Raw genomic sequence first — 68,290 nt, 5'->3', positions numbered from 1 at the left:
CTCAGGAGCTGCTTCCCTGAGCTGAGGCTGTGGACGGGAGCCCAGACACGCAGAGGCAGGCCACAACCACCTGCCCACGTCTCTGCAGGGAAGGAGAGCACTAGGGAAATGACGTCTGTCAGGCACCTTCTGGGCGCACCCGGAGTTCGCCTCCGGTGTGTGGGGCTGCAGACCCCAGCCAGGGGCCCTGTGAGCCTTGTGCTCTCCGTGCTGTGCTGAGTCTGGGCGGTCAAGCAACCGCTGGAGGAGCCCTGCAGTTGCCCTCCCTTTGCTTCTAATAGAGCCTTCACTGCTGGAGCGCTTGGCAGTGTGCAACCCACCGGCAACTAAGCCTTTCACAAGAACGCCTGAGGACTAGGTGCAAAGTCAAGGCAGGAGTGGAGCTGAGGCCAGGAAGGCGCCAGTAGCATCTCCCAGTCTCGCGCAGCCTGCTCCTTCCTGGACTGGAAGCCTAGTCGCAAGGCAAGTCTGGGCAAACTTGCCCTGGGCAGAGCAGGATCACACCAGCAACACTGCCAGATCGGGCCTCTGAGCAGAGCTGGAGCTCTGCCGTACTGGAGGCGCACTCGGCTCCGCCAAAGCAGTGAATGCAGCCGCACACAGCAGGGCTGCCTTCTCTTCTCCCCAGGAGGCTCGCTTCCCGCATGCTGTAAACTAGGCTTCCAGGTGGGGCCCCCTGTGCCTCCCACAGGTCTTGGCTAAGGAGCTGCTTCCCTGAGCTGGGACTGTGGACGGGAGCTCAGACACGCAGGGGCAGGCCCCAACCACCTGCACACGTCTCTGCCTGGGAGGAGAGCACTAGGGAAATGAGGGCACTAGGCACCTTCTGGGCGCTCCCGGAGTTCAGCTCCGGTGTGTGGGGCTGCAGACCCCAGCCAGGGGCCCTGTGAGCCTTGTGCTCTCCGTGCTGTGCTGAGTCAGGGCGGTCAAGCAACCGCTGGAGGAGCCCTGCAGTTGTCCTCCCATTGCCTCTAATAGAGGCCTCACTGCTGGAGCGCTTGGCAGTGTGCAACCCACTGGCAACTAAGCCCTCCACAAGAACGCCTGGGGACTAGGTGCAAAGGCAAGGCAGGAGTGGAGCTGAGGCAGGAAGGCGCGAGTAGCATCTCCCAGTCTCGCGCAGCCCGCTCCTTTCTGGACTGGAAGCCTAACGCGAGGCAAGTCTGGGCAAGGCTCACCCAGGGCACAGCAGCCTCACACCAGCAAATCTGAGAGATCGGGCCTTTGAGCAGAGCTGGAGCTCTGTCGTACTGGAGGGGCACTCGGCTCCGCCAAAGTACTGATTGCAGCCGCACGCACCTGGGCTGCCTTCTCTTGTACTGAGGAGGCTCGCTTCCGGCATGCTGTAAACTAGGCTTCCCGGCGGGGGCGCCCCGCGCCTCCTACAGGTCTTAGCTGAGGAACTGCTTCCCTGAGCTGGGGCTGTGGAAGGGAGTCCAGACACTCAAGGGCAGGCCCCAACCACCTGCACACGTCTCTGCTGGGGAGGAGAGCACTAGGAAAATGACGTTTGTCTGGCACCTTCTGGGCGCTCCCAGAATTCCCCTCCGGTGTGTGGGGCTGCAGACCCCAGCCAGGGGCCCTGAGAGCCTTGTGCTCTTCGTGGTGTGCTGAGTCTGTGCGGTCAAGCAACCGTAAGAATAGACTTCCAGTTGCCCTCACTTTGCCTCTAATAGAGCCCTCAAGCTGGAGCGCTTGGCAGTATGCAACCCACCGGCAACTAAGCCCTCCACAAGAACGCCTGGGGACAAGGTGCAAAGGCAAAGCAGGAGTGGAGCTGAGGCCAGGAAGGCGCCAGTAGCATGTCCCAGTCTCACGCAACCAGCTCCTTTCGGGACTGGAAGCCTAACGTGCGGCATGTCTGGGCAAGGCTCGCCCAGGGCAGAGCAGCCTCACGCCAGCAACTCTGCCAGATCGGGCCTCTGAGCAGAGATGGAGCTCTGCCGTAATGGAGGGGCACTCGGCTCCGCCAAAGCAATGATTGCAGCTGCACGCAGCTGGGCTGCCTTCCCTTCTCCCAAGGAGGCTCGCTTCCCACATGCTGTAAACTAGGCTTCCAGGCGGTGCCCCCTGCGCCTTCCACAGGTCTTGGCTCAGGAGCTGCTTCCCTGAGCTGGGGCTGTGGACGGGAGCCCAGAAACGCAGGGGCAGGCACTAACCACCTGCACACGTCTCTGCTGGGGAGGAGAGCACTAGGGAAATGACATCTGTCAGGCACATTCTGGGCGCTCACCGAGTCAGCCTCCGCGTGTGTGGAGCTGCAGACCCCAACCAGTGGCTCTGTGAGCCTTGTGCTCTCCGTGCTGTGCTGAGTCTGTGCGGTCAAGCAACCGCTGGAGGAGCCCTGCAGTTTCCCTCCCATTACCAATAATAGAGCCCTCACTGCTGGAGCGCTTGGCAGTGTGCAACCCACCGGCAACAAAGCCCTCCACAAGAACGCCTGGGGACTAGGTGCAAAGGCAAGGCAGGAGTGGAGCTGAGGCCAGGAAGGCGCCAGTAGCATCTCCCAGTCTCGCGCAGCCTTCTCCTTCCTGGACTGGAAGCCTATGTGCGAGGCAAGTCTGGGCAAGGCTCGCCCAGGACAGAGCAGCCTAACGCAAGCAACTCTGCCAGATCCGGACTCTGAGCAGAGCTGGAGCTCTGCCGTACTAGAGGCGCACTCGGCTCCGCCAAAGCAGTGAATGCAGCCGCACACAGCAGGGTTGCCTTCTCTTCTCCCGAGGAGGCTGGCTTCCCGCATGCTGTAAACTAGACTTCCAGGAGGGGCCCCCTGCGCCTCCCACAGGTCTTGGCTCAGGAGCTGCTTCCCTGAGCTGGGGCTGTGGACTGGAGCCCAGACACGCAGGGGCAGGCCCCAAACACCTCCACACATCTCTGCTGGGGAGGAGAGCACTAGGGAAATGACGTCTGTCAGGCACCTTCTGCGCACTCACCGACTCGGCCTCCGCGTGTGTGGGGCTGCAGACCCCAGCCAGGGGCCCTGTGAGCCTTGTGCTCTCCGTGCTGTGCTGAGTCTGGGCGGTCAAGCAACCGCTGGAGGAGCCCTGCAGTTGCCCTCCCATTGCGTCTAATAGAGCCCTCACTGCTGGAGCGCTTGACAGTGTGCAACCCACCGGCAACTAAGCCCTCCACAAGAACGCCTGGGGACTAGGTGCAAAGGCAAGGCAGGAGTGGAGCTGAGGCCAGGAAGGCGCCAGTAGCATCTCCCAGTCTCGCGCAGCCTGCTCCTTTCTGGACTGGAAGCCTATGTGCGAGGCAAGTCTGGGCAAGGCTCGCCCAGGGCAGAGCGGCCTCACGCCAGCAACTCTGCCAGATCGGGCCTCTGAGCAGTGCTGGAGCTCTGCCGTACTGGAAGCGCACTCGGCTCCGCCCAAGCAGTGAATGCAGCCGCACGCAGCCGGCCTGCCTTCTCTTCTCCCGAGGAGGCTCGCTTCCCGCATGCTGTAAACTAGTCTTCCAGGCGGGGCCCCCTGCGCCTCCCACAGGTCTTGGCTCAGGAACTACTTCCCTGAGCTGGGGCTGTGGACGGGAGCCCAGACACGCAGGGGCAGGCCCCAACCACCTGCACATGTCTCTGCTGGGGAGGAGAGCACTAGGGAAATGACGTCTGTCAGGCACCTTCTGGGCGCTCCCGGAGTTCGCCTCCGGTGTGTGGGGCTGCAGACCCCAGCCAGGGGCCCTGTGAGCCTTTTGCTCTCCGTGCTGTGCTGAGTCTGGGCGGTCAAGCAACCGCTGGAGGAGCCCTGCAGTTGCCCTCCCATTGCCTCTAATGGAGGCCTCACTGCTGGAGCGCTTGGCAGTGTGCAACCCACCGGCAACTAAGCCCTCCACAAGAACGCCTGGGGACTAGCTGCAAAGGCAAGGCAGGAGTGGAGCTGAAGCCAGGAAGGCGCCAGTAGCATCTCCCAGTCTCGCGCAGCCCGCTCCTTTCTGGACAGGAAGCCTACGCGAGGCAAGTCTGGGCAAGGCTCGCCCAGGGCACAGGAGGCTCACGCCAGCAACTATGAGAGATCGGACCTTTGAACAGAGCTGGAGCTCTGCCGTACTGGAGGGGCACTCGGCTCCGCCAAAGTACTGATTGCAATCGCACGCAGCTGGGCTGCCTTCTCTTGTACTGAGGAGGCTCGCTTCCGGCATGCTGTAAACTAGGCTTCCCGGCGGGGGCGCCCCGCGCCTCCTACAGGTCTTAGCTGAGGAACTGCTTCCCTGAGCTGGGGCTGTGGAAGGGAGTCCAGAATCTCAAGGGCAGGCCCCAACCACCTGCACACGTCTCTGCTGGGGAGGAGAGCACTAGGAAAATGACGTCTGTCTGGCACCTTCTGGGCGCTCCCGGAATTCCCCTCCGGTGTGTGGGGCTGCAGACCCCAGCCAGGGGCCCTGTGAGCCTTGTGCTCTCCGTGCTGTGCTGAGTCTGGGCGGTCAAGCAACCATAAGAATAGACTTCCAGTTGCCCTCACATTGCCTCTAATAGAGCCCTCAAGCTGGAGCGCTTGGCAGTGTGCAACCCACCGGCAACTAAGCCCTCCACAAGAATGCCTGGGGACTAGGTGCAAAGGCAAGGCAGGAGTGGAGCTGAGGCCAGGAAGGCGCCAGTAGCATCTCCCAGTCTCACGCAGCCCGCTCCGTTCTGGACTGGAAGCCTAGCCGCGAGGCAAGTCTGGGCAAGGCTCGCTGAGAGCAGAGCAGCCTCACGCAAGCACTCTGCCAGATCGGGCCTCTGAGCAGAGCTGGAACTCTGACGTAGTGGAAGCGCACTCGGCTCCGCACAAGGAGTGATTGCAGCCTCACGGGTCTGGGATGCCTCCACCTCTCCCAAGGAGGCTCGCTTCCCGCATGGTGTGCACTAGGCTTCCAGGCGGGGGCGCCCCGCGCCTCCTACAGGTCTTGGCTGAGGAGCTGCTTCCCTGAGCTGGGGCTGTGGTCGGGAGCCCAGACACGCAGGGGCAGGCCCAAACCACCTGCACACATCTCTGCTGGGGAGGAGAGCACTAGGGAAATGACGTCTGTCAGGCACCTTCTGGGCGCTCACCGAGTCAGCCTCCGCGTGTGTGGGGCTGCAGACCCCAGCCAGGGGCCCTGTGAGCCTTGTGCTCTCCGTGCTGTACAGAGTCTGGTCGGTCAAGCAACCGCAGGAGGAGCCCTGAAGTTGCCCTCCGATTACCTCTAATAGAGCCCTCACTGCTGGAGCGCTTGGCAGTGTGCAACCCACCGGCAACTAAGCCCTCCACAGGAACGCCTGGGGACTAGGTGCAAAGGCAAGGCAGGAGTGGAGCTGAGGCCAGGAAGGCGCCAGTAGCATTTCCCAGTTTCGCGCAGCCTGCTCCTTCCTGGACTGGAAGCCTACCGCGAGCCAAGTCTGGGCAAGGCTCGCCCAGGGCAGGGCAGCCTCAGGCCAGCAACTCTGCCAGATCGGGTCTCTGAGCAGAGCTGGAGCTCGGCCGTCCTGGAGGCGCACTCGGCTCCGCCAAAGCAGTGAATGCAGCCGCACACAGCAGGGCTGCCTCCTCTTCTCCAGAGGAGGCTCGCTTCCCGCATGCTGTAAACTAGGCTTCCAGGCGGGGGCGCCCCACGCCTCCTACAGGTCTTGGCTGAGGAGCTGCTTCCCTGAGCTGGGGCTGTGTTCGGAAGCCCAGACACGCAGGGGCAGGCCCAAACCACCTGCACACGTTTATGCTAGGGAGGAGAGCACTAGGGAAATGACGTCGGTCAGCACCTTCTGGGCGCTCACCGAGTCAGCCTCCGCGTGTGTGGGGCTGCAGACCCCAGCCAGGGGCCCTGTGAGCCTTGTGCTCTCCGTGCTGTGCTGAGTCTGGGCGGTCAAGCAACCGCTGGAGGAGCCCTGCAGTTGCCCTCCCATTGCCTCTAATAGAGACCTCACTGCTGGAGCGCTTGGCAGTGTGCAACCCACCGGCAACTAAGCCCTCCACAAGAACGCCTGGGGACTAGCTGCAAAGGCAAGGCAGGAGTGGAGCTGAGGCCAGGAAGGCGCCAGTAGCATCTCCCAGTCTCGCGCAGCCCGCTCCGTTCTGGACTGGAAGCCTAGCCGCAGCAAGTCTGGGCAAGGCTCGCCCAGGGCAGAGCAGACTCACGCCAGCAACTCTGCCAGATCGGGCCTCTGAGCAGAGCTGGTGCTCTGCCGTACTGGAGGCGAACGCGGCTCGGCAAAGCAGTGAACGCAGCTGCACACAGCAGGGCTGCCTTCTCTTCTCCTGAAGAGGCTCGCTTCCCGCATGCTGTGCACTAGGCTTCCAGGCGGGGGCGCCCCACGCCTCCTACAGGTCTTGGCTGAGGAGCTGCTTCCCTGAGCTGGGGTTGTGTTTGGAAGCCCAGACACGTAGGGGCAGGCCCCAACCACCTGACCACGTCTCTGCTGGGGAGGAGAGCACTAGGGAAATGAAGTCTGTCAGGCACCTTTTGGGCGCTCACCGAGTCAGCCTCCGCGTGTTTGGGGCTGCAGACCCCAGCCAGGGGCCCTGTGTGCCTTGTGTTCTCCGTGCTGTGCTGAGTCTGGGCGGTCAAGTAACCGTAAGAATACATTTCCAGTTGCCCTCACATTGCCTCTAATAGAGCCCTCATGCTGGTGCGCTTGGCAGTGTGCAACCCACTGGCAACTAAGCCCTCCACAAGAAATCCTGGGGACTAGGTGCAAAGGCAAGGCAGGAGTGGAGCTGAGGCCAGGAAGGCGCCAGTAGCATCTCCCAGTCTCGCACAGCCCGCTCCTTTCTGGACTAGAAGCCTAGCCGCGAGGCAAGTCTGGGCAAGGCTCGCCCAGGGCAGAGCAGCCTCACGCCAGCAACTCTGCCAGATCGGGCCTCTGAGTAGAGCTGGAGCTCTACCGTACTGGAGGGGCACTCGGCTCCGCCAAAGTACTGATTGCAGCCGCACGCAGCTCGGCTGCCTTCTCTTCTCCCGAGGAGGCTCGCTTCCCGCATGCTGTAAACTAGGCTTCCCGGCGTGGGCGCCCCGCGCCTCCTACAGGTCTTAGCTGAGGAGCTGCTTCCCTGAGCTGGGGCTGTGGAAGGGAGTCCAGACACTCAAGGGCAGGCACCAACCACCTGCACACGTCTCTGCTGGGGAGGAGAGCAGTAGGAAAATGACGTCTGTCTGGCACCTTCTGGGCGCTCCCGGAATTCCCCTCCGGTGTGTGGGGCTGCAGACCCCAGCCAGGGGCCCTGTGAGCCTTGTGCTCTCCGTGCTGTGCTGTCTGGGCGGTCAGGCAACCGCTGGAGGAGCCCTGCAGTTGCCCTCCCATTGCCTCTAATAGAGCCCTCACTGCTGGAGCGCGTGGCAGTGTGCAACCCAAAGGAACTAAGCCCTCCACAAGAACGCCTGGGGACTAGGTGCAAAGGCAAGGCAGGAGTGGAGCTGAGGCCAGGAAGGCGCCAGTAGCATCTCCCAGTCTCGCGCAGCCTGCTCCTTCCTGGACTGGAAGCCTAGCCGCGAGGCAAGTCTGGGCAAGGCTCGCCCAGGGCAGAGCAGCCTCACGCCAGCAACTCTGCCAGATCGGGCCTCTGAGCAGAGCTGGAGCACTGCCGTACTGGAGGGGCACTCGGCTCCGCCAAAGTATTGATTGCAGCCGCTCGCAGCTGGGCTGGCTCCTCTTCTCCCGAGGAGTCTCGCTTCCCGCATGCTGTTACCTAGGCTTCCAGGAGGGGCCCCTTGCGCGTCCCACAGGTCTTGGCTCGGGAGCTGCTTCCCTGAGCTGGGGCTGTGGACAGGAGCCCAGACACGCAGGGGCAGGCCCCAACCACCTGCACCCATCTCTGCTGGGGAGGAGAGCACTAGGGAAATGACGTCTGTCAGGCACATTCTGCGCGCTCACCGACTCGGCCTCCGCGTGTGTGGGGCTGCAGACCCCAGCCAGTGGCCCTGTGAGCCTTGTGCTCTTCCTGCTGTGCTGAGTCTGGGCGGTCAAGCAGCCGCTGGAGGAGCCCTGCAGTTGCCCTCCCATTGCCTCTAATAGAGCCCTCACTGCTGGAGCGCTTGGCAGTGTGCAACCCACCGGGAACTAAGCCCTACACAGGAACGCCTGGGAACTAGGTGCAATGGCAAGGCAGGAGTGGAGCTGAGGCCAGGAAGGCGCCAGCAGCATCTCCCAGTCTCGCGCAGCCCGCTCCTTCCTGGACTGGAAGCCTATGTGCGAGGCAAGTCTGGGCAAGGCTCGCCCAGGACAGAGCAGCCTAACGCAAGCAACTCTGCCAAATCCGGACTCTGAGCAGAGCTGGAGCTCTGCCGTACTGGAGGTGCACTCGGCTCCGCCAAAGCAGTGAATGCAGCCGCACACAGCAGGGCTGCCTTCTCTTCTCCCGAGGAGGCTGGCTTCCCGCATGTTGTAAACTAGGCTTCCAGGAGGGACCCCCTGCGCCTCCCACAGGTCTTGGCTCAGGAGCTGCTTCCCTGAGTTGGGGCTGTGGACTGGAGCCCAGACACGCAGGGGCAGGCCCCAACCACCTACACACGTCTCTGCTGGGGAGGAGAGCACTAGGGAAATGACGTCTGTCAGGCACCTTCTGGGCGCTAACTGAGTTAGCCTCCGCGTGTGTGGGGCTGCAGACCCCAGCCAGGGGCCCTGTGAGCCTTGTGCTCTCTGTGCTGTGCTGAGTCTAGGCGGTCAAGCAACCTCCGGAGGAGCCCTGCAGTTGCCCTGACATTGCCTCTAATAGAGCCCTCACTGCTGGAGCGCTTGGCAGTGTGCCACCCACCGGCAACTAAGCGCTCCACAAGAACGCCTGGGGACTAGGTGCAAAGGCAAGGCAGGAGTGGAGCTGAGGCCAGGAAGGCGCCAGTAGCATCTCCCAGTCTCGCGCAGCCTGCTCCTTTCTGGAGTGGAAGCCTATGTGCGAGGCAAGTCTGGGCAAGGCTCGCCCAGGACAGAGCAGCCTAACGCAAGCAACTGTGCCAGATCCGGACTCTGAGCAGAGCTGGAGCTCTGCCGTACTGGAGGCGCACTCGGCTCCGACAAAGCAGTGAATGCAGCCGCACACAGCAGGGCTGCCTTCTCTTCTCCCGAGGAGGCTGGCTTCCCGCATGCTGTAAACTAGGTTTCCAGGAGGGGCCCCCTGCGCCTCCCACTGGTCTTGGCTCAGGAGCTGCTTCCCTGAGCTGGGGCTGTGGACTGGAGCCCAGACACGCAGGGGCAGGCCCCAACCACCTACACACGTCTCTGCTGGGGCGGAGAGCACTAGTAAAATGACGACTCTCAGGCACCTTCTGGGCTCTCCCGGAGTTCACCTCCGGAGTGTGGGGCTGCAGACCCCAGCCAGGGGCCCTGTGAGCCTTTTGCTCTCCGTGCTGTGCTGAGTCTGGGCGGTCAAGCAACCGCTGGAGGAGCCCTGCAGTTGCCCTCCCATTGCCTCTAATAGAGCCCTCACTGCTGGAGCGCTTGGCAGTGTGCAACACACCGGCAACTAAGCCCTCCACAAGAACGCCTGGGGACTAGGTGCAAAGGCAAGGCAGGAGTGGAGCTGAGGCCAGGAAGGGGCCAGTAGCATCTCCAAGTCTCGCGCAGCCTGCTCCTTCCTGGACTGCAAGCCTAGCCGCGAGGCAAGTCTGGGCAAGGTTCGCCCAGGGCAGAGTAGCCTCACGCCAGCAGCTCTGCCAGATCTGGCCTTGAGCAGAGCTGGAGCTCTGCCGTACTGGAGGGGCACTCGGCTCTGCCAAAGTAGTGATTGCAGCCGCACGCAGCTGGGCTGCCTTCTCTTGTACTGAGGAGGCTCGCTTCCGGCATGCTGTAAACTAGGCTTCCAGGCGGGTGCGCCCCACGCGTCCTACAGGTCTTAGCTGAGGAGCTGCTTCCCTGAGCTGGGGCTGTGGAAGGGAGTCCAGACACTCAAGGGCAGGCCCCAACCACCTGCACACGTCTCTGCTTGGGAGGAGAGCACTAGGGAAATGACGTCTGTCAGGCACCTTATTTGCGCTCCCGGAGTTCCCCTCCGGTGTGTGGGGCTGCAGACCCCAGGCAGGGGCCCTGTGAGCCTTGTGCTTTCCGTGCTGTGCAGATTCTGGGCGGTCAAGCAAACGCAAGAGGCGACTTGCAGTAGCCCTCCCTTTGCCTCTAATAGAGCCTTCACGGCTGGAGCCTTTGGCAGTGTGCAACCCACCGGCAACTAAGCCTTTCACAAGAACGCCTGGGGACTAGGTGCAAAGGCAATGCAGGAGTGAAGCTGAGGCCAGGAAGGCGCCAGTAGCATCTCCCAGTCTCACGCAGCCCGCTCCTATCTGGACTGGAAGCCTAACGTGCTGCAGGTCTGGGAAAGGCTCGCCCAGGGCAGAGCAGCCTCACGCCAGCCACTCTGCCAGAGCGGGCCTCTGAGCAGAGCTGGAGCTCTGCCGTAATGGAGGGGCACTCGGATCCGCCAAAGCAGTGATTGCAGTCGCACGCAGCTGGGCTGCCTCACCTTCTCCCAAGGAGGCTCGCTTCCCGCATGCTGTAAACTAGGCTTCCAGGCGGGGCCCCCTGCGCCTCCGACAGGTCTTGGCTGAGGAGCTGCTTCCCTGAGCTGGGGCTGTGGACGGGAGCCCAGAAACGCAGGGGCAGGCCCTAACCACCTGCACACGTCTCTCCTGGGGAGGAGAGCTCTAGGGAAATGACGTCTGTCAGGCACCTTCTGGGCGCTCACCGAGTCAGCCTCCGCGTGTGTGGGGCTGCAGACCCCAGCCAGGGGTCCTGTGAGCCTTGTGCTCTCCGTGCTGTGCTGAGTCTGGGCGGTCAAGCAATCGCTTGAGGAGCCCTGCAGTTGCCCTCCCTTTGCCTCTAATACAGCCCTCACTGCTGGAGTGCTTGGCAGTGTGCAACCCACCGGCAACTAAGCACTCCACAAGAACGCCTGGGGACTAGGTGCAAAGGCAAGGCAGGAGTGGAGCTGAGGCCAGAAAGGCGCCAGTAGCATCTCCCAGTCTCGCGCAGCCCGCTCCTTCCTGGACTGGAAGCCTATGTGCGAGGCAAGTCTGGGCCAGGCTCGCCCAGGACAGAGCAGCCTAACGCCAGCAACTCTGCCAGATCGGGCCTCTGAGCAGAGCTGGAGCTCTCCCGAACTGGAGGCGCACTCGGCTCCACCAAAGCAGTGAATGCAGCCGCACGCAGCCAGGCTGCCTTCTCTTCTCCCGAGGAGGCTCGCTTCCCACATGCTGTAAACTAGGCTTCCAGGTGGGCCCCTCCGCGCCTCCCACAGGTCTTGACTCAGGAGCTGCTTCCCTGAGCTGAGGCTGTGGACGGGAGCCCAGACACGCAGGGGCAGGCCCCAACCACCTTCCCACGTCTCTGCAGGGAAGGAGAGCACTAGGGAAATGACGTCTGTCAGGCACCTTCTGGGCGCATCCGGAGTTCACCTCCGGTGTGTGGGGCTGCAGACCCCAGCCAGGGGCCCTGTGAGCCTTGTACTTTCCGTGCTGTGCTGAGTCTGGTCGGTCAAGAAAACGCAAGAGGCTACTTGCAGTAGCCCTCCCTTTGCCTCTAATAGGACCCTCACTGTTGGAGCGATTGGCAGTGTGCAACCCACCGGCAACTAAGCCCTCCACAAGAACGCCTGGGGACTAGGTGCAAAGGCAAGGCAGGAGTGGAGCTGAGGCCAGGAAGGCGCCAGCAGCATCTCCAAGTCTCGCGCAGCCTGCTCCTTCCTGGACTGGAAGCCTAGCCGCGAGGCAAGTCTGGGCAAGGCTCGCCCAGGGCAGAGCAGCTTCACGCCAGCAGCTCTGCCAGATCGGGTCTCTGAGCAGAGCTGGAGCTCTGCCGTACTGGAGGCGCACTCGGCTCCGCCAAAGCAGTGAATGCAGCCCCACACAGCAGGGCTGCCTTCTCTTCTCCCGAAGAGGCTCACTTCCCGCATTCTGTAAACTAGGCTTCCAGGCGGGGCCCCCTGCGCCTCCCACAGGTCTTGGCTCAGGAGCTGCTTCCCTGAGCTGGGGCTGTGGACGGGAGCCCAGACACGCAGGGGCAGGCCCCAAGCACTGGCACACGTCTCTGCTGGGAAGGAGAGCACTAGGGAAATGACGTCTGTCAGGCACCTTCTGGGCGCATCCGGAGTTCACCTCCGGAGTGTGCGGCTGCAGACCCCAGCAAGGGGCCCTGTGAGCCTTGTGCTCTCCGTGCTGTGCTGAGTCTGGGCGGTCAAGCAACCGCTGGAGGAGCCCTGCAGTTGCCCTCCCATTGCCTCTAATAGAGCCCTCACTGCTGGAGCGCTTGGCAGTGTGCAACCCACCGGCAACTAAGCCCTCCACAAGAACGCCTGGGGACTAGCTGCAAATGCAAGGCAGGAGTGGAACTGAGGCCAGGAAGGCGCCAGTAGCATCTCCCAGTCTCGCGCAGCCCGCTCTTTTCTGGACAGGAAGCCTACGCGAGGCAAGTCTGGGCAAGGCTCGCCCAGGGCACAGGAGGCTCACGCCAGCATCTATGAGAGATCGGACCTTTGAGCAGAGCTGGAGCTCTGCCGTCCTGGAGGGGCACTCGGCTCCGCCAAAGTACTGATTGCCTTCGCACGCAGCTGGGCTGCCTTCTCTTGTACTGAGGAGGCTCGCTTCCGGCATGCTGTAAACTAGGCTTCCCGGCGGGGGCGCCCCGCGCCTCCTACAGGTCTTAGCTGAGGAGCTGCTTCCCAGAGCTGGGGCTGTGGAAGGGAGTCCAGACACTCAAGGGCAGGACCCAACCCCCTGCACACGTCTCTGCTGGGGAGGAGAGCACTAGGAAAATGACGTCTGTCTGGCACCTTCTGGGCGCTCCCGGAATTCCCCTCCGGTGTGTGGGGCTGCATACCCCAGCCAGGGGCCCTGTGAGCCTTTGGCTCTCCGTGCTGTGCTGTCTGGGCGGTCAAGCAACCGCTGGAGGAGCCCTGTAGTTGCCCTCCCATTGCCTCTAATAGAGCCCTCACTGCTGGAGCGCTTGGCAGTGTGCAACCCACCGGCAACTAAGCCCTCCACAAGAACGCCTGGGGACTAGGTGCAAAGGCAAGGCAGGAGTGGAGCTGAGGCCAGGAAGGCGCCAGTAGCATCTCCCAGTATCTCGCAGCCCGCTCCTTTCTGGACTGGAAGCCTAACGCGAGGCAAGTCTGGGCAAGGCTGGCCCAGGGCACAGGAGGCTCACGCCAGCAACTATGAGAGATCGGGCCTTTGAGCAGAGCTGGAGCTCTGCCGTACTGGAGGGGCACTCGGCTCCGCCAAAGTGCTGATTGCATCCGCACGCAGCTGGGCTGCCTTCTCTTGTACTGAGGAGGCTCGCTTCCGGCATGCTGTAAACTAGAGTACCCGGCGGGGGCGCCCCGCGCCTCCTACAGGTCTTAGCTGAGGAGCTGCTTCCCTGAGCTGGGGCTGTGGAAGGGAGTCCAGACACTCAAGGGCAGGCCCCAACCACCTGCACACGTCTCTGCTGGGGAGGAGAGCACTAGGGAAATGACGTCTGTCAGGCACCTTCTGCGCGCTCACCGACTCGGCCTCCGCGTGTGTGGGGCTGCAGACCCCAGCCAGGGGCCCGGTGAGCCTTGTGCCTCCGTGCTGTGCTGAGTCTGGGCGGTCAAGCAGCCGCTGGAGGAGCCCTGCAGTTGCCCTCCCATTGCCTCTAATAGAGCCATCACTGCTGGAGCGCTTGGCAGTGTGCAACCCACCGGCAACTAAGCCCTCCACAGGAACGCCTGGAAACTAGGTGCAAAGGCAAGGCAGGAGTGGAGCTGAGGCCAGGAAGGCGCCAGCAGCATCTCCCAGTCTCGCGCAGCCCGCTCCTTCCTGGACTGGAAGCCTATGTGCGAGGCAAGTCTGGGCAAGGCTCGCCCAGGAAAGAGCAGCCTAACTCAACAACTCTGCCAGATCCGGACTCTGAGCAGAGCTGGAGCTCTGCCGTATTGGAGGCGCACTCGGCTCCGCCAAAGCAGTGAATGCAGCCGCACAAAGCAGGGCTGCCTTCTCTTCTCCCGAGGAGGCTCGCCTCCCGCATGCTGTAAACTAGGCTTCCAGGCGAGGCCCCCCGCGCCTCCCAAAGGTCTTGACTCAGGAGCTGCTTCCCTGAGCTGGGGCTGTGGACGGGAGCCCAGACACGCAGGGGCAGGCCCCAACCACCTGCACACGTTTCTGCTGGGAAGGAGAGTACTAGGGAAATGACTTCTCTCAGGCACCTTCTGGGCTCTCCCGGAGTTCACCACCAGAGTGTGGGGCTGTAGACCCCAGCCAGGGGCCCTGTGAGCCTTTTGCTCTCCGTGCTGTGCTGAGTCTGGGCGGTCAAGCAACCGCTGGAGGAGCCCTGCAGTTGCCCTCCCATTGCCTCTAATAGAGCCCTCACTGCTGGAGCGCTTGGCAGTGTGCAACCCACCGGCAACTAAGCCCTCCACAAGAACGCCTGGGGAATAGCTGCAAATGCAAGGCAGGAGTGGAGCTGAGGCCAGGATGGCGCCAGTAGCATCTCCCAGTCTCGCGCAGCCCGCTCCTTTCTGGACAGGAAGCCTACGCGAGGCAAGTCTGGGCAAGGCTCGCCCAGGGCACAGGAGGCTCACGCCAGCAACTATGAGAGATCGGACCTTTGAGCAGAGCTGGAGCTCTGCCGTACTGGAGGGGCACTCGGCTCCGCCAAAGTACTGATTGCATTCGCACGCAGCTGGGCTGCCTTCTCTTGTACTGAGGAGGCTCACTTCCGGCATGCTGTAAACTAGGCTTCCCGGCGGGGGCGCCCCGCGCCTCCTACAGGTCTTAGCTGAGGAGCTGCTTCCCTGAGCTGGGGCTGTGGAAGGGAGTCCAGACACTCAAGGGCAGGCCCCAACCACCTGCACACGTCTCTGCTGGGGAGGAGAGCACTAGGGAAATGACGTCTGTCAGGCACCTTCTGGGCGCTAACTGAGTTAGACTCCACGTGTGTGGGGCTGCAGACCCTAGCCAGGGGCCCTGTAAGCCTTGTGCTCTCCGTGCTTTGCTGAATCTGGGCGGTCAAGCAACCGCTGGAGGAGCCTTGCAGTTGCCCTCCCATTGCCTCTAATAGAGCACTCATTGCTGGAGCACTTGGCAGTGTGCAACCCACCGGCAACTAAGCCCTCCACAAGAACGCCTGGGGACTAGGTGCAAAGGCAAGGCAGGAGTGGAGCTGAGGCCAGGATGGCGCCAGTAGAATCTCCCAGTCTCGCGCAGCCTGCTCCTTCCTGGACTGGAAGCCTAGCCGCGAGGCAAGTCTGGGCAAGGCTCGCGCAGGGCAGAGCAGCCTCACGCCAGCAGCTCTGCCAGATCGGGCCTCTGAGCAGAGCTGGAGCTCTGCCGTAATGGAGGGGCACTCGACTCCGCCAAAGCAGTGATTGCAGCTGCACGCAGCTGGGCTGGCTCCCCTTCTTCCAAGGAGGCTCGCTTCCCGCTTGCTGTAAACTAGGCTTCCAGGCGGGGCCCCCTGCGCCTCCCAAAGGTCTTGGCTGAGGAGCTGCTTCCCTGAGCTGGGGCTTTGGACGGGAGTGCAGATACGCAGGGGCAGGTCCTAACCACCTGCACACGTCTCTGCTGGGGAAGAGAGCACTAGGGAAATGACGTCTGTCAGGCACCTTCTGGGCGCTCACCGAGTCAGCCTCCGCGTGTTTGGGGCTGCAGACCCCAGCCAGTGGCCCTGTGAGCCTAGTGCTCTGCGTCCTGTGCTGAGTCGGGGCGGTCAAGCAACCCCTGGAGGAGCCCTGCAGTTGCCCTCCCATTGCCTCTAATAGAGCCCTCACTGCTGGAGCGCTTGGCAGTGTGCAACACACCGGCAACTAAGACCTCTTCAAGAACGCCTGGGGACTAGGTGCAAAGGCAAGGCAGGAGTGGAGCTGAGGCCAGGAAGGCGCGAGTAGCATCTCCCAGTCTCGCGCCGCCCGCTCCTTCCTGGACTGGAAGTCTATGTGTGAGACAAGTCTGGGCAAGGCTCGCCCAGGACAGAGCAGCCTAACGCCAGCAACTCTGTCAGATCGGGCCTCTGAGCAGAGCTGGAGCTCTGCCGTACTGGAGGCGCACTCGGCTCCGCCAAAGCAGTGAATGCAGCAGCACACAGCAGGGCTGCCTTCTCTTCTCCGGAGGAGGCTCGCTTCCCGCATGCAGTAAACTAGGCTTCCAGGCGGGGCCCCCTGCGCCTCCCACAGGTCTTGGCTCAGGAGCTGCTTCCCTGAGCTGGGGCTGTGGACGGGAGATCAGACACGCAGGGGCAGGCCCCAACCACCTGCACACGTCTCTGCCTGGGAGGAGAGCACTAGGGAAATGCCGGTACTCAGGCACTTTCTTGGCGCTCCCGGAGTTCACCTCCGGTGTGTGGGGCTGCAGACCCCAGCCAGGGGCCCTGTGAGCCTAGTGCTCTGCGTGCTGTGCTGAGTCGGGGCGGTCAAGCAACCCCTGGAGGAGCCCTGCAGTTGCCCTCCCATTGCCTCTAATAGAGCCCTCAGTGCTGGAGCGCTTGGCAGTGTGCAACACACCGGCAACTAAGCCCTCCACAAGAACGCCTGGGGACTAGGTGCAAAGGCAAGGCAGGAGTGAAGCTGAGGCCAGGAAGGCGCCAGTAGCATCTCCCAGGCTCACGCAGCCCGCTCCTTTCTGGACTGGAAGCCTAACGTGCGGCAAGTCTGGGCAAGGCTCGCCCAGGGCAGAGCAGCCTCACGCCAGCAACTCTGCCAGATCGGGCCTCTGAGCAGAGCTGGAGCTCTGCCGTAATGGAGGGGCACTCGACTCCGCCAAAGCAGTGATTGCAGCCGCACGCAGCTGGGCTGGCTCCCCTTCTCCCAAGTAGGCTCGGTTCCCGCATGCTGTAAACTAGGCTTCCAGGCGGGGCCACCTGCGCCATCCACAGGTCTTGGCTGAGGAGCTGCTTCCCTGAGCTGGGGCTTTGGACGGGAGCCCAGAAACGCAGGGGCAGGCCCTAACCACCTGCACACGTCTCTGCCGGGGAGGAGAGCACTAGGGACATGACGCCTGTCAGGCACCTTCTGGGCGCTCACCGAGTCAGCATCCGCGTGTGTGGGGCTGCAGACCCCAGCCAGTGGCCCTGTGATCCTTGTGCTCTCCGTGCTGTGCTGAGTCTGGGCGGTCAAGCAACCGCTGGAGGAGCCTTGCAGTTGCCCTCCCATTGCCTCTAATAGAGCCCTCACTGCTGGAGCGCTTGGCAGTGTGCATCCCACGGGCAACTAAGCCCTCCACAAGAACGCCTGTGGACTAGGTGCAAAGGCAAGGCAGGAGTGGAGCTGAGACCAGGTAGGCGCCAGTAGCATCTCCCAGTCTCGCGCAGCCTGCCCCTTCCTGTACTGGAAGCCTAGCCGCGAGGCAAGTCTGGGCAAGGTTCGCCCAGGGCAGAGAAGCCTCACGCCAGCAGCTCTGCCAGATCTGGCCTTGAGCATAGCTGGAGCTCTGCCGTACTGGAAGGGCACTCGGCTCCGCCAAAGCAGTGATTGCAGCCGCACGCAGCTGGGCTGCCTCCCGTTCTCCCAAGGAGGATCGCATCCCGCATGCTGTAAACTGGGCTTCCAGGCGGGGCCCCCTGCGCCTCCCACAGGTCGTGGCTCAGGAGCTGCTTCCCTGAGCTGGGGCTGTGGACGGGAGCCCAGACACGCAGGGGCAGGCCCCAACCACCTGCACACATCTCTGCTGGGGAGGAGAGAAATAGGGAAATGACGTCTGTCAGGCACCTTCTGGGCGCTCCCGGAGTTCACCTCCGGTGTGTGGGGCTGCAGACCCCAGCCAGGGGCCCTGTGAGCCTTGTACTTTCCGTGCTGTGCTGAGTCTGGGCGGTCAAGCAAACCCAAGAGGCGACTTGCAGTAGCCCTCCCTTTGCCTCTAATAGAGCCCTCACGGCTGGAGCGCTTGGCAGTGTGCAACCCACCGGCAACAAAGCCTTTCACAAGAACACCTGGGGACTAGGTGCAAAGGCAAGGCAGGAGTGGAGCTGAGGCCAGAAAGGCGCCAGTAGCATCTCCTAGTCTCGCGCAGCCTGCTCCTTCCTGGACTGGAAGCCTAGCCGCGAGGCAAGTCTGGGCAAAGCTCGCCCTGGGCAGAGCAGCCTCAAGCCAGCAACTCTGCCAGATCGGGCCTCTGAGCAGAGCTGGACCTCTGCCGCACTGGAGTGGCACTCGGCTCCGCCAAAGCAGTGAATGCAGCCTCACGCAGCTGGACTGGCTCCTCTTCTCCCGAGGAGACTCGCTTCCCGCATGCTGTAAACTAGGCTTCCAGGCGGGGCCACCTGCGCCTCCCACAGGTCTTGGCTCAGGAGCTGCTTCCCTGAGCTGGGGCTGTGGACGGGAGCCCAGACACGCAGGGGCAGGCCCCAACCACCTGCACACGTCTCTGCTGGGGAGGAGAGCACTAGGGAAATGACGTCTGTCAGGCATCTTCTGGCCGCTCATCGAGGCAGCCTCTGAGTGTGTGGGGCTGCAGACCCCAGCCAGGGGCCCTGTGAGCCTTGTGCTCTCCGTGCTGTGCTGAGTTCGGCGTTCAAGCAACCGTAAGAATTGACTTCCAGTTGCCCTCCCATTGCCTCTAATAGAGCCCTCACTGCTGGAGCGCTTGGCAGTGTGCAACCCACCGGCAACTAAGCCCTCCACAAGAACGCTTGGGGACTAGGTGCAAAGGCAAGGCAGGAGTGGAGCTGAGGCCAGGAAGGCGCCAGTAGCATCTCCCAGTCTCGCCCAGGCCGCTCCTTTCTGGACTGGAAATCTAACGTGCGGCAAGTCTGGGCAAGGCTCGCCCAGGGCACAGCAGCCTCACGCCAGCAACTCTGAGAGATCGGGCCTTTGAGCAGAGCTGGAGCTCTGCCGTACTGGAGGGGCACTCGGCTCTGCCAAAGTAGTGATTGCCGCCGCACGCAGCTGGGCTGCCTGCTCTTGTACTGAGGAGGCTCGCTTCCGGCATGCTGTAAACTAGGCTTCCAGGCGGGGGCGCCCCGCGCCTCCTACAGGTCTTAGCTGAGGAGCTGCTTCCCTGAGCTGGGGCTGTGGAAGGGAGTCCAGACACTCAAGGGCAGGCCCCAACCACCTGCACACGTCTCTGCTGGGGAGGAGAGCACTAGGGAAATGACGTCTGTCAGGCACCTTCTGGGCGCTCCCGGAGTTCCCCACCGGTGTGTGGGGCTGCAGACCCCAGCCAGGGGCCCTGTGAGCCTTGTGCTTTCCGTGCTGTTCAGATTTTGGGCGGTCAAGCAAACGCAAGAGGCGACTTGCAGTAGCCCTCCCTTTGCCTCTAATAGAGCCTTCACGGCTGGAGCGCTTGGCAGTGTGCAACCCACCGGCAACTAAGCCTTTCACAAGAACGCATGGGGACTAGGTGCAAAGGCAATGCAGGAGTGAAGCTGAGGCCAGGAAGGCGCCAGTAGCATCTCCCAGACTCACGCAGCCCGCTCCTATCTGGACTGGAAGCCTAACGTGCGGCAAGTCTGGGCAAGGCTCGCCCAGGGCAGAGCAGACTCATGCAATCAACTCTGCCAGAGCGGGCCTCTGAGCAGAGCTGGAGCTCTGCCGTAATGGAGGGGCACTCGTATCCGCAAAAGCAGTGATTGCAGCCGCACGCAGCTGGGCTGCCTCACCTTCTCCCAAGGAGGCTCGCTTCCCGCATGCTGTAAACTAGGCTTCCAGGCGGGGCCCCCTGCGCCTCCCACAGGTCTTGGCTCAGGAGCTGCTTCCCTGAGCTGGAGCTGTGGACGGGAGCCCAGACACGCAGGATCAGGCCCCAACCACCTGCATTCGTCTCTGCTGGGAAGAAGAGCACTAGGGAAATGACGTCTCTCAGGCACCTTCTGGGCGCTCCCGGAGTTCACATCTGGTGTGTGGGGCTGAAGACCCCAGCCAGGGGCCCTGTGAGCCTTGTGTTCTCCGTGCTGTGCTGAGTCTGGGCGGTCAAGCAACCGCTGGAGGAGCCCTGCAGTTGCCCTCCCATTGCCTCTAATAGAGCCCTCACTGCTGGAGCGCTTGGCAGTGTGCAACCCACCGGCAACTAAGCCCTCCACAAGAACGCCTGGGGACTAGGTGCAAATGCAAAGCAGGAGTGGAGCTGAGGCCAGGAAGGCGCCAGTAGCATCTCCCAGTCTCGCGCAGCCCGCTCCATCCTGGACTGGAAGCCTATGTGTGAGGCAAGTCTGGGCAAGGCTCGCCTAGGACAGAGCAGCCTCACGCCAGCAACTCTGCCAGATCGGGCCTCTGAGCAGAGCTGGAGCTCTGCCGTACTGGAGGCGCACTCGGCTCCGCCAAAGCAGTGAGTGCAGCCGCACACAGCAGTGCTGCCTTCTCTTCTCCGGAGGAGGCTCGCTTCCTGCATGCTTTAAACTAGGCTTCCAGACTGGGCCCCCTGCGCCTCCCACAGGTCTTGGCTGAGGAGCTGCTTCCCTGAGCTGAGGCTGTGGACGGGAGATCAGACACGCAGGGGCAGGCCCCAACCACCTGCACACGTCTCTGCCTGGGAGGAGAGCACTAGGGAAATGCCGGCACTCAGGCACCTTCTGGGCGCTCCCGGAGTTCACCCTCGGTGTGTGGGGCTGCAGACAACAGCCAGGGGCCCTGTGAGCCTTGTGCTCTCCGTGCTGTGCTGAGGCTGGGCGGCAAGCAACCGTAAGAATAGACTTCCACTTGCCCTCACTTTGCCTCTAATAGAGCCCTCAAGATGGAGCTCTTGGAAGTGTGCAACCCACCGGCAACTAAGCCCACCACAAGAACGCCTGGGGTCTAGGTGCAAAGGCAAGGCAGGAGTGGAGCTTAGGCCAGGAAGGCGCCAGTAGCATCTCCCAGTCTCGCGCAGCCTGCTCCTTCCTGGACTGGAAGCCTAGCCGAGAGGCAAGTCTGGGCAATGCTCGCCCAGAGCAGAGCAGCCTCACGCCAGCAACTCTGCCAGATCAGGCCTCTGAGCAGAGCTGGAGCTCTGCCGTACTGGAGGCGCACTCGGCTCTGCCAAAGCAGTGATTGCAGCCGCACACAGCAGGGCTGCCTTCTCTTATCCCGAGGAGGCTCGCTTCCCGCATGCTGTAAACTAGGCTTCCAGGCGGGGCCACCTGCGCCTCCCACATGTCTTGGCTCAGGAGCTGCTTCCCTGAGCTGGGGCTGTGGACGTGAGTCCAGAACCGAAGGGGCAGGCCCAAACAACCTGCACACGTCTCTGCTGGGGAGGAGAGCAATAGGGAAATGACGTCTGTCAGGCACCTTCTGGGCGCTCACCGAGTCAGCTTCCGCGTGTGTGGGGCTGCAGACCCCAGCCAGGGGCCCTGTGAGCCTTGTGCTCTCCGTGCTGTGCTGAGTCTGGGCGGTCAAGCAACCGCTGGAGGAGCCCTGCAGTTGCCCTCCCATTGCCTCTAATAGAGCCCTCACTGCTGGAGCGCTTGGCAGTGTGCAACCCACTGGCAACTACGCCTTTCACAAGAACGCCTGGGGACTAGGTGCAAAGGCAAGGCAGGAGTGGAGCTGAGGCCAAGAAGGCGCCAGTAGCATCTCCCAGTCTCACGCAGCCCGCTCCTATCTGGACTGGAAGCCTAACGTGCGGCAAGTCTGGGCAAGGCTCGCCCAGGGCAGAGCAGCCTCACGCCAGCAACTATGCCAGATCGGGCCTCTGAGCAGAGCTGGAGCTCTGCCGTAATGGAGGGGCACTCGGATCCGCCTAAGCAGTGATTGCAGCCGCACGCAGCTGGGCTGCCTCACCTTCTCCCAAGGAGGCCCGCTTCCCGCATGCTGTAAACTAGGCTTCCAGGCGGGGCCCCCTGCGCCTCCCACAGGTCTTGGCTGAGGAGCTACTTCCCTGAGGTTGGGCAGTGGACGGGAGCCCAGACACGCAGGGCCAGGCCCCAACCACCTGCACATGTCTCTGCTGGGGAGGAGAGCACTAGGGAAATGACGTCTGTCAGGCACCTTCTGCGCGCTCACCGACTCGGCCTCCGCGTGTGTGGGGCTGCAGACCCCAGCCAGGGGCCCTGTGAGTCTTGTGCTCTGCATGCTGTGCTGAGTCTGGGCGGTCAAGCAGCCGCTGGAGGAGCCCTGCAGTTGCCCTCCCATTGCCTCTAATAGAGCCCTCACTGCTGGAGCGCTTGCCAGTGTGCAACCCACTGGCAACTACCCCCTCCACAAGAACGCCTGGGGACTAGGTGCAAATGCAAGGCAGGAGTGGAGCTGAGGCCAGGAAGGCGCCAGTAGCATCTCCCAGTCTCGCGAAGCCCGCTCCTTTCTGGACTGGAAGCCTAACGCGAGGCAAGTCTGGGCAAGGCTCGCGCAGGGCACAGCAGCCTCACGCCAGCAATTCTGAGAGATCGGGCCTTTGAGCAGAGTTTGAGCTCTGCCATACTGGAGGGGCACTCGGCTCCGCCAAAGTACTGATTGCAGCCGCACGCACTTGTGCTGCCTTCTCTTGTACTGAGGAGGCTCGCTTCCGGCATGCTGTAAACTAGGCTTCCCGGTGGGGGCGCCCTGCGCCTCCTACAGGTCTTAGCTGAGGAGCTGCTTCCCTGACCTGGGGCTGAGGAAGGGAGTCCAGACACTCAAGGGCAGGCCCCAACCACCTTTACACGTCTCTGCTGGGGAGGAGAGCACTAGGGAAATGACGTCTGTCAGGCACCTTCTGGGCGCTCCCGCAGTTCCCCTCCGGTGTGTGGGGCTGCAGACCCCAGCCAGGGGCCCTGTGAGCCTTGTACTTTCCGTGCTGTGCTGAGTCTGGGCGGTCAAGCAAACGCAAGAGGCGACTTGCAGTAGCCCTCCCTTTGCCTCTAATAGAGCCCTCACGGCTGGAGCGCTTGGCAGTGTGCAACCCACTGGCAACTAAGCCTTTCACAAGAAAGCCTGGGGACTAGGTGCAAAGGCAAGGCAGGAGTGGAGCTGAGGCCAGGAAGGCGCCAGTAGCATCTCCCAGTCTCGCGCAGCCTGCTCCTTCCTGGACTGGAAGCCTAGCCGCGAGGCAAGTCTGGGCAAAGCTCGCCCTGGGCAGAGCAGCCTCACGCCAGCAACTCTGCCAGATCGGGCCTCTGAGCAGAGCTGGAGCTCTGCCGTACTGGAGGGGCACTCGGATTCGCCAAAGCAGAGATTGCAGCCGCACGCAGCTGGGCTGGCTCCTCTTCTCCCGAGGAGACTCGCTTCCTGCATGCTGTAAACTAGGCTTCCAGGCGGGGCCCCCTGCGCCTCCCACAGGTCTTGGCTCAGGAGCTGCTTTCCTGAGCTGGGGCTGTGAACGGGAGCTCAGACACGCAGGGGCAGGCCCCAACCACCTGCACATGTCTCTGCCTGGGAGGAGAGCACTAGGGAAATGATGGCACTCAGGCACCTTCTGGGCGCTCCCGGAGTTCCCCTCCGGTGTGTGGGGCTGCAGACCCCAACCAGGGGCCCTGTGAGCCTTGTGCTCTCCGTGCTGTGCTGAGTCTGGGCGGTCAAGCAACCGCTGGAGGAGCCCTGCAGTTGCCCTCCCATTGCCTCTAATAGAGCCCTCACTGCTGGAGCGCTTGGCAGTGTGCAACCCACCGGCAACTAAGCCCTCCACAAGAACGCCTGGGGACTAGGTGCAAAGGCAAGGCAGGAGTAGAGCTCAGGCCAGGAAGGCGCCAGTAGCATCTCCCAGCCTCGCGCAGCCCGCTCCTTTCTGGACTGGAAGCCTAACGCGAGGCAAGTCTGGGCAAGGCTCGCCCAGGGCACAGCAGCCTCACGTCAGCAACTCTGAGAGATCGGGCCTTTGAGCAGAGCTGGAGCTCTGCCATACTGGAGGGGCACTCGGCTCCGCCAAAGTACTGATTGCAGCCGCACGCACCTTGGCTGCCTTCTCTTGTACTGAGGAGACTCGCTTCCGGCATGCTGTAAACTAGGCTTCCCGGCGGGGGCGCCCCGCGCCTCCTACAGGTCTTAGCTGAGGAGCTGCTTCCCTGAGCTGGGGCTGTGGAAGGGAGTCCAGACACTCAAGGGCAGGCCCCAACCAACTGCACACGTCTCTGCTGGGGAGGAGAGCACTAGGGAAATGACGTCTGTAAGGCACTTTCTGGGCACTAACCGAGTCAGCCTCCGCGTGTGTGGGGCTGTAGACCCCACCCAGGGGCCCTGATAGCCTTGTGCTCTCCGTGCTGTGCTGAGTCTGGGCGGTCAAGCAACTGTAAGAATAGACTTCCAGTTGCCCTCACGTTGCCTCTAATAGAGCCCTGAAGCTGGAGCCCTTGGCAGTGTGCAATCCACCGGCAACTAAGCCCTCCACAAGAACGCCTGGAGACTAGGTGCAAAGGCAAGGCAGGAGTGGAGCTGAGGCCAGGAAGGCGCCAGTAGCATCTCCAAGTCTCGCGCAGCCCGCTCCTTTCTGGACTGGAAGCCTAGCCGCGAGGCAAGTCTGGGCAAGGCTCGCCAAGGGCAGAGCAGCCTTACGCCAGCACTCTGCCAGATCGGGCCTCTGAGCAGAGCTGGAGCTCTGCGGTACTGGAGGCGCACTCGGCTCCGCCCAAGCAGTGATTGCAGCCCCACGCATCCGGGCTGCCTCCTCTTCTCCCAAGGAGGCTCGCTTCCCGCATGCTGTGCACTAGGCTTCCAGGAGGGGGCGCCCCGGGCCTACTACAGGTCTTGGCTGAGGAGCTGCTTCCCTGAGCTGGGGCTGTGGACGGGAGCCCAGACACGCAGAGTCAGGCCCCAACCACCTGCACACGTCTCTGCTGGGGAGGAGAGCACTAGGGAAATGACGGCACTCAGGCACCTTCTGGGCGCTCAACGAGTCAGCCTTCGCTTGTGTGGGCTGCAGACCACAGCCAGGGGCCCTGTGAGCCTTGTGCTCTCCGTGCTGTGCTGAGTCTGGGCGGTCAAGCAACCTCTGGAGGAGCCCTGCAGTTGCCCTCCAATTGCCTCTAATAGAGACCTCACTGCTGGAGCGCTTGGCAGTGTGCAACCCACCGGCAACTAAGCATTCCACAAGAACGCCTGGGGACTAGGTGCAAAGGCAAGGCAGGAGTGGAGCTTAGGCCAGGAAAGCGCCAGTAGCATCTCCCAGTATCGCGCATTCTGCTCCTTCCTGTACTGGAAGCCTAGCCTCGAGGCAAGTCTGGGCAAGGCTCGCCCACCAGAGCAGCCTCACGCCAGCAACTTTGCCAGATCAGGCCTCTGAGCAGAGCTGGAGCTCTGCCGTACTGGAGGTGCACTCGGCTCCGCCAAAGCAGTTAATGCAGCCGCACACAGCAGGGCTGCCTTCTCTTCTCCCGAGGAGGCTGGCTTCCCGCATGCTGTAAACTAGGCTTCCAGGAGGGGCCCCCTGCGCCTCCCACAGGTCTTGGCTCAGGAGCTGCTTCCCTGAGCTGGGGCTGTGGACGGGAGCCCAGACACCCAGAGGCAGGCCACAACCACCTGCCCACGTCTCTGCAGGGAAGGAGAGCACTAGGGAAATGACGTCTGTCAGGCACCTTCTGGGCGCTCCCGGAGTTCGCCTCCGGTGTGTGGGGCTGCAGACCCCAGCCAGGGGCCCTGTGAGCCTTGTGCTCTCCGTGCTGTGCTGAGTCTGGGCGGTCAAGCAACCGCTGGAGGAGCCCTGCAGTTGCCCTCACTTAGCCTCTAATAGAGCCTTCACTGCTGGAGCGCTTGGCAGTGTGCAACCCACCGGCAACTAAGCCTTTCACAAGAACGCCTGAGGACTAGGTGCAAAGGCAAGGCAGGAGTGGAGCTGAGGCCAGGAAGGCGCCAGTAGCATCTCCAAGTCTCGCGCAGCCCGCTCCTTTCTGGACTGGAAGCCTAGCCGCGAGGCAAGTCTGGGCAAGGCTCGCCAAGGGCAGAGCAGCCTTACGCCAGCACTCTGCCAGATCGGGCCTCTGAGCAGAGCTGGAGCTCTGCGGTACTGGAGGCGCACTCGGCTCCGCCCAAGCAGTGATTGCAGCCCCACGCATCCGGGCTGCCTCCTCTTCTCCCAAGGAGGCTCGCTTCCCGCATGCTGTGCACTAGGCTTCCAGGAGGGGGCGCCCCGGGCCTACTACAGGTCTTGGCTGAGGAGCTGCTTCCCTGAGCTGGGGCTGTGGACGGGAGCCCAGACACGCAGAGTCAGGCCCCAACCACCTGCACACGTCTCTGCTGGGGAGGAGAGCACTAGGGAAATGACGGCACTCAGGCACCTTCTGGGCGCTCAACGAGTCAGCCTTCGCTTGTGTGGGCTGCAGACCACAGCCAGGGGCCCTGTGAGCCTTGTGCTCTCCGTGCTGTGCTGAGTCTGGGCGGTCAAGCAACCTCTGGAGGAGCCCTGCAGTTGCCCTCCAATTGCCTCTAATAGAGACCTCACTGCTGGAGCGCTTGGCAGTGTGCAACCCACCGGCAACTAAGCATTCCACAAGAACGCCTGGGGACTAGGTGCAAAGGCAAGGCAGGAGTGGAGCTTAGGCCAGGAAAGCGCCAGTAGCATCTCCCAGTATCGCGCATTCTGCTCCTTCCTGTACTGGAAGCCTAGCCTCGAGGCAAGTCTGGGCAAGGCTCGCCCACCAGAGCAGCCTCACGCCAGCAACTTTGCCAGATCAGGCCTCTGAGCAGAGCTGGAGCTCTGCCGTACTGGAGGTGCACTCGGCTCCGCCAAAGCAGTTAATGCAGCCGCACACAGCAGGGCTGCCTTCTCTTCTCCCGAGGAGGCTGGCTTCCCGCATGCTGTAAACTAGGCTTCCAGGAGGGGCCCCCTGCGCCTCCCACAGGTCTTGGCTCAGGAGCTGCTTCCCTGAGCTGGGGCTGTGGACGGGAGCCCAGACACCCAGAGGCAGGCCACAACCACCTGCCCACGTCTCTGCAGGGAAGGAGAGCACTAGGGAAATGACGTCTGTCAGGCACCTTCTGGGCGCTCCCGGAGTTCGCCTCCGGTGTGTGGGGCTGCAGACCCCAGCCAGGGGCCCTGTGAGCCTTGTGCTCTCCGTGCTGTGCTGAGTCTGGGCGGTCAAGCAACCGCTGGAGGAGCCCTGCAGTTGCCCTCACTTAGCCTCTAATAGAGCCTTCACTGCTGGAGCGCTTGGCAGTGTGCAACCCACCGGCAACTAAGCCTTTCACAAGAACGCCTGAGGACTAGGTGCAAAGGCAAGGCAGGAGTGGAGCTGAGGCCAGGAAGGCGCCAGTAGCATCTCCCAGTCTCGCTCAGCCTGCTCCTTCCTGGACTGGAAGCCTAGTCGCAAGGCAAGTCTGGGCAAACTTGCCCTGGGCAGAGCAGGCTCACACCAGCAACACTGCCAGATCGGGCCTCTGAGCAGAGCTGGAGCTCTGCCGTACTGGAGGCGCACTCGGCTCCGCCAAAGCAGTGAATGCAGCCGCACACAGCAGGGCTGCCTTCTCTTCTCCCCAGGAGGCTCGCTTCCCGCATGCTGTAAACTAGGCTTCCAGGTGGGGCCCCCTGTGCCTCCCACAGGTCTTGGCTAAGGAGCTGCTTCCCTGAGCTGGGACTGTGGACGGGAGCTCAGACACGCAGGGGCAGGCCCCAACCACCTGCACACGTATCTGCCTGGGAGGAGAGCACTAGGGAAATGAGGGCACTCAAGCACCTTCTGGGCGCTCCCGGAGTTCACCTCCGGTGTGTGGGGCTGCAGACCCCAGCCAGGGGCCCTGTGAGACTTGTGCTCTCCGTGCTGTGCTGAGTCTGGGCGGTCAAGCAACCGCTGGAGGAGCCCTGCAGTTGCCCTCCCATTGCCTCTAATAGAGGCCTCACTGCTGGAGCGCTTGGCAGTGTGCAACCCACTGGCAACTAAGCCCTCCACAAGAACGCCTGGGGACTAGGTGCAAAGGCAAGGCAGGAGTGAAGCTGAGGCAGGAAGGCGTGAGTAGCATCTCCCAGTCTCGTGCAGCCCGCTCATTTCTGGACTGGAAGCCTAACGCGAGGCAAGTCTGGGCAAGGCTCACCCAGGGCACAGCAGCCTCACACCAGCAACTCTGAGAGATCGGGCCTTTGAGCAGAGCTGGAGCTCTGCCATACTGGAGGGGCACTCGGCTCCGCCAAAGTACTGATTGCAGCCGCACGCACCTGGGCTGCCTTCTCTTGTACTGAGGAGGCTCGCTTCCGGCATGCTGTAAACTAGGCTTCCCGGCGGGGGCGCCCCGGGCCTCCTACAGGTCTTAGCTGAGGAACTGCTTCCCTGAGCTGGGGCTGTGGAAGGGAGTCCAGACACTCAAGGGCAGGCCCCAACCACCTGCACACGTCTCTGCTGGGGAGGAGAGCACTAGGAAAATGACGTTTGTCTGGCACCTTCTGGGCGCTCCCGGAATTCCCCTCCGGTGTGTGGGGCTGCAGACCCCAGCCAGGGGCCCTGTGAGACTTGGGCTCTCCGTGCTGTGCTGTCTGGGCGGTCAAGCAACCGCTGGAGGAGCCCTGCAGTTGCCCTCCCATTGCCTCTAATAGAGCCCTCACTGCTGGAGCGCTTGGCAGTGTGCAACCCACCGGCAACTAAGCCCTCCACAGGAACGCCTGGGAACTAGGTGCAAAGGCAAGGCAGGAGTGGAGCTGAGGCCAGGAATGCGCCAGAAGCATCTCCCAGTCTCGCGCAGCCCGCTCCTTCCTGGACTGGAAGCCTATGTGCGAGGGAAGTCTGAGCAAGGCTCGCTCAGACAGAGCAGCCTAACGCAAGCAACTCTGCCAGATCCGGACTCTGAGCAGAGCTGGAGCTCTGCCGTACTGGAGGCGCACTCGGCTCCGCCCAAACAGTGAATGCAGCCGCACGCAGCCGGGCTGCCTTCTCTTCTCCCGAGGAGGCTCGCTTCCCGCATGCTGTAAACTAGGCTTCCAGGGGAGGCCCCCCGCGCCTCCCACTGGTCTTGACTCAGGAGCTGCTTCCCTGAGCTGGGGCTGTGGACCGGATCCCAGACACGCAGGGGCAGGCCCCAACCACCTGCACACGTCTCTGCTGGGAAGGAGAGTACTAGGGAAATGACGTCTCTCAGGCACCTTCTGGGCTCTCCCGGAGTTCACCTCCGGAGTGTGGGGCTGCAGACCCCAGCCAGGGGCCCTGTGAGCCTTTTGCTCTCCGTGCTGTGCTGAGTCTGGGCGGTCAAGCAACCGCTGGAGGAGCCCTGCAGTTGCCCTCCCATTGCCTCTAATAGAGGCCTCACTGCTGGAGCGCTTGGCAGTGTGCAACCCACCGGCAACTAAGCCCTCCACAAGAACGCCTGGGGACTAGCTGCAAAGGCAAGGCAGGAGTGGAGCTGAAGCCAGGAAGGCGCCAGTAGCATCTCCCAGTCTCGCACAGCCCGCTCCTTTCTGGACAGGAAGCCTACGCGAGGCAAGTCTGGGCAAGGCTCGCCCAGGGCAGAGCAGCCTCACGCCAGCAGCTCTGCCAGATCGGGTCTCTGAGCAGAGCTGGAGCTCTTCCGTACTGGAGGCGCACTCGGCTCCGCCAAAGCAGTGAATGCAGCCCCACACAGCAGGGCTGCCTTCTCTTCTCCCGAGGAGGCTCACTTCCCGCATGCTGTAAACTAGGCTTCCAGGCGGGGCCCCCTGCGCCTCCCACAGGTCTTGGCTCAGGAGCTGCTTCCCTGACCTGGGGCTGTGGACGGGAGCCCAGACACGCAGGGGCAGGCCCCAAGCACCGGCACACGTCTCTGCTGGGGAGGAGAGCACTAGGGAAATGACGTCTGTCAGGCACCTTCTGGGCTCTCCCGGAGTTCACCTCCTGAGTGTGGGGCTGCAGACCCCAGCCAGGGGCCCTGTGAGCGTTTTGCTCTCCGTTTTGTGCTGAGTCTGGGCGGTCAAGCAACCGCTGGAGGAGCCCTGCAGTTGCCCTCCCATTGCCTCTAATAGAGCCCTCACTTCTGGAGCGCTTGGCAGTGTGCAACCCACCGGCAACTAAGCCCTCCACAAGAACGCCTGGGGACTAGGTGCAAAGGCAAGGCAGGAGTGGAGCTGAGGTCAGGAAGGCGCCAGTAGCATCTCCAGGTCTCACGCAGCCCGCTCCTTTCTGGACTGGAAGCCTAACGTGCGGCAAGTCTGGGCAAGGCTCGCCAAGGGCAGAGCAGCCTCACGCCAGCAACTCTGCCAGATCGGGCCTCTGAGCAGAGCTGGAGCTCTGCCGTACTGGAGGGGCACTCGGCTCCGCCAAAGCAGTGATTGCAGCCGCACGCAGCTGTGCTGCCTCCCCTTCTCCCAAGGACGCTCGCTTCCCACATGCTGTAAACTAGGCTTCCAGGTGGGCCCCTCCGCGCCTCCCACAGGTCTTGACTCAGGAGCTGCTTCCCTGAGCTGAGGCTGTGGACGAGAGCCCAGACACGCAGGGGCAGGCCCCAACCACCTTCCCACGTCTCTGCAGGGAAGGAGAGCACTAGGGAAATGACGTGTGTCTGGCACCTTCTGGGCGCATCCGGAGTTCACCTCCGGTGTGTGGGGCTGCAGACCCCAGCCAGGGGCCCTGTGAGCCTTGTACTTTCCGTGCTGTGCTGAGTCTGGTCGGTCAAGAAAACGCAAGAGGCTACTTGCAGTAGCCCTCCCTTTGCCTCTAATAGAACCCTCACTGTTGGAGCGCTTGGCAGTGAGCAACCCACCGGCAACTAAGCCCTCCACAAGAACGCCTGGGGACTAGGTGCAAAGGCAAGGCAGGAGTGGAGCTGAGGCCAGGAAGGCGCCAGCAGCATCTCCAAGTCTCGCGCAGCCTGCTCCTTCCTGGACTGGAAGCCTAGCCGCGAGGCAAGTCTGGGCAAGGCTCGCCCAAGGCAGAGCAGCCTCACGCCAGCAGCTCTGCCAGATCGGGTCTCTGAGCAGAGCTGGAGCTCTGCCGTACTGGAGGCGCACTCGGCTCCGCCAAAGCAGTGAATGCAGCCCCACACAGCAGGGCTCCCTTCTCTTCTCCCGAGGAGGCTCACTTCCCGCATGCTGTAAACTAGGCTTCCAGGCGGGGCCCCCTGCGCCTCCCACAGGTCTAGGCTCAGGAGCTGCTTCCCTGAGCTGGGGCTGTGGACGGGAGCCCAGACACGCAGGGGCAGGCCCCAAGCACCGGCACACGTCTCTGCTGGGGAGGAGAGCACTAGGGAAATGACGTCTCTCAGGCACCTTCTGGGCTCTCCCGGAGTTCACCTCCGGAGTGTTGGGCTGCAGACCCCAGCCAGGGGCCCTGTGAGCCTTTTGCTCTCCGTGTTGTGCTGAGTCTGGGCGGTCAATCAACCGCTGGAGGAGCCCTGCCGTTGCCCTCCCATTGCCTCTAATAGAGCCCTCACTGCTGGAGCGCTTGGCAGTGTGCAACCCACCGGCAACTAAGCCCTCCACAAGAACGCCTGGGGACTAGGTGCAAAGGCAAGGCAGGAGTGGAGCTGAGGCCAGGAAGGCGCCAGTAGCATCTCCCAGTCTCACGCAGCCTGCTCTTTCCTGGACTGGAAGCCTAGCCGCGAGGCAAGCCTGGGCAAGGCTCGCCCAGGGCAGAGCAGCCTCACGCAAGCAACTCTGGAAGATCGGGCCTCTGAGCAGAGCTGGAGCACTGCCGTACTGGAGGGGCACTCGGCTCCGCCAAAGTATTGATTGCAGCCGCACGCAGCTGGGCTGGCTCCTCTTCTCCCGAGGAGTCTCGCTTCCCGCATGCTGTAAACTAGGCTTCCATGCGGGGCACCCTGCGCCTCCCACAGGTCTTGGCTCAGGAGCTGCTTCCCTGAGCTGGGGCTGTGGACAGGAGCCCAGACACGCAGGGGCAGGCCCCAGCCACCTGCACACGTCTCTGCTGGGGAGGAGAGCACTAGGGAAATGACGTCTGTCAGGCACCTTCTGCGCGCTCACCGACTCGGCCTCCGCGTGTGTGGGGCTGCAGACCCCAGCCAGGGGCCCTGTGAGCCTTGTGCTCTCCGTGCTGTGCTGAGTCTGGGCGGTCAAGCAGCCGCTGGAGGAGCCCTGCAGTTGCCCTCCCATTGCCTCTAATAGAGCCCTCACTGCTGGAGCGCTTGGCAGTGTGCAACCCACCGGCAACTAAGCCCTCCACAGGAACGCCTGGGAACTAGGTGCAAAGGCAAGGCAGGAGTGGAGCTGAGGCCAGGAAGGCGCCAGCAGTATCTCCCAGCCTCGAGCAGCCCGGTCCTTCCTGGACTGGAAGCCTATGTGCGAGGCAAGTCTGGGCAAGGCTCGCCCAGGAAAGAGCAGCCTAACTCAAGCAACTCTGCCAGATCCGGACTCTGAGCAGAGCTGGAGCTCTGCCGTATTGGAGGCGCACTCGGCTCCGCCAAAGCAGTGAATGCAGCCGCACACAGCAGGGCTGCCTTCTCTTCTCCCGAGGAGGCTGGCTTCCCGCATGCTGTAAACTAGGCTGCCAGGAGGGGTCCCCTGCGCCTCCCACATGTCTTGGCTCAGGAGCTGCTTCCCTGAGCTGGGGCTGTGGACTGGAGCCCAGACACGCAGGGGCAGGCCCCAACCACCTACACACGTCTCTGCTGAGGAGGAGAGCACTAGGGAAATGACATCTGTCAGGCACCTTCTGGGCGCTAACTGAGTTAGCCTCTGCGTGTGTGGGGCTGCAGACGCCAGCCAGGGGCCCTGTGAGCCTTGTGCTCTCCGTGCTGTGCTGAGTCTGGGAGGTCAAGCAACCGCTGGAGGAGCCCTGCAGTTGCCCTCCCATTGCCTCTAATAGAGCCCTCCCTGCTGGAGCGCTTGGCAGTGTGCAACCCACCGGCAACTAAGCCCTCCAAAAGAACGCCTGGGTACTAGGTGCAAAGGCAAGGCAGGAGTGGAGCTGAGGCCAGGATGGCGCCAGTAGAATCTCCCAGTCTCGCGCAGCCTGCTCCTTCCTGGACTGGAAGCCTAGCCGCGAGGCAAGTCTGGGCAAGGCTCGTCCAGGGCAGAGCAGCCTCACGCCAGCAGCTCTGCCAGATCGGGCCTCTGAGCAGAGCTGGAGCTCTGCCGTACTGGAGGCGCACTCGTCTCCGCCAAAGCAGTGAATGCAGCCACACGCAGCAGGGCTGTCTTCTCTTCTCCCGAGGAGGCTCGCTTCCCGCATGCTGTAAACTAGGCTTCCAGGCAGGGCCCCCTGCACCTACCACAGGTCTTGGCTCAGGAGCTGCATCCCTGAGCTGGGGCTGTGGACGTGAGCCCAGACACGCAGGGGCAGGCCCGAAGCACCTGCACACGTCTCTGCTGGGCAGGAGAGCACTAGGGAAATGACGTCTTTCAGGCACCTTCTGGGCGCTCCCGGAGTTCGCCTCCGGTGTGTGGGGCTGCAGACCCCAGCCAGGGGCCCTGTGAGCCTTGTGCTTTCCGTGCTGTGCTGATTCTGGGCGGTCAAGCAAACGAAAGAGGCAACTTGCAGTAACCCTTCCTTTGCCTCCGATAGAGCCCTCACTGCTGGAGCGCTTGGCAGTGTGCAACCCACCGGCAACTAAGCCCTCCACAAGAACGCCTGGGGACTAGGTGCAAAGGCAAGGCAGGAGTGGAGCTGAGGCCAGGAAGGCGCCAGTAACATCTCCCAGTCTCGCGCAGCCGGCTACTTTCTGGACTGGAAGCCTAACGCGAGGCAAGTCTGGGCAAAGCTCGCCCAGGGCACAGGAGGCTCACGCCAGCAACTATGAGAGATCGGGCCTTTGAGCAGAGCTGGAGCTCTGCCGTACTGGAGGGGCACTCGGCTCCGCCAAAGTACTGATTGCATCCGCACGCAGCTGGGCTGCCTCCTCTTCTCCCAGGAGGGTCGCTTCCCGCATGCTGTGCACTAGGCTTCCAGGCGGGGTCGCCGCGCGCCTCCTTCAGGTCTTGGCTTAGGAGCTGCTTCCCTGAGCTGGGGCTGTGGACGGGAGCGCAGACACGCAGGGGCAGGCCCAAACCACCTATACATTTCTCTGCTGGGGTGGGGAGCCCTAGGGAAATGACATCTGTGAGGCACCTTCTGGGCGCTCACCGAGTCAGACTTCGCGTGTGTGGGGCTGCAGACCCCAGCCAGGGGCCCTGTGAGCCTTGTGCTCTCCATGCTGTGCTGAGTCTGGGCGGTCAAGCAACCGCTGGAGGAGCCCTGCAGTTGCACTCCCATTGCCTCTAATAGAGCCCTCACTGCTGGAGCGCTTGGCAGTGTGCAACCCACCGGCAACTAAGCCCTCCACAAGAACGCCTGGGGACTAGGTGCAAAGGCAAGGCAGGAGTGGAGCTGAGGCCAGGAAGTTGCCAGTAGCATCTCCCAGTCTCGCGCAGCCTGCTCCTTCCTGGACTGGAAGACTAGCCGAGAGGCAAGTCTGGGCAAGGCTCGCCCAGGGCAGAGCAGCCTCACGCCAGCAACTCTGCCAGATCAGGCCTCTGAGCAGAGCTGGAGCTCTGCCGTACTGGAAGCGCACTCGGCTCCGCCAAAGCAGTGAATGCAGCCGCACACAGCAGGGCTGCCTTCTCTTCTCCCGAGGAGGCTCTCTTCCCGCATGCTGTAAACTAGGCTTCCAGGCGGGGCCCCCTGCGCCTCCCACATGTCTTGGCTCAGGAGCTGCTTCCCTGAGCTGGGGCTGTGGACGTGAGTCCAGACCCGCAGGGGCAGGCCCAAACAACCTGCAAACGTCTCTGCTGGGGAGGAGAGCAATAGGGAAATGACGTCTGTCAGGCACCTTCAGGGCGCTCACCGAGTCAGCCTCCGCGTGTGTGGGGCTGCAGACCCCAGCCAGGGGCCCTGTGAGCCTTGTGCTCTCCGTGCTGTGCTGAGTCTGGTCGGTCAAGCAACCGCTGGAGGAGCCCTGCAGTTGCCCTCCCATTGCCTCTAATAGAGCCCTCACTGCTGGAGCGCTTGGCAGTGTGCAACCCACCGGCAACTAAGCCCTCCACAAGAACGCCTGGGGACTAGCTGCAAATGCAAGGCAGGAGTGGAACTGAGGCCAGGAAGGCGCCAGTAGCATCTCCCAGTCTCGCGCAGCCCGCTCCTTTCTGGACAGGAAGCCTACGCGAGGCAAGTCTGGGCAAGGCTCGCCCAGGGCACAGGAGGCTCACGCCAGCAACTATGAGAGATCGGACCTTTGAGCAGAGCTGGAGCTCTGCCGTACTGGAGGGGCACTCGGCTCCGCCAAAGTACTGATTGCCTTCGCACGCAGCTGGGCTGCCTTCTCTTGTACTGAGGAGGCTCGCTTCCGGCATGCTGTAAATTAAAGTTCCCGGCGGGGGCACCCTGCGCCTCCTACAGGTCTTAGCTGAGGAGCTGCTTCCCTGAGCTGGGGCTGTGGAAGGGAGTCCAGACACTCAAGGGCAGGCCCCAACCACCTGCACACGTCTCTGCTGGGGAGGAGAGCACTAGGAAAATGACGTCTGTCTGGCACCTTCTGGGCGCTCCCGGAATTCCCCTCCGGTGTATGGGGCGGCAGACCCCAGCCAGGGGCCCTGTGAGCCTTGGGCTCTCCGTGCTGTGCTGTCTGGGCGGTCAAGCAACCGCTGGAGGAGCCATGCAGTTGCCCTCCCATTGCCTCTAATAGAGCCCTCACTGCTGGAGCGCTTGGCAGTGTGCAACCCACCGGCAACTAAGCCCTCCACAAGAACGCCTGGGGACTAGGTGCAAAGGCAAGGCAGGAGTGGAGCTGAGGCCAGGAAGGCGCCAGTAGCATCTCCCAGTCTCACGCAGCCTGCTCCTTCCTGGACTGGAAGCCTAGCCGCGAGGCAAGTCTGGGCAAGGCTCGCCCAGGGCAGAGCAGCCTCACGCAAGCAACTCTGCCAGATCGGGCCTCTGAGCAGAGCTGGAGCACTGCCGTACTGGAGGGGCACTCGGCTCCGCCAAAGTATTGATTGCAGCCGCACGCAGCTGGGCTGGCTCCTCTTCTCCCGAGGAGTCTCGCTTCCCGCATGCTGTAAACTAGGCTTCCAGGCGGGGCCCCCTGCGCCTCCCACAGGCCTTGGCTCAGGAGCTGCTTCCCTGAGCTGGGGCTGTGGACAGGAGCCCAGACACGCAGGGGCAGGCCCCAGCCACCTGCACACGTCTCTGCTGGGGAGGAGAGCACTAGGGAAATGACGTCTGTCAGGCACCATCTGCGCGCTCACCGACTCGGCCTCCGCGTGTGTGGGGCTGCAGACCCCAGCCAGGGGCCCTGTGAGCCTTGTGCTCTCCGTGCTGTGCTGAGTCTGGGCGGTCAAGCAGCCGCTGGAGGAGCCCTGCAGTTGCCCTCCCATTGCCTCTAATAGAGCCCTCACTGCTGGAGCGCTTGGCAGTGTGCAACCCACCGGCAACTAAGCCCTCCACAGGAACGCCTGGGAACTAGGTGCAAAGGCAAGGCAGGAGTGGAGCTGAGGTCAGGAAGGCGCCAGTAGCATCTCCCAGTCTCACGCAGCCTGCTCCTTCTTGGACTGGAAGCCTAGCCCCGAGGCAAGTCTGGGCAAGGCTCGCCCAGGGCAAAGCAGCCTCACGCCAGCAACTCTGCCAGATCGGGCCTCTGACCGGAGCTGGAGCTCTGCCATACTGGAGGCGCTCTCGGCTCCGCCCAAGCAGTGATTGCAGCCGCACGCATCTGGGCTGCCTCCTCTTCTCCCAGGAGGGTCGCTTCCCGCATGCTGTGCACTAGGCTTCCAGGCGGGGGCGCCGCGCGCCTCCTTCAGGTCTTGGCTTAGGAGCTGCTTCCCTGAGCTGGGGCTGTGGACGGGAGCGCAGACACGCAGGCGCAGGCCCAAACCACCTGTACATTTCTCTGCTGGGGTGGGGAGCCCTAGGGAAATGACATCTGTGAGGCAACTTCTGGGCGCTCACCGAGTCAGACTTCGCGTGTGTGGGGCTGCAGACCACAGCCAAGGGCCCTGTGAGCCTTGTGCTCTCCATGCTGTGCTGAGTCTGGGCGGTCAAGCAACCGCTGGAGGAGCCCTGCAGTTGCACTCCCATTGCCTCTAATAGAGCCCTCACTGCTGGAGCGCTTGGCAGTGTGCAACCCACCGGCAACTAAGCCCTCCACAAGAACGCCTGGGGACTAGGTGCAACGGCAAGGCAGGAGTGGAGCTGAGGCCAGGAAGTTGCCAGTAGCATCTCCCAGTCTCGCGCAGCCTGCTCCTTCCTGGACAGGAAGACTAGCCGAGAGGCAAGTCTGGGAAATGCTCGCCCAGGGCAGAGCAGCCTCACGCCAGCAACTCTGCCAGATCAGGCCTCTGAGCAGAGCTGGAGCTCTGCCGTACTGGAAGCGCACTCGGCTCCGCCAAAGCAGTGAATGCAGCCGCACACAGCAGGGCTGCCTTCTCTTCTCCCGAGGAGGCTCGCTTCCCGCATGCTGTAAACTAGGCTTCCAGGCGGGGCCCCCTGCGCCTCCCACATGTCTTGGCTCAGGAGCTGCTTCCCTGAGCTGGGGCTGTGGACGTGAGTCCAGACCCGCAGGGGCAGGCCCAAACAACCTGCAAACGTCTCTGCTGGGGAGGAGAGCAATAGGGAAATGACGTCTGTCAGGCACCTTCTGGGCGCTCACCGAGTCAGCCTCTGCGTGTGTGGGGCTGCAGACCCCAGCCAGGGGCCTTGTGAGCCTTGTGCTCTCCGTGCTGTGCTGAGTCTGGTCGGTCAAGCAACCGCTGGAGGAGCCCTGCAGTTGCCCTCCCATTTCCTCTAATAGAGCCCTCACTGCTGGAGCGCTTGGCAGTGTGCAACCCACCGGCAACTAAGCCCTCCACAAGAACGCCTGGGGACTAGCTGCAAATGCAAGGCAGGAGTGGAACTGAGGCCAGGAAGGCGCCAGTAGCATCTCCCAGTCTCGCGCAGCCCGCTCCTTTCTGGACAGGAAGCCTACGCGAGGCAAGTCTGGGCAAGGCTCGCCCAGGGCACAGGAGGCTCACGCCAGCAACTATGAGAGATCGGACCTTTGAGCAGAGCTGGAGCTCTGCCGTACTGGAGGGGCACTCGGCTCCGCCAAAGTACTGATTGCCTTCGCACGCAGCTGGGCTGCCTTCTCTTGTACTGAGGAGGCTCGCTTCCGGCATGCTGTAAATTAAAGTTCCCGGCGGGGGCACCCCGCGCCTCCTACAGGTCTTAGCTGAGGAGCTGCTTCCCTGAGCTGGGGCTGTGGAAGGGAGTCCAGACACTCAAGGGCAGGCCCCAACCACCTGCACACGTCTCTGCTGGGGAGGAGAGCACTAGGAAAATGACGTCTGTCTGGCACCTTCTGGGCGCTCCCGGAATTCCCCTCCGGTGTATGGGGCGGCAGACCCCAGCCAGGGGCCCTGTGAGCCTTGGGCTCGCCGTGCTGTGCTGTCTGGGCGGTCAAGAAACCGCTGGAGGAGCCCTGCAGTTGCCCTCCCATTGCCTCTAATAGAGCCCTCACTGCTGGAGCGCTTGGCAGTGTGCAACCCACCGGCAACTAAGCCCTCCACAAGAACGCCTGGGGACTAGGTGCAAAGGCAAGGCAGGAGTGGAGCTGAGGCCAGGAAAGCGCCAGTAGCATCTCCCAGTCTCACGCAGCCTGCTCCTTCCTGGACTGGAAGCCTAGCCGCGAGGCAAGTCTGGGCAAGATTCGCCCAGGGCAGAGCAGCCTCACGCAAGCAACTCTGCCAGATCGGGCCTCTGAGCAGAGCTGGAGCACTGCCGTACTGGAGGGGCACTCGGCTCCGCCAAAGTATTGATTGCAGCCGCTCGCAGCTGGGCTGGCTCCTCTTCTCCCGAGGAGTCTCGCTTCCCGCATGCTGTAAACTAGGCTTCCAGGCGGGGCCCCCTGCGCCTCCCACAGGCCTTGGCTCAGGAGCTGCTTCCCTGAGCTGGGGCTGTGGACAGGAGCCCAGACACTCAGGGGCAGGCCCCAGCCACCTGCACACGTCTCTGCTGGGGAGGAGAGCACTAGGGAAATGACGTCTGTCAGGCACCTTCTGCGCGCTCACCGACTCGGCCTCCGCGTGTGTGGGGCTGCAGACCCCAGCCAGGGGCCCTGTGAGCCTTGTGCTCTCCGTGCTGTGCTAAGTCTGGGCGGTCAAGCAGCCGCTGGAGGAGCCCTGCAGTTGCCCTCCCATTGCCTCTAATAGAGCCCTCACTGCTGGAGCGCTTGGCAGTGTGCAACCCACCGGCAACTAAGCCCTCCACAGGAACGCCTGGGAACTAGGTGCAAAGGCAAGGCAGGAGTGGAGCTGAGGTCAGGAAGGCGCCAGTAGCATCTCCCAGTCTCACGCAGCCTGCTCCTTCTTGGACTGGAAGCCTAGCCCCGAGGCAAGTCTGGGCAAGGCTCGCCCAGGGAAAAGCAGCCTCACGCCAGCAACTCTGCCAGATCGGGCCTCTGACCGGAGTTGGAGCTCTGCCATACTGGAGGTGCTCTCGGCTCCGCCCAAGCAGTGATTGCAGCCGCACGCATCTGGGCTGCCTCCTCTTCTCCCAGGAGGGTCGCTTCCCGCATGCTGTGCACTAGGCTTCCAGGCGGGGGCGCCGCGCGCCTCCTTCAGGTCTTGGCTTAGGAGCTGCTTCCCTGAGCTGGGGCTGTGGACGGGAGCGCAGACACGCAGGGGCAGGCCCAAACCACCTGTACATTTCTCTGCTGGGATGGGGAGCCCTAGGGAAATGACATCTGTGAGGCACCTTCTGGGCGCTCACCGAGTCAGACTTCGCGTGTGTGGGGCTGCAGACCACAGCCAGGGGCCCTGTGAGCCTTGTGCTCTCCATGCTGTGCTGAGTCTGGGCGGTCAAGCAACCGCTGGAGGAGCCCTACAGTTGCACTCCCATTGCCTCTAATAGAGCCCTCACTGCTGGAGCGCTTGGCAGTGTGCAACCCACCGGCAACTAAGCCCTCCACAAGAACGCCTGGGGACTAGGTGCAAAGGCAAGGCAGGAGTGGAGCTGAGGCCAGGAAGTTGCCAGTAGCATCTCCCAGTCTCGCGCAGCCTGCTCCTTCCTGGACTGGAAGACTAGCCGAGAGGCAAGTCTGGGAAATGCTCGCCCAGGGCAGAGCAGCCTCACGCCAGCAACTCTGCCAGATCAGGCCTCTGAGCAGAGCTGGAGCTCTGCCGTACTGGAAGCGCACTCGGCTCCGCCAAAGCAGTGAATGCAGCCGCACACAGCAGGGCTGCCTTCTCTTCTCCCGAGGAGGCTCGCTTCCCGCATGCTGTAAACTAGGCTTCCAGGCGGGGCCCCCTGCGCCTCCCACATGTCTTGGCTCAGGAGCTGCTTCCCTGAGCTGGGGCTGTGGACGTGAGTCCAGACCCGCAGGGGCAGGCCCAAACAACCTGCACACGTCTCTGCTGGGGAGGAGAGCAATAGGGAAATGACGTCTGTCAGGCACCTTCTGGGCGCTCACCGAGTCAGCCTCCGCGTGTGTGGGGCTGCAGACCCCAGCCAGGGGCCCTGTGAGCCTTGTGCTCTCCGTGCTTTGCTGAGTCTGGTCGGTCAAGCAACCGCTGGAGGAGCCCTGCAGTTGCCCTCCCATTGCCTCTAATAGAGCCCTCACTGCTGGAGCGCTTGGCAGTGTGCAACCCACCGGCAACTAAGCCCTCCACAAGAACGCCTGGGGACTAGCTGCAAATGCAAGGCAGGAGTGGAACTGAGGCCAGGAAGGCGCCAGTAGCATCTCCCAGTCTCGCGCAGCCCGCTCCTTTCTGGACAGGAAGCCTACGCGAGGCAAGTCTGGGCAAGGCTCGCCTAGGGCACAGGAGGCTCACGCCAGCAACTATGAGAGATCGGACCTTTGAGCAGAGCTGGAGCTCTGCCATACTGGAGGGGCACTCGGCTCCGCCAAAGTACTGATTGCCTTCGCACGCAGCTGGGCTGCCTTCTCTTGTACTGAGGAGGCTCGCTTCCGGCATGCTGTAAATTAAAGTTCCCGGCGGGGGCACCCCGCGCCTCCTACAGGTCTTAGCTGAGGAGCTGCTTCCCTGAGCTGGGGCTGTGGAAGGGAGTCCAGACACTCAAGGGCAGGCCCCAACCACCTGCACACGTCTCTGCTGGGGAGGAGAGCACAAGGAAAATGACGTCTGTCTGGCACCTTCTGGGCGCTCCCGGAATTCCCCTCCGGTGTATGGGGCGGCAGACCCCAGCCAGGGGCCCTGTGAGCCTTGGGCTCTCCGTGCTGTGCTGTCTGGGCGGTCAAGAAACCGCTGGAGGAGCCCTGCAGTTGCCCTCCCATTGCCTCTAATAGAGCCCTCACTGCTGGAGTGCTTGGCAGTGTGCAACCCACCGGCAACTAAGCCCTCCACAAGAACGCCTGGGGACTAGGTGCAAAGGCAAGGCAGGAGTGGAGCTGAGGCCAGGAAGGCGCCAGTAGCATCTCCCAGTCTCACGCAGCCTGCTCCTTCCTGGACTGGAAGCCTATGTGCGAGGCAAGTCTGGGCAAGGCTCGCCCAGGGCAGAGCAGCCTCACGCCAGCAACTCTGCCAGATCGGGCCTCTGAGCAGTGCTGGAGCTCTGCCGTACTGGAAGCGCACTCGGCTCCGCCCAAGCAGTGAATGCAGCCGCATGCAGCCGGCCTGCCTTTCTTCTCCCGAGGAGGCTCGCTTCCCGCATGCTGTAAACTAAGCTTGCAGGCGGAGCCCCATGCGCCTCCCACAGGTCTTGGCTCAGGATCTCCTTCCCTGAGCTGGGGCTTTGGACGGGAGCCCAGACACGCAGGGGCAGGCCCCAACCACCTGCACACGTCTCTGCAGGGGAGGAGAGCACTAGGGAAATGACGTCTTTCAGGCACCTTCTGGGCGCTCCCGGAGTTCGCCTCCGGTGTGTGGGGCTGCAGACCCCAGCCAGGGGCCCTGTGAGCCTTGTGCTTTCCGTGCTGTGCTGATTCTGGGCGGTAAAGCAAACGCTGGAAGAGCCCTGCAGTTGCCGTCCCATTGCCTCTAATAGAGCCCTCACTGCTGGAGCGCTTGGCAGTGTGCAACCCACCGGCAACTAAGCCCTCCACAAGAACGCCTGGGGACTAGGTGCAAAGGCAAGGAAGGAGTGGAGCTGAGGTCAGGAAGGAGCCAGTAGCATCTCCCAGTCTCGCGCAGCCTGCTCCTTCCTGGACTGGAAGCCTAGCCGCGAGGCAAGTCTGGGCAAGGCTCGCCCACGGCAGAGCAACCTCTCTCCAGCAACTCTGCCAGATCGGGCCTCTGAGCAGAGCTGGAGCTCTGCCGTACTGGAGGGGCACTCGGCTCCGCCAAAGCAGTGATTGCAGCCGCACGCAGCTCGGCTGGCTCCTCTTCCCCCGAGGAGGCACGATTCCCGCATGCTGTAAACTAGGCTTCCAGGTGGTGCCCCTGCGCCTACCACAGGTCTTGGCTCAGGAGCTGCTACACAGAGCTGGGGCTGTGGACGGGAGCCCAGACACCCAGGGGCAGGCCCCAACCACCTGCACACGTCTCTGCTGGGGAGGAGAGCACTAGGGAAATGACGTCTGTCAGGAACTTTCTGGGCGCTCACCGAGTCAGCCTCCGCGTGTGTGGGGCTGCAGACCCCAGCCAGGGGCCCTGTGAGCCTTCGGCTCTCCGTGCTGTGCTGTCCGGGCGGTCAAGCAACCGCTGGAGGAGCCCTGCAGTTGCCCTCCCATTGCCTCTAATAGAGCCCTCACTGCTGGAGCGCTTGGCAGTGTGCAACCCACCGGCAACTAAGCCCTCCACAGGAACGCCTGGGGACTAGGTGCAAAGGCAAGGCAGGAGTGGAGCTGAGGCCAGGAAGGCGCCAGCAGCATCTCCCAGTCTCGCGCAGCCTGTTCCTTCCTGGACTGGAAGCCTAGGTGCGAGGCAAGTCTGGGCAAGGCTCACCCAGGACAGAGCAGCCTAACGCCAGCAACTCTGCGATATCCGGACTCTGAGCAGAGCTGGAGCTCTGCTGTACTGGAGGCGCACTCGGCTCCGCAAAAGCAGTGAATGCAGCCGCACACAGCAGGGCTGCTTCTCTTCTCCCGAGGAGGCTCCCTTCCCGCATGCTGTAAAGTAGGGTTCCAGGAGGGGCCCCCTGCGCCTCCCGCAGGTCTTGGCTCAGGAGCTACTTCCCTGAGGTGGGGCTGTGCATGGGAGCCCAGACACGCAGGGACAGGGCCCAACCACCTGCACATGTCTCTGCTGGGGAGGAGAGCACTAGGGAAATGACGTCTGTCAGGCACCTTCTGGGCGCTCACCGAGTCAGTTTCCGCGTGTGTTTGGCTACAGACCCCAGCCAGGGGCCCTGTGAGCCTTGGGCTCTCCGTGCTGTGCTGAGTCTGGGCGGTCAAGAAACCGCAAGAGGAAACTTGCAGTTGCCCTCCCTTTGCCTCTAATAGAGCCCTCACTGCTGGAGCGCTTGTCAGTGTGCAACACACCGGCAAGTAAGCCGTCCACAAGAACGCCTGGGGACTAGGTGCAAAGGCAAGGCAGGAGTGGAGCTGAGGCCAGGAAGGCGCCAGTAGCATCTCCCAGTCTCGCGCAGCCCGCTCCTTTCTGGACAGGAAGCCTACGCGAGGCAAGTCTGGGCAAGGCTCGCCCAGGGCACAGGAGGCTCACGACAGCTACTATGAGAGATCGGACCTTTGAGCAGAGCTGGAGCTCTGCCGTACTGGAGGGGCTCTCGGCTCCGCCAAAGTACTGATTGCATTCGCACGCAGCTGGGCTGCCTTCTCTTGTACTGAGGAGGCTCGCTTCCGGCATGCTGTAAACCTGGATTCCCGGTGGGGGCGCCCCGCGCCTCCTACAGGTCTTAGCTGAGGAGCTGCTTCCCTGAGCTGGGGCTGTGGAAGGGAGTCCAGACACTCAAGGGCAGGCTCCAACCACCTGCACACGTCTCTGCTGGGGAGGAGAGCACTAGGAAAATGACGTCTGTCTGGCACCTTCTGGGCGCTCCCGGAATTCCCCTCCGGTGTGTGGGGCTGCAGACCCCAGCCAGGGGCCCTGTGAGCCTTGAGCTCTCCGTGCTGTGCTGAGTCTGGGCGGTCAAGCAGCCGCTGGAGGAGCACTGCAGTTGCCCTCCCATTGCCTCTAATAGAGCCCTCACTGCTGGAGCGCTTGGCAGTGTGCAACCCACCGGCAACTAAGCCCTCCACAGGAACGCCTGGGAACTAGGTGCAAAGGCAAGGCAGGAGTGGAGCTGAGGCCAGGAAGGCGCCAGCAGCATCTCCCAGTCTAGCGCCGCCCTCTCCTTCCTGGACTGGAAGCCTATGTGCGAGGCAAGTCTGGGCAAGGCTCGCCCAGGACAAAGCAGCCTAACGCAAGCAACTCTGCCAGATCTGGACTCTGGAGGCGCACTCGGCTCCGCCAAAGCAGTGAATGCAGCCGCACACAGCAGGGCTGCCTTCTCTTCTCCCGAGGAGGCTGGCTTCCCGCATGCTGTCAACTAGGCTTCCAGGAGGGGCCCCCTGAGCCTCCCACAGGTCTTGGCACAGGAACTCCTTCCCTGAGCTGGGGCTGTGGACTGGAGCCCAGACACGCAGGGGCAGGCCCCAACCACCTACACACGTCTCTGCTGGGGAGGAGAGCACTAGGGAAATGACGTCTTTCAGGCACCTTCTGGGCACTCCCGGAGTTCGCCTCCGGTCTGTGGGGCTGCAGACCCCAGCCAGGGGCCCTGTGATCCCTGTGCTTTCCATGCTGTGCTGAGTCTGGGTGGTCAAGCAAACGAAAGAGGCGACTTGCAGTAGCCCTCCCTTTGCCTCTGATCGAGCCCTCACTGCTGGAGCGCTTCGCAGTGTGCAACCCACCGGCAACTAAGCCCTCCACAAGAACGCCTGGGGACTAGGTGCAAAGGCAAGGCAGGAGTAGAGCTGAGGCCAGGAAGGCGCCAGTAGCTTCTCCCAGTCTCACGCAGCCTGCTCCTTCCTGGACTGGAAGCCTAGCCGCGAGGCAAGTCTGGGCAAGATTCGCCCAGGGCAGAGCAGCCTCACGCAAGCAACTCTGCCAGATCGGGCCTCTGAGCAGAGCTGGAGCACGGCCGTACTAGAGGGGCACTCGGCTCCGCCAAAGTATTGATTGCAGCCGCACGCAGCTGGGCTGGCTCCTCTTCTCCCGAGGAGTCTCGCTTCCCGCATGCTGTAACCTAGGTTTCCAGGCGGGGCCCCCTGCGCCTCACAGGTCTTGGCTCAGGAGCTGCTTCCCTGAGCTGGTGCTGTGGACAGGAGCCCAGACACGCAGGGGCAGGCCCCAAGCACCTGCACACGTCTCTGCTGGGGAGGAGAGCACTAGGGAAATGACGTCTGTCAGGCACCTTCTGCGCGCTCACCGACTTGGCCTCCGCGTGTGTGGGGCTGCAGACCCCTGCCAGGGGCCCTGTGAGCCTTGTGCTCTCCGTGGTGTGCTGAGTCTGGGCGGTCAAGCAACCGCTGGAGGAGCCCTGCAGTTGCCCTCCCATTGCCTCTAATAGAGCCCTCACTGCTGGAGCGCTTGGCAGTGTGCAACCCACCGGCAACTTAGCCCTCCACAGGAACGCCTGGGAACTAGGTGCAAAGGCAAGGCAGGAGTGGAGCTGAGGCCAGGAAGGCGCCAGCAGCATCTCCCAGTCCCGCGCAGCCCGGTCCTTCCTGGACTGGAAGCCTATGTGCGAGGCAAGTCTGGGCAAGGCTCGCCCAGGAAAGAGCAGCCTAACTCAAGCAACTCTGCCAGATCTGGACTCTGAGCAGAGCTGGAGCTCTGCCGTATTGGAGGCGCACTCGGCTCCGCCAAAGCAGTGAATGCAGCCGCACAAAGCAGGGCTGCCTTCTCTTCTCCCGAGGAGGCTCGCTTCCCGCATGCTGTCAACTAGGCTTCCAGGCGAGGCCCCCCGCGCCTCCCAAAGGTCTTGACTCAGGAGCTGCTTCCCTGAGCTGGGGCTGTGGACGGGAGCCCAGACACGCAGGGGCAGGCCCCAATCACCTGCACACGTTTCTGCTGGGAAGGAGAGCACTAGGGAAATGACGTCTCTCAGGCACCTTCTGGGCTCTCCCGGAGTTCACCCCCGGAGTGTGGGGCTGCAGACCCCAGCCAGGGGCCCTGTGAGCCTTTTGCTCTCCGTGCTGTGCTGAGTCTGGGCGGTCAAGCAACCGCTGGAGGAGCCCTGCAGTTGCCCTCCCATTGCCTCTAATAGAGCCCCCACTGCTGGAGCGCTTGGCAGTGTGCAACCCACCGGCAACTAAGCCCTCCACAAGAACGCCTGGGGACTAGCTGCAAATGCAAGGCAGGAGTGGAGCTGAGGCCAGGAATGCGCCAGTAGCATCTCCCAGTCTCGCGCAGCCCGCTCCATTCTGGACAGGAAGCCTACGCGAGGCAATTCTGGGCAAGGCTCGCCCAGGGCACAGGAGGCTCACGCCAGCAACTATGAGATATCGGACCTTTGAGCAGAGCTGGAGCTTTGCCGTACTGGAGGGGCACTCGGCTCCGCCAAAGTACTGATTGCATTCGCACGCAGCTGGGCTGCCCTCTCTTGTACTGAGGAGGCTCACTTCCGGCATGCTGTAAACTAGGCTTCCCGGCGGGGTCGCCACGCGCCTCCTACAGGTCTTAGCTGAGGAGCTGCTTCCCTGAGCTGGGGCTGTGGAAGGGAGTCCAGACACTCAAGGGCAGGCCCCAACCACCTGCACACGTCTCTGCTGGGGAGGAGAGCACTAGGAAAATGACGTCTGTCTGGCACCTTCTGGGCGATCCCGGAGTTCACCTCCGGTGTGTGGGGCTGCAGACCCCAGCCAGGGGCCCTGTGAGCCTTGTGCTCTCCGTGCTGTGCTGAGTCTGGGCGGTCAAGCAACCGCTGGAGGAGCCCTGCAGTTGCCCTCCCATTGCCTCTAATAGAGCCCACACTGCTGGAGCGTTTGGCAGTGTGCAACCCACCGGCAAATAAGCCCTCCACAAGAACGCCTGGGGACTAGGTGCAAAGGCAAGGCAGGAGTGGAGCTGAGGCCAGAAAGGCGCCCGTAGCATCTCCCAGTCTCGCGCAGCCCACTCCTTTCTGGACTGGTAGCCTAACGTGAGGCAAGTCTGGGCAAGGCTCGCCCAGGGCAGAGCAGCCTCACGCCAGCAACTCTGCCAGATCGGGCCTCTGAGCAGAGCTGGAGCTCTTCCGTACTGGAGGGGCACTCGGCACCGCCAAAGCAGTGATTGCAGCCGTACGCAGCTGGGCTGCCTCCCCTTCTCCCAAGGAGGCTCACTTCCCGCATGCTCTAACCTGGGCTTCCAGGCGGGGCCCCGTGCGCCTCCCACAGGTCTTGGCTGAGGAGCTGCTTCCCTGAGGTGGGGCTGTGCACGGGAGCCCAGACACGCAGGGACAGGGCCCAACCACCTGCACATGTCTCTGCTGGGGAGGAGAGCACTAGGGAAATGACGTCTGTCAGGCACCTTCTGGGCGCTCATCGAGTCAGTTTCCGCGTGTGTTTGGCTGCAGACCACAGCCAGGGGCCCTGTGAGCCTTGGGCTCTCCGTGCTGTGCTGAGTCTGGGCGGTCAAGCAACCGCAAGAGGAAACTTGCAGTTGCCCTCCCTTTGCCTCTAATAGAGCCCTCACTGCTGGAGCGCTTGTCAGTGTGCAACACACCGGCAACTAAGCCGTCCACAAAACGCCTGGGGACTAGGTGCAAAGGCAAGGCAGGAGTGGAGCTGAGGCCTGGAAGGCGCCAGTAGCATCTCCCAGTCTCGCGCAGCCCGCTCCTTTCTGGACAGGAAGCCTACGCGAGGCAAGTCTGGGCAAGGCTCGCCCAGGGCACAGGAGGCTCACGCCAGCAACTATGAGAGATCGGACCTTTGAGCAGAGCTGGAGCTCTGCCGTACTGGAGGGGTACTCGGCTCCGCCAAAGTACTGATTGCATTCGCACGCAGGCGGGCTGCCTTCTCTTGTACTGAGGAGGCTCGCTTCCGGCATGCTGTAAACTAGGCTTCCTGGCGGGGGCGCCCCGCGCCTCCTACAGGTCTTAGCTGAGGAGCTGCTTCCCTGAGCTGGGGCTGTGGAAGGGAGTCCAGACACTCAAGGGCAGGCCCCAACCACCTGCACACGTCTCTGATGGGGAGGAGAGCACTAGGAAAATGACGTCTGTCTGGCACCTTCTGGGCGCTCCCGGAATTCCCCCCCGGTGTGTGGGGCTGCAGACCCCAGCCAGGGGCCCTGTGAACCTTGTGCTTTCCGTGCTGTGCTGAGTCTGGGCGGTCAAGCAAACGAAAGAGGCGACTTGCAGTAGCCCTCCCTTTGCCTCTGATAGAGCCCTCACTGCTGGAGCGCTTGGCAGTGTGCAACCCACCGGCAACTAAGCCCTCCACAAGAACGCCTGGGGACTAGGTGCAAAGGCAAGGCAGGAGTGGAGCTGAGGCCAGGAAGGCGCCAGTAGTTTCTCCCAGTCTCGCGCAGCCTGCTCCTTCCTGGACTGGAAGCCTAGCCGCGAGGCAAGTCTGGGCAAGGCTCGCCCAGGGCAGAGCAGCCTCACACAAGCAACTCTGCCAGATCGGGCCTCTGAGCAGAGCTGGAGCACGGCCGTACTAGAGGGGTACTCGGCTCCGCCAAAGTATTGATTGCAGCCGCACGCAGCTGGGCTGGCTCCTCTTCTCCCGAGGAGCATCGCTTCCCGCATGCTGTAAACTAGGCTTCCAGGCGGGGCCCCCTGCGCCTCCCACAGGTCTTGGCTCAGGAGCTGCTTCCCTGAGCTGGGGCTGTGGACAGGAGCCCAGACAAACAGGGGCAGGCCCCAACCACCTGCACACGTCTCTGCTGGGGAGGAGAGCACTAGGGAAATGACGTCTGTCAGACACCTTGTGCGCGCTCACCGACTCGGCCTCCGCGCGTGTGGGGCTGCAGACCCCAGCCAGGGGCCCTGTGAGCCTTGTGCCTCCGTGCTGTGCTGAGTCTGGGCGGTCAAGCAGCCGCTGGAGGAGCCCTGCAGTTGCCCTCCCATTGCCTCTAATAGAGCCCTCACTGCTGGAGCGCTTGGCAGTGTGCAACCCACCGGCAACTAAGCCCTCCACAGGAACGCCTGGGAACTAGGTGCAAAGGCAAGGCAGGAGTGGAGCTGAGGCCAGGAAGGCGCCAGCAGCATCTCCCAGTCTCGCGCAGCCCGCTCCTTCCTGGACTGGAAGCCTATGTGCGAGGCAAGTCTGGGCAAGGCTCGCTCAGGAAAGAGCAGCCTAACTCAAGCAACTCTGCCAGATCCGGACTCTGAGCAGAGCTGGAGCTCTGCCGTATTGGAGGCGCACTCGGCTCCGCCAAAGCAGTGAATGCAGCCGCACAAAGCAGGGCTGCCTTATCTTCTCCCGAGGAGGCTCGCTTCCCGCATGCTGTAAACTAGGCTTCCAGGCGAGGCCCCCCGCGCCTCCCAAAGGTCTTGACTCAGGAGCTGCTTCCCTGAGCTGGGGCTGTGGACGGGAGCCCAGACACGCAGGGGCAGGCCCCAACCACCTGCACACGTTTCTGCTGGGAAGGAGAGCACTAGGGAAATGACGTCTGTCAGGCATCTTCTGGGCGCTCATCGAGTCAGCCTCCGAGTGTGTGGTGCTGCAGACCCCAGCCAGGGGCCCTGTGAGCCTTGTGCTCTCCGTGCTGTGCTGAGTCTTGGCGGTCAAGCAACCGCTGCAGGAGCCCTGCAGTTGCCCTCCCATTGCCCCTAATAGAGCCCTCATTGCTGGAGCGCTTGGCAGTGTGCAACCCACCGGCAACAAGCCCTCCACAAGAACGCCAGGGGACTAGGTGCAAAGGCAAGGCAGGAGTGGAGCTGAGGCCAGGAAGACGCCAGTAGCATCTCCAAATCTCGCGCAGCCTGCTCCTTCCTGCACTGGAAGCCTAGCCGAGAGGCAAGTCTGGGCAAGGCTCGCACAGGGCAAAGCAGCCTCACGCCAGCAACTCTGCCAGATCGGGCCTCTGAGCAGAGCTGGAGCTCTGCCGTACAGGAGGCACTCTCGGCTCCGCCCAAGCAGTGATTGCAGCCGCAGGCATCTGGGCTGCCTCCTCTTCTCCCAAGGAGGGTCGCTTCCCGCATGCTGTGCACTAGGATTCCAGGCGGGGGCGCCGCGCGCCTCCTTCAGTTCTTGGCTGAGGAGCTGTTTCCCTGAGCTGGGGCTGTGGACGGGAGCCCAGACACGCAGGGGCAGGCCCAAACCACCTGCACATTTCTCTGCTGGGGTGGGGAGCCCTAGGGAAATGACGTCTGTCAGGCACCTTCTGGGCCCTCACCGAGTCAGTTTCCGCGTATGTGGGGCTGCCGACCCCAGCCAGGGGCCCTGTGAACCTTGTCCTCTCCGTGCTGTGCTGAGTCTGGGCGGTCAAGCAACCGCTGGAGGAGCCCTGCAGTTGCCCTCCCATTGCCTCTAATAGAGCCCTCACTGCTGGAGCGCTTGGCAGTGTGCAACCCACCGGCAACTAAGCCCTCCACAAGAACGCCTGGGGACTAGGTGCAAAGGCAAGGCAGGAGTGGAGCTGAGGCCAGGAAGGCGCCAGGAGCATCTCCCAGTCTCGCGCAGCCCGCTCCTTCCTGGACTGGAAGCCTATGTGTGAAGCAAGTCTGGGCAAGGCTCGCCCAGGACAGAGCAGCCTAACGCCAGCAACTCTGTCAGATCGGGCCTCTGAGCAGAGCTGGAGCTCTGCCGTACTGGAGGCCCACTCGGCTGCGCCAAAGCAGTGAATGCAGCCACACACAGCAGGGCTGCCTTCTCTTCTCCGGAGGAGGCTCGCTTCCCGCATGCTGTAAACTAGGCTTCCAGGCGGGGCCACTTGCGCCTCCCACAGATCTTGGCTCAGGAGCTGCTTCCCTGAGCTGGGGCTGTGGACGGGAGATCAGACACGCAGGGGCAGGCCCCAACCACCTGCATACGTCTCTGCCTGGGAGGAGAGCACAAGGGAAATGCCGGCACTCAGGCACCTTCTGGGCGCTCCCGGAGTTCACCTCAGGTGTGTGGGGCCGCAGACCCCAGCCAGGGGTCCTGTGAGCCTTGTGCTCTTCGTGTTGTGCTGAGTCTGGGCGGTCAAGCAACCGCTGGAGGAGCCCTGCAGTTGCCCTCCCATTGCCTCTAATAGAGCCCACACTGCTGGAGCGCTTGGCAGTGTGCAACCCACCGGCAACTAAGCCCACCACAAGAACGCCTGTGGTCTAGGTGCAAAGGCAAGGCAGGAGTGGAGCTTAGGCCAGGAAGGCGCCAGTAGCATCTCCCAGTCTCGCGCAGCCTGCTCCTTCCTGGACTGGAAGCCTAGCCGAGAGGCAAGTCTGGGCAATGCTCGCCCAGGGCAGAGCAGCCTCACGCCAGCAACTCTGCCAGATCAGGCCTCTGAGCAGAGCTGGAGCTCTGCCGTAATGGAGGGGCACTCGACTCCGCCAAAGCAGTGATTGCAGCCGCACGCAGCTGGGCTGGCTCCACTTCTCCCAAGTAGGCTCGGTTCCCGCATGCTGTAAACTAGGCTTCCAGGCGGGGCCACCTGCGAAATCCACAGGTCTTGGCTGAGGAGCTGCTTCCCTGAGCTGGGTCTTCGGACGGGAGCCCAGAAACGCAGGGGCAGGCCCTAACCACCTGCACACGTCTCTGCCGGGGAGGAGAGCACTAGGGAAATGACGCCTGTCAGGCACCTTCTGGGCGCTCCCGGAGTTCACCTCCGGTGTGTGGGGCTGCAGACCCCAGCCAGGGGCCCTGTGAGCCTTGTACTTTCCGTGCTGTGCTGAGTCTGGGCGGTCAAGCAAACCCAAGAGGCGACTTGCAGTAGCCCTCCCTTTGCCTCTAATAGAGCCCTCACGGCTGGAGCGCTTGGCAGTGTGCAACCCACCGGCAACTAAGCCTTTCACAAGAACACCTGGGGACTAGGTGCAAAGGCAAGGCAGGAGAGGAGCTGAGGCCAGGAAGGCGCCAGTAGCATCTCCTAGTCTCGCGCAGCCTGCTCCTTCCTGGACTGGAAGCCTAGCCGCGAGGCAAGTCTGGGGAAAGCTCGCCCTGGGCAGAGCAGCCTCAAGACATCAACTCTGCCAGATCGGGCCTCTGAGCAGAGCTGGACCTCTGCCGCACTGGAGGGGCACTCGACTCCGCCAAAGCAGTGATTGCAGCCTCACGCAGCTGGACTGGCTCCTCTTCTCCCGAGGAGACTCGCTTCCCGCATGCTGTAAACTAGGCTTCCAGGCGGGGCCACCTGCGCCTCCCACAGGTCTTGGCTCAGGAGCTGCTTCCCTGAGCTGGGGCTGTGGACGGGAGCCCAGACACGCAGGGGCACGCCCCAAACACCTGCACACGTCTCTGCTGGGGAGGAGAGCACTAGGGAAATGACGTCTGTCAGGCATCTTCTGGCCGCTCATCGAGGCAGCCTCCGAGTGTGTGGGGCTGCAGACCCCAGCCAGGGGCCCTGTGAGCCTTGTGCTCTCCGTGCTGTGCTGAGTCTTGGCGGTCAAGCAACCGCTGGAGGAGCCCTGCAGTTGCCCTCCCATTGCCTCTAATAGAGCCCTCACTGCTGGAGCGCTTGGCAGTGGGCAACCCACCGGCAACAAGCCCTCCACAAGAACGCCAGGGGACTAGGTGCAAAGGCAAGGCAGGAGTGGAGCTGAGGCCAGGAAGACGCCAGTAGCATCTCCAAATCTCGCGCAGCCTGCTCCTTCCTGCACTGGAAGCCTAGCCGAGAGGCAAGTCTGGGCAAGGCTCGCCCAGGGCAAAGCAGCCTCACGCCAGCAACTCTGCCAGATCGGGCCTCTGAGCAGAGCTGGAGCTCGGCCGTACAGGAGGCACTCTCGGCTCCGCCCAAGCAGTGATTGCAGCCGCAGGCATCTGGGCTGCCTCCTCTTCTCCCAAGGAGGGTCGCTTCCCGCATGCTGTGCACTAGGATTCCAGGCGGGGGCGCCGCGCGCCTCCTTCAGTTCTTGGCTGAGGAGCTGTTTCCCTGAGCTGGGGCTGTGGACGGGAGCCCAGACACGCAGGGGCAGGCCCAAACCACCTGCACATTTCTCTGCTGGGGTGGGGAGCCCTAGGGAAATGACGTCTGTCAGGCACCTTCTGGGCGCTCACCGAGTCAGCCTCCGCCTGTGTGGGGCTGCAGACCCCAGTCAGGGGCCCTGTGAGCCTTGTGCTCTCCGTGCTGTGCTGAGTCTGGGCGGTCAAGCAACCGCTGAAGGAGCCCTGCAGTTGCCCTCCCATTGCCTCTAATAGAGCCCTCACTTCTGGAGCGCTTGGCAGTGTGCAACCCACCGACAACTAAGCCCTCCACAAGAACGCCTGGGGACTAGGTGCAAAGGCAAGGCAGGAGTGGAGCTGAGGCCAGGAAGGCGCCAGTAGTATGTCCCAGTCTCGCACAGCCTGCTCCTTCCTGGACTGGAGGCCTAGCCGCGAGGCAAGTCTGGGCAAGGTTCGCCCAGGGCAGAGCAGCCTCACGCCAGCAGCTCTTCCAGATCTGGCCTTCAGCATAGCTGGAGCTCTGCCGTACTGGAGGGGCACTCGGCTCCGCCAAAGCAGTGATTGCAGCCGCACCCAGCTGGGCTGCCTCCCCTTCTCCCAAGGACGTTCGCTTCCCGCATGCTGTAAACTGGGCTTCCAGGCGGGGCCCCCTGCGCCTCCCACAGGTCTTGGCTGAGGAGCTGCTTCCCTGAGGTGGGGCTGTGGACGGGAGCCCAGACACGCAGGGGCAGGCCCCAACCACCTGCACACGTCTCTGCTGGGGAGGAGAGCACTAGGGAAATGACGTCTGTCAGTCACCTTCTGGGCGCTCCCAGAGTTCACCTCCGGTGTGTGGGGCTGCAGACCCCAGCCAGGGGCCCTGTGAGCCTTGTGCTCTCCGTGCTGTGCTGAGTCTGGGCGGTCAAGCAACCGCTGGAGGAGCCCTGCAGTTGCCCTCCCATTGCCTCTAATAGAGCCCTCACTGCTGGAGCGCTTGGCAGTGTGCAACCCACCGGCAACTAAGCCTTCCACAAGAACGCCTGGGGAGTAGGTGCAAAGGCAAGGCAGGAGTGGAGCTGAGGCCAGGAAGGCGCCAGTAGCATCTCCCTGTCTCACGCAGCCCGCTCCTTTCTGGACTGGAAGCCTGACGTGCGGCAATTCTGGGCAAGGCTCGCCCAGGGCAGAGCAGCCTCACGCCAGCAACTCTGCCAGATCGGGCCTCTGAGCAGAGCTGGATCTCTGCCGTACTGGAGGCACACTCGGCTGCGCCAAAGCAGTGAATGCAGCCACACACAGCAGGGCTGCCTTCTCTTCTCCGGAGGAGGCTCGCATCCCGCATGCTGTAAACTAGCCTTCCAGGCGGGGCCCCCCTCGCCGCCCACATGTCTTGGCTCAGGAACTGCTACACTGAGCTGGGGCTGTGGACGGGAGCCCAGACACGCAGGGGCAGGCCCCAGGCACCTGCACACGTCTCTGCTGGGGAGGAGATCACTAGGGAAATGACGTCTGTCAGGCACCTTCTGGGCCCTCACCGAGTCAGTTTCCGCGTATGTGGGGCTGCAGACCACAGCCAGGGGCCCTGTGAACTTTGTGCTCTCCGTGCTGTGCTGAGTCTGGGCGGTCAAGCAACCGCTGGAGGAGCCCTGCAGTTGCCCTCCCATTGCCTCTAATAGAGCCCTCACTGCTGGAGCGCTTGGCAGTGTGCAACCCACCGGCAACTAAGCCCTCCACAAGAACGCCTGGGGACTAGGTGCAAAGGCAAGGCAGGTGTGGAGCTGAGGCCAGGAAGGCGCCAGGAGCATCTCCCAGTCTCGCGCAGCCCGCTCCTTCCTGGACTGGAAGCCTATGTGTGAAGCAAGTCTGGGCAAGACTCGCCCAGGACAGAGCAGCCTAACGCCAGCAACTCTGTCAGATCGGGCCTCTGAGCAGAGCTGGAGCTCTGCCGTACTGGAGGCACACTCAGCTGCGCCAAAGCAGTGAATGCAGCCACACACAGCAGGGCTGCCTTCTCTTCTCCGGAGGAGGCTCGCTACCCGCATGCTGTAAACTAGGCTTCCAGGCGGGGCCACTTGCGCCTCCCACAGGTCTTGGCTCAGGAGCTGCTTCCCTGAGCTGGGGCTGTGGACGGGAGATCAGAAACGCAGGGGCAGGCCCCAACCACCTGCATACGTCTCTGCCTGGGAGGAGAGCACTAGGGAAATGCCGGCACTCAGGCACCTTCTGGGCGCTCCCGGAGTTCACCTCAGGTGTGTGGGGCCGCAGACCCCAGCCAGGGGTCCTGTGAGCCTTGTGCTCTCCGTGCTGTGCTGAGTCTGGGCGGTCAAGCAGCCGCTGGAGGAGCCCTGCAGTTGCCCTCCCATTGCCTCTAATAGAGCCCTCACTGCTGGAGCACTTGGCAGTGTGCAACCCACCGGGAACTAAGCCCTCCACAGGAACGCCTGGGAACTAGGTGCAAAGGCAAGGCAGGAGTGGAGCTGAGGCCAGGAAGGCGCCAGTAGCATCTCCAAGTCTCGCGCAGCCTGCTCCTTCCTGGACTGGAAGCCTAGCCGCGAGGCAAGTCTGGGCAAGGTTCGCCCAGGGCAGAGTAGCCTCACGCCAGCAGCTCTGCCAGATCTGGCCTTGAGCAGAGCTGGAGCTCTGCCGTACTGGAGGGGCACTCGGCTCTGCCAAAGTAGTGATTGCAGCCGCACGCAGCTGGGCTGCCTTCTCTTGTACTGAGGAGGCTCGCATCCCGCATGCTGTAAACTAGGCTTCCAGGCGGGGCCCCCTGCGCCTCCCACAGGTCTTGGCTCAGGAGCTGCTTCCCTGAGCTGGGGCTGTGGACGGGAGCCCAGAAACGCTGGGGCAGGCCCTAACCACCTGCACACGTCTCTGCTGGGGAGGAGAGCTCTAGGGAAATGACGTCTGTCAGGCACCTTCTGGGCTCTCCCGGAGTTCACCTCCGGAGTGTGGGGCTGAAGACCCCAGCCAGGGGCCCTGTGAGCGTTTTGCTCTCCGTGTTGTGCTGAGTCTGGGCGGTCAAGCAACCGCTGGAGGAGCCCTGCAGTTGCCCGCCCATTGCCTCTAATAGAGCCCTCACTGCTGGAGCGCTTGGCAGTGTGCAACCCACCGGCAACTAAGCCCTCCACAAGAACGCCTGGGGACTAGGTGCAAAGGCAAGGCAGGAGTGGAGCTGAGGTCAGGAAGGCGCCAGTAGCATCTCCAGGTCTCACGCAGCCCGCTCCTTTCTGGACTGGAAGCCTAACGTGCGGCAAGTCTGGGCAGGGCTCGCCAAGGGCAGAGCAGCCTCACGCCAGCAACTCTGCCAGATCGGGCCTCTGAGCAGAGCTGGAGCTCTGCCGTACTGGAGGGGCACTCGGCTCCGCCAAAGCAGTGATTGCAGCCGCACGCAGCTGTGCTGCCTCCCCTTCTCCCAAGGACGCTCGCTTCCCGCATGCTGTAAACTGGGCTTCCAGGCGGGGCCCCTGCGCCTCCCACAGGTCTTGGCTGAGGAGCTGCTTCCCTGAGGTGGGGCTGTCGACGGGAGCCCAGACACGCAGGGCCAGGCCCCAACCACCTGCACATGTCTCTGCTGGGGAGGAGAGCACTAGGGAAATGACGTCTGTCGGGCACCTTCTGGGCGCTCACCGTGTCAGCCTCCGCGTGTGTTGGACTGCAGACCACAGCCAGGGGCCCTGTGAGCCTTCTGCTCTCCGTGCTGTGCTGAGTCTGGGCGGTCAAGCAGCCGCTGGAGGAGCCCTGCAGTTGCCCTCCCATTGCATCTAATAGAGCCCTCACTGCTGGAGCGCTTGGCAGTGTGCAACACACTGGCAACTAACCCCTCCAAAAGAACGCCTGGGGACTAGGTGCAAATGCAAGGCAGGAGTGGAGCTGAGGCCAGGAAGGCGCCAGTAGCATCTCCCAGTCTCGCGGAGCCTGCTCCTTTCTGGACTGGAAGCCTAACACGAGGCAAGTCTGGTCAAGGCTCGCCCAGGGCACAGCAGCCTCACTCAAGCAACTCTGAGAGATCGGGCCTTTGAGCAGAGCTGGAGCTCTGCCATACTGGAGGGGCACTCGGCTCTGCCAAAGTACTGATTGCAGCCGCACGCAGCTGGGCTGCCTTCTCTTGTACTGAGGAGGCTCGCTTCCGGTATGCTGTAAACTAGGCTTCCCGGTGGGGGCGCCCCGAGCCTCCTACAGGTCTTAGCTGAGGAGCTGCTTCCCTGAGCTGGGGCTGTGGAAGGGAGTCCAGACACTCAAGGGCAGGCCCCAACCGCCTGCACACGTCTCTGCTGGGGAGGAGAGCACTAGGGAAATGACGTATGTCAGGCACCTTCTGGGCGCTCCCGGAGTTCCCCTCCGGTGTGTGGGGCTGCAGACCCCAGCCAGGGGATCTGTGAGCCTTGTACTTTCCGTGCTGTGCTGAGTCTGGGCGGTCAAGCAAACGCAAGAGGCGACTTGCAGTAGCCCTCCCTTTGCCTCTAATAGAGCTCTCACGGCTGGAGCGCTTGGCAGTGTGCAACCCACCGGCAACTAAGCCTTTCACAAGAACGCCTGGGGACTAGGTGCAAATGCAAGGCAGGAGTGGAGCTGAGGCCAGGAAGGCGCCAGTAGCATCTCCCAGTCTCGCGCAGCCTGCTCCTTCCTGGACTGGAAGCCTAGCCGCGAGGCAAGTCTGGGCAAGGTTCGCCCAGGGCAGAGTAGCCTCACGCCAGCAGCTCTGCCAGATCTGGCCTTGAGCAGAGCTGGAGCTCTGCCGTACTGGAGGGGCACTTGCCTCTGCCAAAGTAGTGATTGCAGCCGCACGCAGCTGGGCTGCCTTCTCTTGTACTGAGGAGGCTCGCATCCCGCATGCTGTAAACTAGGCTTCCAGGCGGGGCCCCCTGCGCCTCCCACAGGTCTTGGCTGAGGAGCTGCTTCCCTGAGCTGGGGCTGTGGACGGGAGCCCAGAAACGCAGGGACAGGCCCTAACCACCTGCACACGTCTCTGCTGGGGAGGAGAGCTCTAGGGAAATGACGTCTGTCAGGCACCTTCTGGGCTCTCCCGGAGTTCACCTCCGGAGTGTGGGGCTGAAGACCCCAGCCAGGGGCCCTGTGAGCGTTTTGCTCTCCGTGTTGTGCTGAGTCTGGGCGGTCAAGCAACCGCTGGAGGAGCCCTGCAGTTGCCCGCCCATTGCCTCTAATAGAGCCCTCACTTCTGGAGCGCTTGGCAGTGTGCAACCCACAGGCAACTAAGCCCTCCACAAGAACGCCTGGGGACTAGGTGCAATGGCAAGGCAGGAGTGGAGCTGAGGCCAGGAAGGCGCCAGTAGCATCTCCAGGTCTCACGCAGCCCGCTCCTTTCTGGACTGGAAGCCTAACGTGCGGCAAGTCTGGGCAAGGCTCGCCAAGGGCAGAGCAGCCTCACGCCAGCAACTCTGCCAGATCGGGCCTCTGAGCAGAGCTGGAGCTCTGCCGTACTGGAGGGGCACTCGGCTCCGCCAAAGCAGTGATTGCAGCCGCACGCAGCTGTGCTGCCTCCCCTTCTCCCAAGGACGCTCGCTTCCCGCATGCTGTAAACTGGGCTTCCAGGCGGGGCCCCTGCGCCTCCCACAGGTCTTGGCTGAGGAGCTGCTTCCCTGAGGTGGGGATGTGGACGGGAGCCCAGACACGCAGGGCCAGGCCCCAACCACCTGCACATGTCTCTGCTGGGGAGGAGAGCACTAGGGAAATGACGTCTGTCGGGCACCTTCTGGGCGCTCACCGTGTCAGCCTCCGCGTGTGTTGGACTGCAGACCACAGTCAGGGGCCCTGTGAGCCTTCTGCTCTCCGTGCTGTGCTGAGTCTGGGCGGTCAAGCAGCTGCTGGAGGAGCCCTGCAGTTGCCCTCCCATTGCCTCTAATAGAGCCCTCACTGCTGGAGCGCTTGGCAGTGTGCAACCCACTGGCAACTAACCCCTCCAAAAGAACGCCTGGGGACTAGGTGCAAAGGCAAGGCAGGAGTGGAGCTGAGGCCAGGAAGGCGCCAGTAGAATCTCCCAGTCTCGCGGAGCCTGCTCCTTTCTGGACTGGAAGCCTAACGCGAGGCAAGTCTGGTCAAGGCTCGCCCCGGGCACAGCAGCCTCACGCAAGCAACTCTGAGAGATCGGGCCTTTGAGCAGAGCTGGTGCTCTGCCATACTGGAGGGGCACTCGGCTCTGCCAAAGTACTGATTGCAGCCGCACGCAGCTGGGCTGCCTTCTCTTGTACTGAGGAGGCTCGCTTCCGGTATGCTGCAAACTAGGCTTCCCGGTGGGGGCGCCCCGCGCCTCCTACAGGTCTTAGCTGAGGAGCTGCTTCCCTGAGCTGGGGCTGTGGAAGGGAGTCCAGACACTCAAGGGCAGGCCCCAACCGCCTGCACACGTCTCTGCTGGGGAGGAGAGCACTAGGGAAATGACGTATGTCAGGCACCTTCTGGGCGCTCCCGGAGTTCCCCTCCGGTGTGTGGGGCTGTAGACCCCAGCCAGGGGCCCTGTGAGCCTTGTACTTTCCGTGCTGTGCAGAGTCTGGGCGGTCAAGCAATCGCTTGAGGAGCCCTGCAGTTGCCCTCCCTTTGCCTCTAATAGAGCCCTCACGGCTGGAGTGCTTGGCAGTGTGCAACCCACCGGCAATTAAGCACTCCACAAGAACGCCTGGGGACTAGGTGCAAAGGCAAGGCAGGAGTGGAGCTGAGGCCAGAAAGGCGCCAGTAGCATCTCCCAGTCTCGCGCAGCCCGCTCCTTCCTGGACTGGAAGCCTATGTGCGAGGCAAGTCTGGGCCAGGCTCGCCCAGGACAGAGCAGCCTAACGCCAGCAACTCTGCCAGATCGGGCCTCTGAGCAGAGCTGGAGCTCTGCCGAACTGGAGGCGCACTCGGGTCCACCAAAGCAGTGAATGCAGCCGCACGCAGCCGGGCTGCCTTCTCTTCTCCCGAGGAGGATCGCTTCCCACATGCTGTAAACTAGGCTTCCAGGTGGGCCCCTCCGCGCCTCCCACAGGTCTTGACTCAGGAGCTGCTTCCCTGAGCTGAGGCTGTGGACGGGAGCCCAGACACGCAGGGGCAGGCCCCAACCACCTTCCCACGTCTCTGCAGGGTAGGAGAGCACTAGGGAAATGACGTCTGTCAGGCACCTTCTGGGCGCATCCGGAGTTCACCTCCGGTGTGTGGGGCTGCAGACCCCAGCCAGGGGCCCTGTGAGCCTTGTACTTTCCGTGCTGTGCTGAGTCTGGTCGGTCAAGAAAACGCAAGAGGCTACTTGCAGTAGCCCTCCCTTTGCCTCTAATAGGACCCTCACTGTTGGAGCGCTTGGCAGTGTGCAACCCACCGGCAACTAAGCCCTCCACAAGAACGCCTGGGGACTAGGTGCAAAGGCAAGGCAGGAGTGGAGCTGAGGCCAGGAAGGCGCCAGTAGTATGTCCCAGTCTCGCACAGCCTGCTCCTTCCTGGACTGGAAGCCTAGCCGAGAGGCAAGTCTGGGCAAGGTTCGCCCAGGGCAGAGCAGCCTCACGCCAGCAACTCTGCCATATCAGGCCTCTGAGCAGAGCTGGAGCTCTACCGTAATGGAGGGGCACTCGACTCCGCCAAAGCAGTGATTGCAGCCGCACGCAGCTGGGCTGGCTCCCCTTCTCCCAAGGAGGCTCGCTTCCCTCATGCTGTAAACTAGGCCTCCAGGCGGGGCCCCCTGCGCCTCCCACAGGTCTTGGCTCAGGAGCTGCTTCCCTGAGCTGGGACTTTGGACGGGAGCCCTGAAACGCAGGGGCAGGCCCTAACCACCTGCACACGTCTCTGCTCGGGAGGAGAGCACTAGGAAAATGACGTCTGTCAGGCACCTTCTGGGCGCTCACCGAGTCAGCCTCCACGTGTGTGGGGCTGCAGACCCCAGCCAGTGGCCCTGTGATCCTTGTGCTCTCCGTGCTGTGCTGAGTTCGGCGTTCAAGCAACCGTAAGAATTGACTTCCAGTTGCCCTTCCATTGGCTCTAATAGAGCCGTCACTGCTGGAGCGCTTGGCAGTGTGCAACCCACCGGCAACTAAGCCCTCCACAAGAACGCTTGGGGACTAGGTGCAAAGGCAAGGCAGGAGTGGAGCTGAGGCCAGGAAGGCGCCAGTAGCATCTCCCAGTCTCGCCCAGGCCGCTCCTTTCTGGACTGGAAACCTAACGTGCGGCAAGTCTGGGCAAGGCTCGCCCAGGGCACAGCAGCCTCACGCCAGCAACTCTGAGAGATCGGGCCTTTGAGCAGAGCTGGAGCTCTGCCGTACTGGAGGGGCACTCGGCTCTGCCAAAGTTGTGATTGCCGCCGCACGCAGCTGGGCTGCCTGCTCTTGTACTGAGGAGGCTCGCTTCCGGCATGCTGTAAACTAGGCTTCCAGGCGGGGGCGCCCCGCGCATCCTACAGGTCTTAGCTGAGGAGCTGCTTCCCTGAGCTGGGGCTGTGGAAGGGAGTCCAGACACTCAAGGGCAGGCCCCAACCACCTGCACACGTCTCTGCTGGGGAGGAGAGCACTAGGGAAATGACGTCTGTCAGGCACCTTCTGGGCGCTCCAGGAGTTCCCCACCGGTGTGTGGGGCTGCAGACCCCAGCCAGGGGCCCTGTGAGCCTTGTGCTTTCCGTGCTGTGCAGATTTTGGGCGGTCAAGCAAACGCAAGAGGCGACTTGCAGTAGCCCTCCCTTTGCCTCTAATAGAGCCCTCACGGCTGGAGCGCTTGGCAGTGTGCAACCCACCGGCAACTAAGCCTTTCACAAGAACGCCTGGGGACTAGGTGCAAAGGCAATGCAGGAGTGAAGCTGAGGCCAGGAAGGCGCCAGTAGCATCTCCCAGTCTCACGCAGCCCGCTCCTATCTGGACTGGAAGCCTAACGTGCGGCAAGTTTGGGCAAGGCTCGCCCAGGGCAGAGCAGACTCATGCAAGCAACTCTGCCAGAGCGGGCCTCTGAGCAGAGCTGGAGCTCTGCCGTAATGGAGGGGCACTCGTATCCGTAAAAGCAGTGATTGCAGCCGCACGCAGCTGGGCTGCCTCACCTTCTCCCAAGGAGGCTCGCTTCCCGCATGCTGTAAACTAGGCTTCCAGGCGGGGCCCCCTGCGCCTCCCACAGGTCTTGGCTCAGGAGCTGCTTCCCTGAGCTGGAGCTGTGGACGGGAGCCCAGACACGCAGGATCAGGCCCCAACCACCTGCATACGTCTCTGCTGGGAATAAGAGCACTAGGGAAATGACGTCTCTCAGGCACCTTCTGGGCGCTCCCGGAGTTCAGATCCGGTGTGTGGGGCAGAAGACCCCAGCCAGGGGCCCTGTGAGCCTTGTGTTCTCCGTACTGTGCTGAGTCTGGGCAGTCAAGCAACCGCTGGAGGAGCCCTGCAGTTGCCCTCCCATTGCCTCTAATAGAGCCCTCACTGCTGGAGCGCTTGGCAGTGTGCAACCCACCGGCAACTAAGCCCTCCACAAGAACGCCTGGGGACTAGGTGCAAAGGCAAAGCAGGAGTGGAGCTGAGGCCAGGAAGGCGCCAGTAGCATCTCCCAGTCTCGCGCAACCCGCTCCATCCTGGACTGGAAGCCTATGTGTGAGGCAAGTCTGGGCAAGGCTCGCCCAGGACAGAGCAGCCTAACGCCAGCAACTCTGTCAGATCGGGACTCTGAGCAGAGCTGGAGCTCTGCCGTACTGGAGGCGCACTCGGCTCCGCCAAAGCAGTGAATGCAGCCGCACACAGCAGTGCTGCCTTCTCTTCTCCGGAGGAGGCTCGCTTCCTGCATGCTGTAAACTAGGCTTCCAGACTGGGCCCCCTGCGCCTCCCACAGGTCTTGGCTCAGGAGCTGCTTCCCTGAGCTGAGGCTGTGGACGGGAGATCAGACACGCAGGGGCAGGCCCCAACCACCTGCACACGTCTTTGCCTGGGAGGAGAGCACTAGGGAAATGCCGGCACTCAGGAACCTTCTGGGCGCTCCCGGAATTCACCTCCGGTGTGTGGGGATGCAGACCACAGCCAGGGGCCCTGTGAGCCTTGTGCTCTCCGTGCTGTGCTGAGTCTGGGCGGCAAGCAACCGTAAGAATAGACTTCCACTTGCCCTCACTTTGCCTCTAATAGAGCCCTCAAGATGGAGCTCTTGGAAGTGTGCAACCCACCGGCAACTAAGCACTCCACAAGAATGCCTGGGGACTAGGTGCAAAGGCAAGGCAGGAGTGGAGCTGAGGCCAGAAAGGCGCCAGTAGCATCTCCCAGTCTCGCGCAGCCCGCTCCTTCCTGGACTGGAAGCCTATGTGCGAGGCAAGTCTGGGCCAGGCTCGCCCAGGACAGAGCAGCCTAACGCCAGCAACTCTGCCAGATCGGGCCTCTGAGCAGAGCTGGAGCTCTGCCGAACTGGAGGCGCACTCGGCTCCACCAAAGCAGTGAATGCAGCCGCACGCAGCCAGGCTGCCTTCTCTTCTCCCGAGGAGGCTCGCTTCCCACATGCTGTAAACTAGGCTTCCAGGTGGGCCCCTCCGCGCCTCCCACAGGTCTTGACTCAGGAGCTGCTTCCCTGAGCTGAGGCTGTGGACGGGAGCCCAGACACGCAGGGGCAGGCCCCAACCACCTTCCCACGTCTCTGCAGGGAAGGAGAGCACTAGGGAAATGACGTCTGTCAGGCACCTTCTGGGCGCATCCGGAGTTCACCTCCGGTGTGTGGGGCTGCAGACCCCAGCCAGGGGCCCTGTGAGCCTTGTACTTTCCGTGCTGTGCTGAGTCTGGTCGGTCAAGAAAACGCAAGAGGCTACTTGCAGTAGCCCTCCCTTTGCCTCTAATAGGACCCTCACTGTTGGAGCGCTTGGCAGTGTGCAACCCACCGGCAACTAAGCCCTCCACAAGAACGCCTGGGGACTAGGTGCAAAGGCAAGGCAGGAGTGGAGCTGAGGCCAGGAAGGCGCCAGCAGCATCTCCAAGTCTCGCGCAGCCTGCTCCTTCCTGGACTGGAAGCCTAGCCGCGAGGCAAGTCTGGGCAAGGCTCGCCCAGGGCAGAGCAGCCTCACGCCAGCAGCTCTGCCAGATCGGGTCTCTGAGCAGAGCTGGAGCTCGGCCGTACTGGAGGCGCACTCGGCTCCGCCAAAGCAGTGGATGCAGCCCCACACAGCAGGGCTGCCTTCTCTTCTCCCGAGGAGGCTCACTTCCCGCATGCTGTAAACTAGGCTTCCAGGCGGGGCCCCCTGCGCCTCCCACAGGTCTTGGCTCAGGAGCTGCTTCCCTGAGCTGGGGCTGTGGACGGGAGCCCAGACACGCAGGGGCAGGCCCCAAGCACCGGCACACGTCTCTGCTGGGGAGGAGACTACTAGGGAAATGACGTCTCTCAGGCACCTTCTGGGCTCTCCCGGAGTTCACCTCCGGAGTGTGGGGCTGCAGACCCCAGCCAGGGTCCCTGTGAGCGTTTTGCTCTCCGTGTTGTGCTGAGTCTGGGCGGTCAAGCAACCGCTGGAGGAGCCCTGCAGTTGCCCTCCCATTGCCTCTAATAGAGCCCTCACTTCTGGAGCGCTTGGCAGTGTGCAACCCACCGGCAACTAAGCCCTCCACAAGAACGCCTGGGGACTAGGTGCAAAGACAAGGCAGGAGTGGAGCTGAGGCCAGGAAGGAGCCAGTAGCATCTCCAGGTCTCACGCAGCCCGCTCCTTTCTGGACTGGAAGCCTAACGTGCGGCAAGTCTGGGCAAGGCTCGCCAAGGGCAGAGCAGCCTCACGCCAGCAACTCTGCCAGATCGGGCCTCTGAGCAGAGCTGGAGCTCTGCCGTACTGGAGGGGCACTCGGCTCCGCCAAAGCAGTGATTGCAGCCGCACGCAGCTGTGCTGCCTCCCCTTCTCCCAAGGACGCTCGCTTCCCGCATGCTGTAAACTGGGCTTCCAGGCGGGGCCCCTGCGCCTCCCACAGGTCTTGGCTGAGGAGCTGCTTCCCTGAGGTGGGGCTGTGGACGGGAGCCCAGACACGCAGGGCCAGGCCCCAACCACCTGCACATGTCTCTGCTGGGGAGGAGAACACTAGGGAAATGACGTCTGTCTGGCACCTTCTGGGCGCTCACGGAGTCAGCCTCCGCGTGTGTTGGACTGCAGACCACAGCCAGGGGCCCTGTGAGCCTTGTGCTCTCCGTGCTGTGCTGAGTCTGGGCGGCCAAGCAACCGCTGGAGGAGCCCTGCAGTTGCCCTCCCATTGCCTCTAATAGAGCCCTCACTGCTGGAGCGCTTGGCAGTGTGCAACCCACTGGCAACTAAGCCCTCCACAAGAACGCCTGGGGACTAGGTGCAAATGAAATGCAGGAGTGGAGCTGAGGCCAGGAAGGCGCCAGTAGCATCTCCCAGTCTCGCGGAGCCTGCTCCTTTCTGGACTGGAAGCCTAACGCGAGGCAAGTCTGGGCAAGGCTCGCCCAGGGCACAGCAGCCTCACGCCAGCACACTGCCAGATCGGGCCTCTGAGCAGAGCTGGAGCTCTGCCATACTGGAGGGGCACTCGGCTCCGCCAAAGTACTGATTGCAGCCGCACGCGCCTGGGCTGCCTTCTCTTGTACTGAGGAGGCTCGCATCCGGCATGCTGTAAACTAGGCTTCCCGGCGGGGGCGCCCCGCGCCTCCTACAGGTCTTAGCTGAGGAGCTGCTTCCCTGAGCTGGGGCTGTGGAAGGGAGTCCAGACACTCAAGGGCAGGCCCCAACCACCTGCACACGTCTCTGCTGGGGAGGAGAGCACTAGGGAAATGACGTATGTCAGGGACCTTCTGGGCGCTCCCGGAGTTCCCCTCCGGTGTGTGGGGCTGCAGACCCCAGCCAGGGGCCCTGTGAGCCTTGTACTTTCCGTGCTGTGCTGAGTCTGGGCGGTCAAGCAAACGCAAGAGGGAATTGCAGTAGCACTCCCTTTGCCTCTAATAGAGCCCTCACGGCTGGAGTGCTTGGCAGTGTGCAACCCACCGGCAACTAAGCCTTTCACAAGAACGCCTGGGGTATAGGTGCAAAGGCAAGGCAGGAGTGGAGCTAAGGCCAGGAAGGTTCCAGTAGCATCTCCCAGTCTCGCGCAGCCTGCTCCTTCCTGGACTGGAAGCCTAGCCGCGAGGCAAGTCTGGGCAAAGCTCGCCCTGGGCAGAGAAGCCTCACGCCAGCAACTCTGCCAGATCGGGCCTCTGAGCAGAGCTGGAGCTCTGCCGTACTGGAGGGGCACTCGGCTCCGCCAAAGCAGTGATTGCAGCCGCACGCAGCTGGGCTGGCTCCTCTTCTCCCTAGGAGACTCGCTTCCCGCATGCTGTAAACTACGCTTCCAGGCGGGGCCCCCTGCGCCTCCCACAGGTCTTGGCTCAGGAGCTGCTTCCCTGAGCTGGGGCAGTGGACGGGAGCTCAGACACGCAGGGGCAGGCCCTAACCACCTGCACACGTCTCTGCCTGGGAGGAGAGCACTAGGGAAATGACGGCAATCAGGCACCTTCTGGGCGCTCCCGGAGTTCACATCCGGTGTGTGGGGCTGCAGACCCCAGCCAGGGGCCCTGTGAGCCTTGTGCTCTCCGTGCTGTGCTGAGTTTGGGCGGTCAAGCAACCGCTGGAGGAGCGCTGCAGTTGCCCTCCAATTGCCTCTAATAGAGCCCTAACGGCTGAAGCGCTTGGCAGTGTGCAACCCACCGGCACCTAAGCCCTTCACAAGAACTCCTGGGGACTAGGTGCAAAGGCAAGGCAGGAGTGGAGCTGAGGCCAGGAAGGCGCCAGCAGCGTCTCCCAGTCTCGCGCAGCCTGCTCCTTCCTGGACTGGAAGCCTAGCCGCGAGGCAAGTCTGGGCAAAGTTCGCCCAGGCCAGAGCAGCCTCACGCCAGCAGCTCTGCCAGATCTGGCCTTGAGCATAGCTGGAGCCCTGCCGTACTGGAGGGGCACTCGGCTCCGCCGAAGCAGTGATTGCAGCCGCTCACAGCTGGGCTGCCTCCCCTTTTCCCAAGGACGCTCGCTTCCCGCATGCTGTAAACTGGGCTTCCAGGCAGGGCCCCTGCGCCTCCCACAGGTCTTGGCTGAGGAGCTGCTTCCCTGAGGTGGGGCTGTGGACGGGAGCCCAGACACGCAGGGCCAGGCCCCAACCACCTGCATATGTCTCTGCTGGGGAGGAGAGCACTAGGGAAATGACGTCTGTCAGGCACCTTCTGGGCGCTCACCGAGTCAGCCTCCGCGTGTGTTGGACTGCAGACCACAGCCAGGGGCCCTGTGAGCCTTGTGCTCTCCGTGCTGTGCTGAGTCTGGGCGGTCAAGCCACCGCTGGAGGAGCCCTGAAGTTGCCCTCCCATTGCCTCTACTAGAGCCCTCACTGCTGGAGCGCTTGTCAGTGTGCAACCCACTGGCAACTAACCCCTCCACAAGAACGCCTGGGGACTAGGTGCAGAGGCAAGGCAGGAGTGGAGCTGAGGCCAGGAAGGCGCCAGTAGCATCTCCCAGTCTCGCGCAGCCCGCTCCTTTCTGGACTGGAAGCCTAACGCGAGGCAAGTCAGGGCAAGGCTCGCCCAGGGCACAGCAGCCTCACGCCAGCAACACTGAGAGATCGGGCCTTTGAGCAGAGCTGGAGCTCTGCCATACTGGAGGGGCACTCGGCTCCGTCAAAGTACTTATTGCAGCCGCACGCACCTGGGCTGCCTTCTCTTGTACTGAGGAGGCTCGCTTCCGGCATGCTGTAAACTAGGCTTCCCGGCGGGGGCTCCCCGCGCCTCCAACAGGTCTTAGCTAAGGAGCTGCTTCCCTGAGCTGGGGCTGTGGAAGGGTGTCCAGACACTCAAGGGCAGGCCCCAACCACCTGCACACGTCTCTGCTGGGGAGGAGAGCACTAGGGAAATGACGTCTGTCAGGCACCTTCTGGGCGCTCCCGGAGTTCCCCTCCGGTGTGTGGGGCTGCAGACCCCAGCCAGGGGCCCTGTGAGCCTTGTGCTCTCCGTGCTGTGCTGAGTCTGGGCGGTCAAGCAACCGCTGGAGGAGCCCTGCAGTTGCCCTCCCATTGCCTCTAGTAGAGCCCTCACTGCTGGAGCGCTTGGCAGTGTGCAACCCACCGGCAACTAAGCCCTCCACAAGAAAGCCTGGGGACTAGGTGCAAAGGCAAGGCAGGAGTGGAACTGAGGCCAGGAAGGCGCCAGTAGCATCTCCCAGTCTCGCGCATCCTGCTCCTTCCTGGACTGGAAACCTAGCCGCGAGGCAATTCTGGGCATGGCTCGCCCAGGGCAGAGCAGCCTCACGCCAGCAACTCTGCCAGATCAGGCCTCTGAGCAGAGCTGGAGCTCTGCCGTACTGGAGGCGCACTCGGTTCCGCCAAAGCAGTGAATGCAGCCGCACACAGCAGGGCTGCCTTCTCTTCTCCTGAGGAGGCTCGCTTCCCGCATGCTCTAAACTAGGCTCCCAGCGGGACCCCCTGTGCCTACCACAGGTCTTGGCTGAGGAGCTGCTTTCCTGAGCTGGGGCTGTGGACGGGAGCCCAGACACGCAGGGGCAGGCCCAAACCACCTGCACACGTCTCTGCTGGGGAGGAGAGCTCTAGGGAAATGACGTCTGTCAGGCACCTTCTGGGCGCTCCCGGAGTTCCCCTCCAGTGTGTAGGGCTGCAGACCCCAGCCAGAGGCCCTGTGAGCCTTGTACTTTCCGTGCTGTGCTGAGTCTGGGCGGTCAAGCAAACGCAAGAGGCGACTGGCAGTAGCCCTCCCTTTGCCTCTAATAGAGCCCTCAAGCTGGAGCCCTTTGCAGTGTGCAACCCACCGGCAACTAAGCCCTCCACAAGAACGCCTGGGGACTAGGTGCAAAGGCAAGGCAGGAGTGGAGCTGAGGCCAGGAAGGCGCCAGTAGCATCTCCCAGTCTCGCGCAGCCCGCTCCTTTCTGGACTGGAAGCCTAGCCGCGAGGCAAGTCTGGGCAAGGCTCGCCAAGTGCAGAGCAGCCTTACGCCAGCACTCTGCCAGATCGGGCCTCTGAGCAGAGCTGGAGCTCTGCGGTAC

Source organism: Capricornis sumatraensis, chromosome 11, assembly GCF_032405125.1.
Source record: "Capricornis sumatraensis isolate serow.1 chromosome 11, serow.2, whole genome shotgun sequence".
Taxonomy (NCBI): domain Eukaryota; kingdom Metazoa; phylum Chordata; class Mammalia; order Artiodactyla; family Bovidae; genus Capricornis; species Capricornis sumatraensis.
The sequence above is the reverse complement of the archived record's forward strand: the minus strand, read 5'-3'. Positions refer to the sequence as shown.